This window comes from Anabrus simplex, chromosome 8 (assembly GCF_040414725.1).
Source record: "Anabrus simplex isolate iqAnaSimp1 chromosome 8, ASM4041472v1, whole genome shotgun sequence".
NCBI classification, from domain to species: Eukaryota; Metazoa; Arthropoda; class Insecta; order Orthoptera; family Tettigoniidae; genus Anabrus; species Anabrus simplex.
The window spans coordinates 43,533,927-43,606,015 of record NC_090272.1 but is presented as its reverse complement, the minus strand read 5'-3'; positions in this window follow the sequence as shown (position 1 = coordinate 43,606,015).

Sequence of the window (72,089 nt, the reverse complement as noted above, 5' to 3'; positions counted from 1 at the left end):
GACGACAATAATTCTTTCAATATGCTGGTCGTAGTAGCTTATCCGCTGCCCTATTTTCTTTTTCATTATTAAACCAACTCCTGCATTTCCCCTGTTTGATTTCGTGCTGATAATTCGGTAGTCGCATGACCAAAAATCCTGTTCTTCCTGCCAACGTACTTCACTTATACCAACTACATCTAACTTTAGCCTATCCATCTCCCTTTTCAGATTCTCTAACCTACCACAACGATTCAAACTTCTAACTTTCCACGCTCCGACTCGCAGAATGTCAGTATCCATCTTCCTGATGATCGCCCCCTCTCGTGTAATCCCCACCCGGAGATCCGAATGGGGAACTAGTTTACCTCCGGAATATTTTACCCGGGAGGAAGCCATCATCAGTACAACATTCATACAGAGAGAGCTGCATGTCCTCGGGAGGTAGTTACGGCTGTAGTTTCCCGTTGCTTTCAGCCGTGTAGCAGTATCAACACAGCTAAGCCATGTTGAGTATTATTACAAGGCCGTATCAGTCAATCATCTAGACTGCCGCCCTTGCAACTACCGAAAGGCTGCTACCCCCCTTTCGATGAACCATTCGTTAGTCTGGTCTCTCAACAGATACCCATCCGATATGGTTGCACCTGCGGCTCGGCTATCTGCATCATTGGGACACGCAAGCCTCCCCACCGCGACAAGGTCACATGGTTCGCAGAGGAGGTTCCCTTCCATAAGCCCAGGTAAAGGCGCAAACACTAGACGTTACCACAAAAAATACCAAGGTACCTGTTCCAAGGTCTCCAGATCCTGGTATCCCCGTGAAAGGTGCCAAAGTTACCAGGACAGGCAGGAAAGTGAACATCCCTTCACGTTTTCTTGAGTGAAAAACTTAAACTGTGTTTGAAATTTTGTTTAATATATCTTGTTAATGTGTAAATTAATTTGATTTGACAGTGTCAAATCAAAGGTTGGAGGATGTTGCGTCTGGGCAAGCAATGTTATTGTGAATCAAGAAGGCGGTGAACTTGTAAGTTAAGTTTTTAAAACGAAGAAGAATGATCCTTTTGTTGTGCTATGTGATTGCTGTGAAATTGGCTGAATCTCTAAATATACGGTTTGAGAATTTGGGGAAGGAGTGAAACGGGTAGTTTCATTGATGTTCCAACACTGATGGAACTGTTATGCGATGTACTATTTGTGATTCAAGAATTTTGTTAGATGAAAAACACCAGCGAGATCGCATCAAACAACACATTTCGAGCTCTAAGCATCTAATGAATAAGACTCTTCAAGCAAACAAATCGCGACAACCACTATTACGAAATGACTTTCAACAGAATTCTTCAAAAAGCCAAAATTTGAAGGAATTAAACATTGATTTGTATGCAGCTCTTACACAAGCAGGAATTCCACTCAGTAAGGCGAACCATCCAGCCTTCAAGGGATTTCTTGAAAAATACACAAAGATGCCCGATGAGAGTGCTTTAAGAAAAAACTGCATGGAGCCTGTTTACCAAGAAACCATACAAAGAATCAAGGAGAAAGAGTCTTATTGGGATGTGGGAATCATTGTGAATGAAAACATAGACTCAATGGAAAGATATGTTTTGAACATTTTAGTTTTTCCCCTTAGCAGGGGAGAACGTTAACCCCATATTGTTAAAAATGTATGAGCTGCAGAAAGCCAATGCCAGTACAATAATGCAGTCGATTATGGACTTCTGCCAAAAACTCTGCCTTATGGTATCGATTTTGAAAAACTTCTTCTTGTGGTTACCGACCAACTGAAACCTTTATTTCCTAAGTTGAAGCACGTGACATGTTTGGTTCATGCCCTTCACAGGGTTTGTGAATCCATAAGGAACGAATACGACATCGCAAATCAATTCATCTCTGCCCTGAAGAAGTTTCTGCTGTAAGCTCCGAGTCGTGTTGTTGCCTACAGGGAAACCACTGATCTGCCCTTCCAAATTTCCAGGTCATTAGTCGCTGGGGATCGCGGATTGAGTGTGCTGCTATGTTGTGTGGGAATTTTTACAAAATTAGGGAGTTTGTGCTTTCTTTGGATCCAGCCGACGCAGGTGCAATTTCCAAGGCACAGCAACTTCTGTTACCGGAGAAAATACATAATTTGCAGACAGAACTATATTGTGTCCTTAGTTACAAGTTCCTGACTGCAGTTATTAAACTATTAGAAGAACAAGGTCTGGAAAAGGAAAAACAATGGGGTATTTTTACCTCCGTGAGGAAGCAATTAGATTGTTTTCCCAAAGAGAAACGTAAGTCAAGTCTTCAGAGGAATCCAGACATTGAGGAATTCGCCACATCTGTAGAGTTGCCATTCCGAGTGAATACAAGGTTTTCTCCACTGGTTTCTGTGGATGTCGAAAGAAGCTTTAGCATCTACAAAAACATTCTATCACCGGGCGAATTGGCCGTGCGCGTAGAGGCGCGCGGTTGTGAGCTTGCATCCGGGAGATAGTAGGTTCTAATCGCACTATCGGCAACCCTGAAAATGGTTTTCCGTGGTTTCCCATTTTCACACCAGGCAAATGCTGGGGCTGTACCTTAATTAAGGCCACGGCCACTTCCTTCCAACTCCCAAGCCTTTCCTATCCCATCGTCGCCATAAGACCTATCTGTGTCGGTGCGACGTAAAGCCCCTAGCAAAAAAAAAAAAGACATTCTATCTCCTAATAGAAACAGACTTACTTTTAAAAATGTGTAGATGCTTAACGTCTTGAAGTACAACAGCTACATGTTTTTTCCTTCTTTTGATGAGTGATAATTTGTTGTTGTTGTTGTAATTCATTAAACTAGAATAGAGGAAAAAGAAATCGTTGAATTAGTTGAAAAAACCAGCACCTTTTTTCCCTTTTTACCTTATTTGAGCACGTTTTCCCTTCCTTTTTTATCTGAAATTTGCACCTAAAAATCCTAACCCTGCTGCTAAGTTTACGTTACTCGTTTCGAAATTCGGTAAACGTCTCACTCGTGACGTAATAGATTACTTTCCTTGGTGTTGCGTAAATTGCTAGGTATCTATTATTGTAGGTACCACATTAGTCATTGTTTCTGCATGTAACAGCCCACATACATGGAGGAACTAAAAATTGACCAAGTTCCTCCGCTATCCGGAGAAACATATAAGCATGTATATGTTTTCTTTCCTATCCTAGTACAATACATAAATGACGCACGCTGGTTGCCATGGTTACCGTGGTGTCGGAAACTGTCCACGCTAATTCTCCAGATCTCAACCCCAAAAATAAATCCATGGTAAAACCTACTTGAAGTACTGATCCCAGATTGTTCTGATATAATGGACTTTAAGTGTTGGTGGCGAAGAGATTACAAGTATTGTGTCATCTCTTGAGCATCTGGGAGAGGAGTTCCAATTCAGAATCATCCAGTTACAAGTAATGTCTACAACTGATGTCCGACTCGTTGGCTGAACGGTCAGCGTACTGGCCTTCGGTTCAGAGGGTCCCGGGTTCGATTCCCGGCCGGGTCGGGGATTTTAATCTTGATTGGTTAATTCCAATGGCACGGGGGCTGGGTGTATGTGTTGTCTTCATCATCATTTCATCCTCATCACGACACGCAGGTCGCCTACGGGTGTCAAATAGAAAGACCTGCACCTGGCGAGCCGAACCCGTCCTGGGATATCCCGGCACTAAAAACCATACGACATTTCATTTTACTACAACTGATAACTGAAACACTGACAGGCAAAAGGCAATGGTGAGATTCACGACTGCACAATCAGAAGTCAAGATCGGGGTCAAAGATGGCGATACCAAAGACACATGTAGGGGAGAAGAAGGATAACAGGGCACAGATGGATTGCCTAGCCTTTGCGGACGACATTGCCATAGTAAGCGAGACGCAAGAAGATGCAAAGAAACAACTCGTCAACATGAACAAGATAGCCAGAAGAGTAGGATTACGGATCACCTACTGTAAGACCAAGACTCTAAACGGTATACGGAAAACACTATCCTGATAATCCCATCTACCCTTTCCGATTTTAACATCGACATTGAATTTGCAACCTCCCATACCATGTCACAAACATCTACCAGGCAATTTTGTAACTAATGCGAACAACAGTGGGGATATGTGATGCGGCCGGTTCCCCCGCCGGTTCGAGGCGCATACCCGTACTTTTGTTCACTTTACTTTCAACCTTCATAGCGTTAGCAGTATTAAGTATGGAAATTGTTACCACGATAAGGGGTAGGCCCTCCGCTCATTATAATGGTTACGCGTACCGTAAGTACAGAGAAACAATAGCAAGTGTTGTTACGTATGTATAAATAACGAAGCCTATAAAAGCCGATTTTAAACGACAAACGTATGAAAAAATGACGAAGCCTATGAAGGCTGATTTTAAACACGCCAAAATCGTAAGATGATAATTATCATTTTGACAGTCCAAAGCCTGTGTAAAGTGTGATGGAAATCAGTTTCAATAAGTTGTATGGATTAAAGATTATTTTATTTACAGGCGTCGCTTACATTACATGTCTTGTTTCTTATTTTCGAAGATAGTGTTCGCAAATTTCCGGCAACGAAATGATTACCAAGACCTGGAAAATCCTAATCAGGTAGCAAAATCCCTAGTGTGCGCGAATTTCCGCTTTAATGATGTGTTCGCACTTTTCAGGTATCCCTCTAAACAACCACCGGCGATTGGAAAACACCATAAGGCACCGTGCAGAAGGAAGAAACATTCAAGTACCTTGGAGAATATGTAATAAGAAGGAACTGGAGCAGCGAGGGGATAAAAGAGAGGGTGAAAAATAGCAGTACTACCTACCTTGCGACCAGAGAATTTTACAATAAAAGAAACATATCAACAGACTCAAAGTTTAGGCACTACAAGGCAACAGTGAGGAAGGCAGTAGGAAGGCGTGGGGCAGAGCAAGTGGAATTCTGAGAAAGATAGTGGGACCAAAAAGAGGAGTGAAAGATGGGAAAGAAGATCAAGCGATGAACTGTACCGAAACGTGAGGACAATCTCAGATGAATAAGGCTCAAAGGAGCAAGATTTGCTGGAGATGAGATTATGATGGACATGGAGAGAATGACTAGAAGAGTATGGGAGACAACGGGTGGGACGAGAGGAAATACGGGAATTAAGTGAGTTGTCGAACACCAGAAGGACTGGACTGAGATGGGGATCAAGGTGGAAGGGACAGAGAAGTGGAGAAATAAATATACACCAACCAATATGCCAGAGCTCAATGACAGAGAAGGGATAGAGAAGCACCAGTGGGGGAGACAAGAGAAGAAGATACTGAAAATATCAGGTGAAGAACGAGAGAAAACGAGAGAGGATTAAGAGGTTCTGGGGGGAGATGAAGTAAACTCAAACCATGACAAAGCTGCCTGCGGTCGTACAGACAGTAGCGGCGATTAGGGGTGACGAGTGGGAGAGCAGGGACGGTCGCCCCCCCCCCCCCCCCGCCAACCGCTGTACGGAGAAAAATTACATTTTATTCCATTTTAACCCTGAAACTAGGAATTATTCAAAAAATGCAATTTGTATAAACCCTGTTGTTTTTTCAGCTGATTATTTCCTCTAATTTATTTAAATATCAAGAAAAATACTTAGAGAAAATACGCACAAAATGTGGTACGTCGCGGCTAGCCGAATTGTACAGCACCACAGCAAGTAGTGGAGAACCGCGGAGCAATGTTTAGCCTCTTCTGCGACGAAGGGTGTCAGGGGTATAATTTTGCTTGCCGCGCGCATTCGTCAGTCTGACAGTTTCACTCAGTCAATGTGTCTGTTCAGTTCTATCTAATGTCTGCTACTTTGTTAGTGTGTAGTCAAATACTAAATTACTTTTAAATTGTATATTCGCGCCATACGCATATTTAATTGTAATACATGTGACATTATTGTTCCTGTGGTGAAAGTTTTATTGTATATTGTATTATTACCACACTTAGTTGGTAGACTGTCAGCCATCGAAATTCACTCAGAGAGCATCAAAAACTTACCATTTCACAGCAATTTATTTCAATGTTTACGTCTACTCTACACCCCCCACCCCTTCTAATTCCCAATCGCCGCTACTGGCTACAGAGGCAGTAACGAAATAAGAAGAAGAAGAAGAATGACGGTGTAGTTATTACTGATGGCGTTCAGTGTCATGTGTTCCGTATAAACATTGCTGATCAATTGATTTTTCCTCCCTGAAGCACATCTATCGAGAAGAAAAGAAAGAAAAGACTTGATGGCATCCTCAAGCTAACAGATGTTAACACTATCCCTCAAGATGAAGGAACTACAACATTATATGCAGAAATATTACATAACTGGCCGGCGTGTAAGTAATTATTTCCAGGGACTGGGACAATCAATTTGGAGTGCGTAATATGTCAGTTTTTATGTACGGTACTATATTTTTCAATTAAGTATAACCTTTAAGTTTCTTATTTGCAGGGTTTCTATGTTTACATTTATTCGAAAATATTTTTAAAATCAAGTTTTAGTTGAAGCATGTGTTTCTTCAGAAACAACACTAGTCAATGTTTTTTCGTAAATGTATAAGAATGATTTAGAATGTGTTTCTTTATTTTTAAAAAGAGCCCCCACAGCTCAAGCGGCAGCGCGCCAGCCTCTCACCGCTTGGGTTACGTGGTTCAAATCCCGGTCATTCCATGTGATATTTGTGATGGACAAAGCGGAGGCGATTTTCCTCTGAGTACTCCGGTTTACCCTGTGTTCATTCAATCAACACTCTTCTATGTCATTTCATTTCATCTTTCAGTCATTAATCCATTGCCCCAGAAGAGTGAGACAGGCTTCGGCAGCCGGTAGAGTTCCTATCCTCGCCGTTAGATGGCGGCTTCATTCATTCCATTCCTGATCCGGTCGAATGTCTGGAAACAGGTAAGCAGTGGATTAAACAAGACAAACTCATCTTAAATATGGCTGAACTCCTAACAAAATTGTCAGTATGATTATGTTAACACTATCCTTTTGATGATGATGATGATGATGATGATTATGATGCTTGTTGTTTAAAGGGGCCTAACATCGTCCTACCACTTGCACAATATGTTAAAAGAGGATTTTGAAAGAAAGTCATCTCTTAGGATGACCACTTCTTTGCGCGGTTGAGTATAGGTGTAGGCAGAAGCAATGTCAGGCTGAACATTTTTTCTACGTCGCACCGACTCAGGCAGTGGGATAGGACAGCGCTAAGACCGGGAAGGAAGTGACCGTGGCCTTAACTGAGGTGCAAAGCATGTTGGGAAAATGGAAAACAACGGAAGTCTATTTTAAGGGATACCAACAGAGGGTTCGCACCCAGTAGCTCACAGCAACGTGACTCAGGGCTCAGATATGGGTCCTGTTGTCATCAAACCACGCTCCTAAGCTGAGAGACCCTGGAGGTCCCCTTTTTAGTCGCCTTTTACGACAAGCAGGAAATACTGTGGGTGCTTTATACCGCCACTACCCACATGTCTAACATATTCATGACAGGGTCTCTTCAGTTATTAGTTACATATTTAGGATTTCCCCACCGAAATCAGTGGGAGGGAATGGCAATGTTGTTGGGACTAATGCTAATCTTCTAATCTTCCAGGATGTCCGGCTCCATGGCTAAATGGTTAGCGTACTGGCCTCTGGTCACAGGGGTCCCGGGTTCGATTCCCGGCACGGTCGGGAATTTTAACCATAATTGGTTAATTCCCCTGGCACGGGGACTGGGTGTATGTGTCGTCTTCATCATTTCATCCTCATCGCGACGCGCAGGTCGCCTACGGGAGTCAAATTAAAAGACTTGCACTTGGTGAGCCGAAGTCCTCGGACACATCCCGGCACTAAAAGCCATTTCATTTCATCTTGCAGGATTCCCTCTACTCGGATCTTTTAGCCCTTTTCAAAAAGTCTGGGCTGAAATGCAGGCTTTTCCTCCCACACAGTAAAACCTGTCATCAACAGAATTGCAGGAACCGGGAAAGAGTTTCCATTTAATGAAGGACCGGGCAGAGTGACAAAGACGAAACTGAAACTTGGCAGGTTCCATCCTGGCTAAGCCTGGTCGGCGGATGCATTTCGTCCGACCAACCGAGCCACGGCCGAATGGATCCCTCGCTGCGCTCAGAGCGACGCACCAAGTCGGCCGTGACCGAGCAGAGGAGGGATGGCAATGGCTCTACGCTTCTGCATTCGTGAGAATGGTTTTCCGTGGGTTTCCATTCTCCTGCACTAAGGCGAATGCCGGGACAGTTCATAGTATAGGCCATGGCCGCCAACCCTTTCACTTTCTCCGATATACATCTCCCGGCCTGAGAGACGGCGTCACATTTAGTAGCAATAGTGGCTAAGCCCGGTGGTATTTGAAGGTGCTCAAATACGTCCCTTGTATATAGGGCATATAATTCCTGTTTCCCATTCCCTAGGGTAATTTCCTCCCTCGAATATCCTATTGAATAGTTTCACCATGCCCTCTATCATTATCTCATTTTTACTAATTTCCTTCCAAAACTTATTATTTATACCATTACACCCCCCGGCCGACTTCGCTCTGGCTCTACTTATCACTCCCCGGATTTCCTCTCTTGTGATTTCTTTATCCAAGTCATAAATTGCCACTCCCCTATTACTCCAAATTACTTCTTCTCCCGAACCTCTCCATCTATCACCCCCCTTTTTTCCTAGTAATTCCTCGAAGTGCCTGACCCATTGCACTTCCTCAATACTCGTTCTCTCCATATTCCTTCCACCCTTAATAATTCTATTAATCTTATCCCAGACTCTCTCAAAATTGTTAGTCTTGCAGTCATTATTTATGGCTTCCATTTGTTCCTCTAACCACGTCTTTTTTGTCTCAGAAATTTTCTTTTTATACTCCTTCCTCAATCTACAGAAAAACTCCCTTTCTTGGCTTCCACCTTTCCTTCTATATTCTCCTAAAGCGTCCATCACCCTCCTCCGCAATCCTTCACACTCCCTATTAAACCATTCTTCTCCCTCTTTCTTATTTCCTTTTCTAGCTTTCACCTTCTGCGCTATCATCTTTATTGGATGTAGCAACAATTCCAAGGCTTTATCAGTATCATTCTCTTCTAACGCCCCTTCCCACCCATATTTCAGAAGATGTAACTCCTCCTTTACTACCCTATTCCAATCCCGGCCTACCTTCTCTGTCCATTTGTACTTATTATAACCCCTCCCTCGTTTATCCTTTGTCTCATTTTCCTTCATTGTACGCTTCTCTACCTCTCTTTTCAGCATAACCCTCACCGGGAAATGGTGTGACTCAATCCAATCTCCTATTTCCATACTTACAACTTCCTCAATCATCCCTTCCGAGCTCAGAACCATATCTATCACACTACCCCCTTTCTCCGTAACATATGTCAATTTCCCCGTCCTGTCACCCTCTATCCACCCATTCAGAATATACAAGTTTCCCACAGCACACATCTCTAGGAGCTTCTCTCCATAACTATTTGTAATTTTGTCCTCACTCCTTCTGCTTTCTAACAAACACATTCCATCCTCCCTACTATAAATTGGGCTCTGTTCTCCTATTCTCGCGTTCCAATCCCCAAATAACAACATATCCTCCTCCCCTGGATACATTCCCCTTATCCTACCAATATCCACCAATAACTCTTCAAAAAAATATTTATTTGCATATTCTGAATTACTAGGATGACAGTAAACAAAAGCTAGATTTATTTTCTTCCTCCGTCCCTCTCTCTCTCCCAAATTCAATCTCAGCCATATGGTTTCCATCATATCGGTCTCTATATCCTCTACTCTTTCACTAATTTCTTCCCTAATTAGAACTATCATCCCTCCTGGTGCTCGTCCCTTATTCCTCTCTTTTCTTCTATATTTATATTTTATCTCAAACCCCTTCCATGTAATCTCCCTCCCTGTTTCCAACCACGTCTCTAAGAGTGCCACAACATCGAAACTTTCAATTACTTCCCTAACTTTCTTGTTTCCTAATTTGCTCCTTACTCCTTCAATATTCACACATCCTATCTTCCAAAATTGTTATAACTTTCCCTCCCTCCCTTCTAGGTCTCCCGCTCTATTCTTACTTCTAGTATTTATCGACCTCTCTCCCTCTGTATCCTCCATCCCTTTACGTACTTTTCCCCATATGTCTTTTAAGCTCTTACTCCTGACTTTACTCATAAGTTTTTTACCTTCTTGTCGATCTGTCTCCTCTTGACCTTTCTTTTTCGCTACACCACTGCACCCTGCACTCACCTCTTCTTGCTGCTCACCCCCACTCTCCCCCTCACTATTTTGGACTTCTGAATCCATCTCCCTTTGTCCTTTCTTACTCACTGCACCACTACACTCTCCTCTCCCAGTTTCTTGCGGTCCACTCTCACCGTCCACTTCACTATCTTGGTCTTCTGTCTCTCGGCTGCACTGCCCATTCTCTTCCGAGATGCCTTGCTCTCCTGCCACGTCCCTCCTCCTCTTCTTTTCTTCTTTCTTCTTCCCATCTTGCCTTGACCTCTCACCACTCTCAACCCTCTCGTTTTCGTCCATTTCCTTTAGCTTAGAAACTGAATGAACTCTGACCCATCGCCCGTTCGTCACCTCCAACCTCAGACCTCTTATTCGGGCCTTTAGCCCCTGGTTCCTCGCTCTCCAAAGGTGCCTATTCAAGATCTTCGCGTTTTCACTTCCTTCTCTTCCCATGTCTCCTTTCACCCCTATTTTCCGCCCTTGTAAATTCTTGCTGTTTCTTAACACAGAATCTGCCATTAGGGTTGAGAACAATGTAACCCTAATTGGCCTCCGACCTTTGATTCTACCAACTCTCTCTACATCATCAATGTCTACCTCACTAAAGTTTACCTTCATAACATCACGTATAGCTTCCACCACCTTAAATATCAGCTCAATCTTGCTCTCTCTCGCCCCTTCCTCAATTCCATATAAAAATATGGCTTTTTTCAATCTCTCCTGCCTGTACCCCTCCGCTTCTTTCTTCATCTTCATCACCTCGTCTTTCAGATGCTTCACTTCCCCTCTCAATAACTCGATTTCTTTCTCGTTATTGACCACTCTCCTGCTCGATTCCTCTGTCTTCGTTTCAAGCCATTTCTTCATGTTCCCTATCTCCCTTCTCTGCTCCTCCATCATGTCCTTTATTTCCTGCACCTTATCCCATTGACACTTTTCCTGCATCACTTCACTTACAACCACCCTGAGTGCGGCCAAATCCTCTGCGCTAAATTTTCCACTGGTATTTGGGCCTGGGTTCACTTCCACCCCCCCAATAACCAGTAACACTGCTATCACTGTCACCACCAGCACCGCTTCACTCATTTTCAATCCGTCCGTCACCAATCCATTCCTGACCTCCTTCTTCTGCCTTGCCTGCCATTTCCCAATAGCGGCCCGGTACTGTTCAATGCCAACCATGTTTACAGCACGCACTTCGCTACGCAACCTCTCTCCTCGACTGCTCGAGCTAGACTGTAGTCCGAATTGTCGAAGTGTACAGAGCATACACGAGCATTCTCAATAGTAAAGGAGTCAGCCCGTTTACAGGCATTAATCCACTTTAATTTAATGTCACTGTTCTTTGGAAAACGATGAAATTTAATGTCTAAATCCTTCTGGTGTGTATCGTGGTTAGAGCAACCGGCGACAGCACAACACACCATGGCACAGCACAGCACAGAAAAATTAAATTCTTACACTGTTGACAAGGTAAACACCATCACTAGACTAATAGCACTCTGCTTCGTTTAGCGAACAAGGGTGCCTTGTGACGTCAGGAGGCGTGGCTTGCTATTGCGCACCCAACTGATGACCCCTACCGTCTAGTCTAGTAACCGTGGGCTCTACGCTTCTGCATTCGTGAGAATGGTTTTCCGTGGGTTTCCATTCTCCTGCACTAAGGCGAATGCCGGGACAGTTCATAGTATAGGCCATGGCCGCCAACCCTTTTACTTTCTCCGATATACATCTCCAGGCCTGAGAGACGGCGTCACATTTAGTAGCAATAGTGGCTAAGCCCGGTGGTATTTGAAGGTGCTCAAATACGTCAGCCGCGTGTCGGTACATTTATTCGCACGTAATTACTGCGGGACAAAATTCCGGCACCTCGGCGTTTCCGAAAACCGTCAAAAGTAGTTAGTGGGTTGTAAAACCAATAACGTTCTTATTATTTATTGAAGCTGCTTGCACGGCTCTCAGTTACAACTAGTGAAGGAGCAGAGTACAGCCTAACAGCTGTTTGCACGGCTCTAGCGAATGACCGAGTATCTAAACAAATTTAAATGGTTAACAGTTTTATTGTGCCGATGTCTCGTTCTGTTCAGTGCAGTAGACTTTGTTGAGGAATTTTGTGTATACGCCATGTTCTAAGTAAATGATTAATGATACTCACTTCATTTCGTTGGGAACAGAACTAATTATTTTGACATGTGATAACTAAATGTCAGTCAGTTAAAAAATGCCAAACGTGGAAATATTTCACGAGGAGAGTGTCTTTTTAAGGTTAGTCAGAAGGGAACTTACACAGAGAGAAGACATGAGTTCCATACTTGTGTACCATGAATAGTTTAGTCCTCAGATTAATATAGATTAACGAAGTATATTTTAGGAAAAATTGAAATATTAATTTGAAACACACACTTAGGGGGTCCGCTGTCTGTAATTTCGTTTGTTTTGCCAATTCTTCAGATCCGTTTTAGGTCAATTCAAGACCGAATCGGTGGTTTTTATTTTTCGTGTCTGTTTGTCTGTCTCTGTTTTTTCCACCATCACGGCAAAACAGCTGTATAGATCTCAACCAAACTTCATATTTAGATTATACTCATACCGAGGAAGGTTTCGATATGCATATAATATTAAAATATTTGAATAGACGGGGGGTTTATAGGAAAACCAGAACGGTTTTCCTCCATTTTCTCTTATACTATTGATTTTCTGTAAACTTCGTGGACCGTATATGAAACGCATCTTCATTATAAACAACTTTTGTTATTTTCATAATTTACCTTACTTTCAAATGACGGAGAAAATTACTATTTTCTGCGGGTATCATGCCATGCATTCAGTGACCGACAGACCGACACCGAACCTACAGGTTACCATGGCAACGTCTCTGACTGCATGCCAGTAGGGAAGTAACGTATTGCCATTTTCCTCATCATACCCTTAAATTCGTGGTTGTTCCTTGGGTAGAAGGCAAGAGAGGCGTCAATCGGCCATTCTGCGGGATATTCTATTAATGTCAGCTTTCTTAGATGTATTATTTTGCTTCCTTAATTACTCCTTATGTATGCGAGTGCTAATCCCTACCTCACATGACATTTTGTCGTATCGCTATCCCTTATTCGATAGTACTGCATTTCATGAGTTCAAGTTATTGTTGTACTTTTTACACGTGTATGTTATTGTTTGGCACACTTATAGGAAATATGCAATCATGACGTTGGGCAGGCACATTGACATGACCAGTGGCCATATGTTCGCAAAATTTTATGATTCCAGGGTCACATGAGTATCAAAAAAAATAAAGTAGTATGTGAAAACTGTACCAAATTTCACCCCATTCAATGAATAACTGAATCTAACCCATAAATATAGGAGATACGGGAAAATGGCACAGGACCAACCATGTAAAACATTGTACGAGTCGTCTGATGGTGAAGTCCGTTTGTAGGTGCAATTTAATATAGTCTTACTCACTGCATTTACAGTAATTTGCGGAGAAATCCGGATACAATGCAGAATACCGTAGCGAAGCACAGGTACATTTGCTAGCAAATAAATAAATAAATAAATAAATAAATAAATAAATAAATAAATAAATAAATAAATAAATAAATAAATAAATAAATAAATAAATAAATAAATAAATAAATATTCCTTTGAGTACCACCTGTATCATGGAAATACAGTGACTTACTTGACTTAATTCCTTAAATTCCTGTTCAGGAGCATAGGGTCGAGACAAGATTTTGCCATCTGGTTCTGTGATGCATCATGTGTTTCAGACTTCCCCATGTATACCGAAGCTGCTCACTGTCTATCTCCACTGATCTCCTCCATGCCGTCCGGCTCAATGGCTATATGGTTAGCGTGCTGACCTTTGGTCAGAGGGGTCCCGGGTTCGATTCCCGGTAGGGTCGGGAATTTAACCATCATTGGTTAATTTCGCCGGCTCGAGGGCTGGGTGTATGTGTCGTCTTCATCATCATTTCATCCTCATCACGACGCGCAGGTCACCTACGGGTGTCAAATCAAAAGACCTGCACCTGGCGAGCCGAACATGTCCTCGGACACTCCCGGCACTAAAAGCCATACGCCATTTCATTTCATTTCCTCCATGCCATCTTAGGTCTTCCTCTCCTTCTCTGGCCCTGAGAATTCCACTCGAGAACTTGTTCATGGAAATACAGCAGGACAACATTTAAAAAAAACCTTTTTTTATTATTATAAATTCTTCCTCCACCTAGAGGCAGCCCGAACACAAAAATATACAATACAGTGATTATTGATTAACAAAGAAATATCTAATAAAGAACTTGACAAATAAAAGCTTTTTTTTTTTCAAATTGATATACGTCGCACCGACACAGATAGGTCTTATGGCGACGATAGGATAGGAAAGGCCTAGGAGTGGGAAGGAAGCGGCCGTGGCCTTATTTAAGGTACAGCCCCAGCGTTTGCCTGGTGTGAAAATGGGAAAACACGGAAAACCATCTTTGGGGCTGCCGAACAGTGGGGCTCGAACCCACTATCTTCTGAATACTGGATACTGGCCGCACTTAGCGACTGCAGCTATCGAGCTCGATGACAATTTAAAAACAACTGTGAAATTGGATCTACAATTCTTAACAACACATGAACTTAAAAGCTACGAAAACATTTAAAAATGGAATTAAAATGTAATGTTTTCTCCGCAAAGAGTGTGTGTGTGTGTGTGTGTGTGTGTGTGTGTGTGTGTGTGTGTGTGTGTGTGTGGAAGGGGGGGCGACCGCTCCCCCGCCGCTCGAATGTGGACGGTGGGTGAACTGGGCGCTGTGTTTAAAGGTTCTAGGACATTTGACCGGCTGATTGCCTGCGAAGTGTGAAATAATGACTATAAAATATTTAGGAGAGGACTTTCCGTACCACTAGAAAGATAATGGAAGCACGGTTATAAAAACGATATCCTAATCAATGAATTAATTTGAAAATCCATTGTCCGCTAGTGGCGCAGAAGCCTCCGCACGGTGTAACCACTACTGATGTTAACTTGTTAATTCTTATATCGTATTTGTCATTCGCAGGGACCAAGCTACTTCCACCGTTCAGTGACCTTCAAGCCCATATCGGCCAGTTCATCAGAATCTTTTATTTTACTTACTTGATAATGAAATGATGCAGTAGTTTATAAATATTTACAATCTTCTTCTTCTTGTTTTTATACTGCTTTTCCCACACCTTGTGGGGTCACGGGTGCGGGTGCGAACTGGGTCGTACATGTGGATTTGACTGTTTTTACGGCCGAATGCCCTTCCTGACGCAAACCCTATGTCTACGGGTGTCTTCGGTGATTGGTATTGTGGTGCGTTGTCTGAATATCAAGAGGAGAGTGTTGGAAAGAAAGAAAGATGTTATGTGGCCATTACCTTGTAGAAGTTCTAGCCGCTGACGAAGAGACATCCCGCCTCCTGCTTGACACACACACTCAGTAAGAAGACGATCAATTGGCCAAGAGATGTGAAAATCCGCAGTTTATAAACCCTCGGGGAAAGTTCGAGACCATTCAAGATTAAACTAGCCACACCCTCTCTTTTTTATTGGATAATTTAAAAGTTCCATACAAAATCGGAGAAGAAGGCTGTGATAGGTTGAAAATTAATTACGGAAATTTGGGATTGGCTAGATTCAAAACTGGCGGAAAGAAAAGATAAATATTGCCAACCCAAAAATAAATGAATATCAATTATTAAAAAAAATTATGATTACAAAACTTCTTTAAACAAAAGTTCTTTCACTTCGCACCAGGATGCATGATCAAAGTTTTTAGTAGTGACATCTGTGGAAGAATGTCCAAACTTCTTGATGAATGGCAAACAAAACAAGTAGAAATACCGTCAGTTCAGGAAACTTCACAATAACAGAATTACATCATATTTTAGTGGTGACATTTTCTGAGTAAATTTATAAGTTGGTCTAATTTCAATTTCACTGTTTCACCAGTAGAGGAGTTCTTTTAGACGCTAGATTTAAATGCGCGGCGTTGGGGTGTACCTCGCGGTACAATATGTGATACACAATATCAAGCACCTTGTAATGCTTTATTTTTTAAATGTTGCTGTTACAATGCCATTGCTAAATTTGTCCATTTTATTTACGAGTCGTCCCAGTTTTATGTTTTAGTTGTTATCTATAGCCCTAATATGTCTGTTAGGTCATCGGCCCAGAGGCTGGTTGGATCCTCAAATAGCACCACCAAAGGCTGTGTAGTTTTAGGGAAACCGCAAAAACCAATGGCAGAGCCCAAATGAGGCGTACTAGACAAGACGAGGAGTGAGGTAGTTTGCCATTGCTTTCCTCACTGGACCAGAAGGTGCTATTGCAGCAGGACTGATCCTATAAACAACACCTTTCATAACACTCAGACACTCTTTTTGCTCCGAATGTCATTACCCAGCACCACCCACACCCCAGCAGCTTCCATATTGTCACAGCCATGGATGAGGCTGGGACTTCAGTGGAAGCTACACTTTACTCTGGTCTGTGCCAAAATACGGATACAGAAGTACTGCATCCATCAAGAAATGGCAACAGGTGGAAGCCCTAATATACCATGTGTAAAATAGGGTAATCGATAATAATTATGGTACAGCCTGGCGTGAAAATGGGAAACCACGGAAGACGCTCTTCAGGGCTGCTGACAGTGGGGTTCGAACCCACTACCTTCCAAATGCAAGCTGATGGTTACGGGACTCGAACCACGCGAACCCGCATTATAAGAAGTCGGTTGTGATCTATAGATAGGATCTGTGCTGGCATTTGCCTGCAAGGGAAGATGAGTAACTACAGGAAACCAATCTCAGGACAGCCGGCGGTGAGGCTCGAACCCACTCGTCTCCGGAATGCAGAGTTTAGCTCGACAACCCTAGCGCGTTAACATCTGCTCCACGCTGCTCGATAACGGCAACCCTATCTCGCTTGACTTTCTGTTGTACATCAAGTATTACGTTTCTGCTGGGAGATGTGTGATTCTTCCTCCAGCCATTGACTGGCTCACACGTGGTCTCAATTAGAAATGAGCCGTGATTCTCATCAGAAGCTGTGACCTTGTCCAGTGTGGCAACGCCGCTGGTCGACAGTCAGAGGCGCGGAACAGGGGCAACCATCCTCTCTTTAACACTATTCTGAGAAAAAATGGAAGAGCACATCGGCAGAAGGAAGAGAAGATCCACGAAGGGTATGAATATGAAACACTTGCTCGTCTTCGCAAATCTAATACCTTGGGGTCGGAAGACAAGGAAGATCGGACTGGAAAATTGAATTGTGGTAGTGCTGATGATTATTGTTTTAAGAGGAAGTACGACTGGGCAACCGTCACCTATTAACACTAATCAGAGGAGGAAAATGGAAGGGACCCAGCACCTCGAAAAATGAACGTATCGGCCAAAGAAAGACAAGGTTTACGAAGGGCGCGGACATGAAAGTCTCCCAAGGCCTCAAATGCTCTAACACCGTCGGGTTCGTAAATGAACAAGAGTTGACCAAGGAAGATTCGATAGGATAGATGAAAGTGAGGAGCCTGGGACAAGTAAATGGAAGCAATGCCATAAATCAGCTAAGGGGCCCATGGTCGTCAACCCACGTTCCCAAGTTAAGAGCCCCTGGAGCGGAAATATGAAAGTTAAGATCCTTGTAGTCTCAAGTACACGAAAATTTCGCGGGCAGAGAAATAGTCTATTTAATTGTATACATTTTCGGAACACAAGGATAGTCGTAAACTGTGGATACACAGTGGCCGAATAGATAATTCTTGAATCATTTATTTCAGGTCTTTTTTGTGGCCATTTTGAGTTAACATCGAAGTTACCTTCTGTATATGTATATTCACCATTTTAAACATAAGAAACATAAGTCAGATTATTATTCAGAGTTTTAGATGGCCACGGAAAATGTCCTTTATTTCATACTACTTCTTCCCTCAATCAAGAGTACAAAAATTGACACTTTATGCTCGACGATACCGAAATATGAATATCATATGCCAGAAAAATGAATCTTAATGAGGCTCATTACAGTTCAAGTTTCATAATGATACAGATTCTCCATCAATCAGAGTTCAGACTTTCATCATGATGCAGGTTCTCCACCAATCAGAGTTCAGATTGTCATTATGATGTAACTGTTTGACCAATTAGGTAAGGATAGCATCGCACCACAACCACACCACAAGCACACAGCACATTCCCGTAAATTCACTTCACCAACTGTACAATAAACAATTCGTATTTGAAATAAAGCTAGGTTATGCTATCCTTCTATCAAAGCTTTGAAATATATGACATTGTCAAGGTCTCTGATGCACTCACGGAAAATCAATAACCCAGCGCATGCGCTGTGCGTTCTGTTCAGTAATCTCAACTCTCAAGCGACATCTCGAGAGAAATTTATGAATATTTAAAAATTAGAGTTATAATTATCGTCGATCATAAACAGTCGTATGCTTCGCTCGTTTTATAAACATACTCATGTCTTAATTATTGCCATTATAGGCGTGTTGCATAATGTACTATTGAAATGGCGTATGGCTTTTAGTGCCAGGAGTGTCCGAGGACATGTTCGGTTCGCCAGGAGCTGGTCTTTGGAGTTGACACTGCGCGTCATGATAAGGATGAAATGATGATGAAGACGACACATACACCCAGCCCCTATGCCAGAGAAATTAACCAATGGTTGTTAAAATTCCCGACCCTGCTGCGAATCGAACCCAAGACCCCTGAGACCAAAGGTCAGTACGCTAACCATTTAGCCATGGAGCCGGACAATGTACTATTACCGTACTGTAATTACTTTTGGCACGGTTTTATTACAAATCGTCTCTGATTGGTTGAACTCCGTTTCACAGTATTGTAAACACGAATACTCAGAGAGATCACGAATGATGGAACACCAAACTTTATCTTGTTGAAAAGTTTCTCCGCCTCATTGCAGCATCGTATGCGTCTACACAAAAATGGCCTCTCTGCATTCCTAGCTCAAGTAATCTGCCGCCATCACCATGTTGACTAATTTATATCTATCTGTCTATATATCTTTCTATCTGTCTATAGATATAAATGGACGTGTGTGTCCGTATATTTCCCTTGGAGCCACAAATACTCATCGCAGACCACTAGTGTCTGTGTGTAGTAGTAGCCTCGACCCTCTCATCGTGGTTGTGTGGCAGTAGCTGCGGTGGTGTGGGAGATATAGGGGTTGAAAACGGCTGACTACGTACAAGAATAGGCGTGTGTGTGTTCGTATATTTCACCTTTCAGCCACAAATATCCATCGCAGATCACTAGTTTTTATGTGTGGTAGTAGCCTCAAGTCTCCCTTCGTACACTGCACTGACTGCATGTCGATAGCTTTGGTAGTATCGGAGATGGGGGTTGAAAATGACCGACTATATATATATAAATAGATGTCCAATGAAATACAGTAAGTGCTGTGTGGCTTCATTTTAACTATACAGAAAATAAAGGCATATGTCGATACTGCAAAGCGGAAATTAGTGTGAACCGAGCTCGATAGCTGCAGTCGCTTAAGTGCGGCCCGTATCCAGTATTCGGGAGATAGTGGGTTCGAACCCCACTGTCGGTAGCCCTGAAGATGGTTTTCCGTGGTTTCCCATTTTAACACCAGGTAAATGCTGGGGTTGTACCTTAATTAAGGCTACGGCCGCTTCCTTCCCACCCCTAGCCCTTTCCTGTCCCATCGTCGCCATATGACCTATCTGTGTCGGTGCGACGTAAAACAAGTTGAAAAAAAATAATGTGAAAGGAGGAAATATTCGTAATATGTGAAGACACCTCCAAAATAAACACCCAACACTTCACAACAGTGCATACATCACAAATAATGTTCGCGCTCAAAACCTCAACATACCCACGGGCCATAGTTGGTAGCATCGATCTCTTCGTATGTCCACATATTTTTTTCGGCTGGGTGGCACTTACCTCTTCGTATCCTCAGCCGGCCCAAGAACAAGCACACGTTCGGACGCCTAGTGGGTTGTCGCCTCTCCACCATGTCTTCCTCCTGTCTCATGAAGAATGTGGACACTGCCTATTCCCCCGAAGCAATTCGCAAGTGGCTTTGTGACACCGGGGCCGACGTTAGAGTGGTACTTCTTCTCCAGGATGCTTTCTCTGGCCAGCCGTCTCCTGATATTGTGGTCTTCTTTCGCGATCCGCAACTGGCATCCTTGGCCCTCCTTCGCGGCGACTTACTGATCTTTCATGTCCCGCATCAAGTTCTTCCTACTCCTGACCATATTTTACAGCACCTGGCCTCTGATCCTGACTTCCCTCTCTCTGTACCGTCCCCCCTCCCTATTTCTACCGCTGCTCCCCTCACGACTTCCGTCCAACATCTTTCACCTACTCTTACTACTACTACCACTACCGTCACCACTTCCGTTCATCTTTCCCCATCTTCTTCCACCCCCACTCTTACGTCTAGTCATTCCTCTCCGTTGATGTCTCCCACCGTCTCCTCTATATCTACGACTCTTACGGGTCCCCAGCGGCCCCCTGCCGACTCCGTTGATACTGCCACCACCACTCAGCCAGCCTCCGTCAGAGAGTCTGGCGCTACTACGGCACATTACCCGCCTTCATCATTCAGCTGTGTTCTTCGTGGCGTTGACCCTGCTATTACTGAGCAAGACCTCCTGCTCGACCTCCACGAGGCAGGCGTCCCGGCGTGGCGAGTTTTCCGCATCTTCAACATCCATGGGCCGACGTACATGGTTCGCCTTCAGCTTCCCACTAATGAAGACGTCCACCGCTTGCTCAACACCGGCGTCCATCTTCACCGGCGGACTTATCGTGTGGAGCCTTCTCGCTCAACCCCCCCCCCCCCCCCGCGCCGCGCGATCACCTTCCCATCCCCCCTCTCCTCGTTCTCGACCAACACCGCCACCCGACCCCCCGTCGCACGCTATTTACCCTCCTGTTCCGCACCCACCTTACAGCCCACCGCCTCTTTCCTTTCTAGAACTTCTCCGTCTACTTGCCACCTCCGTCACCAATATCACCACTACTCAAGATTTTTTTCAAGATTCAAGATTCAAGATACCCGTCTCCCTTAGTCTCGAAAAACATAGATTAGGGAGAGGGCATTGTTTATTGTAATCGTTTCATAATTTCATAATTTGTGATACATGCCGTATACAAAATTAGAATGAGTAACTTAAATAACTATTGTGAACAGTGTTAATAATTGTTACATGCAATGAATGTTCATATAAAGCAGGTGCATAGAAATTGAACAGAGAAAGAATACTATAAACTGACTGTTGGAGTTCCAGTCATATATAGTATTATGGCAGAAAAAAACCACAACATCTATTTATATTGATATCTTTTCAGACTATCAAAGATAATATTGCCTTTGCAGGCTGTTAAGAAGAGAGAAAACGGAAATTATGTTCTACAATACATAAAACTATTAGAACTAATGTAACGAGGTAGTTCCATGCTACCCCTTAAGCCTATGTACCTAATGGCTCTAGACTTCAACGGAGTTATATTGTCTAGGTTGCCTTAGGCACAATTCGGTTCCTGGCTGACATGTATCACATCCTTTCCTTCCTTCAGTTTCCTGCTCCACCTTCCCCTAATAATGTTAAATAATTTTGCAATTCTATCCGGGTGCATCCATTCTCTGTTCAATAACTTTACAATTGTATACAACTGATTTTCGTTCACAATTTTCTTTACATCCTCATCGTCTATGAATTTTTCTCGTATTTCCTTTGTCATAGGGCATATTAAACATTTATTTTCATCCCGGTTCCTTCTATATGCTTTATTTTTATGTATCCCCATTAACCACCATATTATACCCCTCATTCTCTTTTTTGTTATAAACTCTACATTTATTCGCATGCTCCCATATATACACTGACTGACAGAGCAAATGCAACACCAAGAAGGAGTGGTCAGAACTTTATGCCAATTGCAGGGTAGACTGACGTCACTGAGGTATGCTCATGATGTGAAATGCGCCGCTGTGCTGCGCACGTAGCGAACGATAAATGGGACACGGCGTTGGCGAATGGCCCACTTCGTACCGTGATTTCTCAGCCGACAGTCATTGTAGTACGTGTTGTCGTGTACCACAGGACACGTGTATAGCTAAGAATGCCAGGCCGCCGTCAACGGAGGCATTTCCAGCAGACATACGACTTTACGAGGGGTATGGTGATCGGGCTGAGAAGGGCAGGTTGGTCGCTTCGTCAAATCGCAGCCGATACCCATAGGGATGTGTCCACGGTGCAGCGCCTGTGGCGAAGATGGTTGGCGCAGGGACATGTGGCACGTGCGAGGGGTCCAGGCGCAGTCCGAGTGACGTCAGCACACGAGGATCGGCGCATCCGCCGCCAAGCGGTGGCAGCCCCGCACGCCACGTCAACCGCCATTCTTCAGCATGTGCAAGACACCCTGGCTGTTCCAATATCGCCCAGAACTATTTCCCGTCGATTGGTTGAAGGAGGCCTGCACTCCCGGCGTCCGCTCAGAAGACTACCATTGACTCCACAGCATAGACGTGCACGCCTGGCATGGTGCCGGGCTAGAGCGACTTGGATGAGGGAATGACGGAACGTCGTGTTCTCCGATGAGTCACGCTTCTGTTCTGTCAGTGATAGTCACCGCAGGCGAGTGTGGCGTCGGCGTTGAGAAAGGTCAAATCCGGCAGTAACTGTGAAGCGCCCTACTTTTGTAACCAAGGTTGAGATTTACAAAACACAACTTTATTATTCGCTTCAAATGCAAAATACACTATTTACACAAATAAAATGAAATTTAACTTGAAGCAAATGAATTAGGAATCTTGAGAAAGAGTCTAGCTGTTGTACACTATATACAAGTTTACAGTATTTACATCCACTTCTATCTCGAAAAGATAGTCCTTGATATGAAAAGTCGATAGTCGAAAACTATCAGAAGTACTGACATAAATGTTTTGGAAAGTCCTTCCTTGCTGAGTTCATAAAAGCAAGTTCAATGTAGGAAGAATTCTTACTTGCCGAAACCAAGGGAGCTTGCATTAATTAGGGAAATATTACGGTATGTAATAGTATGACTGGATATGGGCAGCGGAATAAGAGGAGCGGTGACCAGAGGTGAGACCTCGTACTGCCAGAAATTCAGTCCACCTGGCCGAAGCACATTTTCAAGAGGAGTAGCCTCCGTGCTCGACGTAGGGTGTATTCTGGAGCTGGACACCGGGGCAAGTGGGCATCTGGACAGGCTGGGAGTTCCTCTTTATAGTACACACACGATGGTTCAGGCACGCGCACTGAGGGCTGCGCGTCGAGGCTAGAAGAATGACACTTGGCGCGCGTGTAGCTGGCTGGCGGAGCGAGAAGGGAGCGCCGGACATACAACACCCTCCCCTCCTAAATACGCCGGTACGGCGTGAAACGGCGGCGGCGCTGGCGGCGGCTGCGATGCTGGGCCGGAGCTGCTGATGTCTCTGTTGGATTGTCCGGAGCTGGGACCGGGCGGAGTGGCGCTGTCTCGTCCTGAAAGGAACCCATGGTTATTAAATGGTCTAAAGCTCGTTCAGCAATAGATTTATGTGGCTGAGCCATAGAATCAATAGCTGGACATGGGCGGTAGCGCAGACGTATGTGGTCTTGATGGCGGCAGATACGTTTCTCCGTAGTCTGTATTTCGTAGAGACGATGACCCAAAGATCTGCAGATGACTCCAGGTATCCAGAGTGGGTTTGGCCTGAATGTCCGGGTGTAGACCTTGTCGTTGACTGAGAACTTCGTTGGTGAGGTCTGAGACTGGGCCGGAAGAGGCTGCAACAGAGAAAGTAAAGTTCTGTGAGGTCGTCCATGGAGCTTCTGTGCAGGAGTGATATTATCAGCGCCGGGCAGAGTTCTGTAGTTGCTTAAGAGTTGGAGCAATGCTTGGTCTTTAGTTAAGCCTGAAGAGACAGCTTTTTTCATACTTCTCTTAAATGTTTGTACAAAGCGTTCAGCTTCACCATTAGATTGAGGGTGAAAAGGCGGTGCTAGGATATGACGAATGCCATTATATGTACAAAATTTCTTAAAAGCAGTAGCTGTAAATTGAGGTCCGTTGTCCGAAATGAGTACTTGAGGTAAGCCTTCTGTAGTAAATATTTTCTGTAGAGCACGAATGGTAGCTTCGGTCGTAGTAGTCGAATGCATATCCACTACATATGGAAAGTGCGATAGTGAATCGATGACTATTAACCACATGGAATTGAGGAAAGGACCTGCGAAATCGACGTGAACTCGTTCCCATGGAGTAGTAGCAGGAGGCCATGAAGCTAGATCAGAAGACGGGGCGTTCTGATTCAGTTGACATTGTTCACAATGACGGATGAGCTTTTCGATGGCGGCATCAATACCGGGCCAGTAGCAGTGTTGACGTGCTAGTTGCTTCGTTCGGGATATACCCCAATGGCTTTGGTGTAATAATTCGAGAACTTGTTTCTGTAGGCTAAGTGGGATAACCACTCGGAAGATGGTGCCTGCTTCTAGGAGTACGACTCCAGCACGAGTCGTGAGACGATGCTGCATACGATGATAAGGTGCAAGGTGGGCGGGAAGATTGCTCTGAAGAGGCCAACCGTTGCGGATGTAAGTACGCACAGTAGCCAGTGTACTGTCCTTATCCGTAGCTTTAGCTATGCAGGTAGCATCAATAGGAAAACTGGAGACAGTATCTTCAAGTTCTATGTCCAACTGAAGACATTCAGATTCTTGAGAATCGAAGGCAGTATCAGGACCAACTGGTAAGCGTGAGAGGGCATCAGCATTACAATGCTGGGATGTGGCTCGATAGACAATCTGATAGGAATAATCAGAAAGGAACATGGACCATCTTTGAAGCTTTCTGAGGGAATTTTCAGGGATCTTATTACCAGGATGGAATAAGTGTACGAGAGGCTTATGATCAGTAATGATCAGGAAATGGTTGCCATAGAGATATTCATTGAAACGGCGAATACCAAAGATGATGGCTAAAGCTTCTTTCTCTATCTGGGAGTATCGACGTTGATGGTCATTAAGTGTTTTCGAAGCGAAAGCGATGGGGCGTTCCCGTCCATGACGATCCTTCTGGGAGAGAACGGCACCGACACCGTAGTCTGAAGCGTCAGTAGCTAGCGTGATGAGCTTGTCGGGCTGAAAATGAGTGAGTTGTATAGCTTGAATTAAGGCGTTGTTGATGGTTTTCCATGCCTGTTGGCATTGCGGAGTCCATTGAAATTTAACACCTTTTTTTACGTAGAGCGTTTAATGGAGCTGCCACTGTAGCGAAGCGGGGAATGAACTTATTATAGTAGTTCGCTTTGCCTATGAAGGACTGGAGCTGCTTGAGGTTCTGAGGTTCTGGCATGTTGACGATAGCTGAGACATTCTGTGCACTAGGGCGAATTCCAGTCTTATCAAGTATATGTCCTAGGTAGTGAACTTGAGGCTGAAAGAATGTATATTTAGCGAGATTCGCTCGTAGGCCATTGTCTTTCAATTTCTGTAGAAGGAGGCGTAGATTGTTTAGATGTTCCTGATGATCTTTTCCCGTAACAATAATATCATCCAGGTAGTTAGCACAACCGGGAATGGAGGCAGTGAGTTGAGCTAAATAGCGCTGAAAAATAGCCGCTGAGGATGAAACGCCGAATGGGAGCCGCTGGAGCTGGAGCAGTCCGAGAGGAGTGTTGAGTGTTAGAAATTTCTTAGAGTCTTCGTCTAAAAGTAGCTGGAGATATGCTTCTTTAAGATCAACTCGAGAGAAGAATTGTCCACCAGCGAGACGACGGAATAAGTCTTCTGGACGTGGAATAGGAAAGATATCTGTGTCGAGTTGTGCGTTGACTGTAGATCGAAAATCGCCACAAAGTCGAACATTACCATCAGGTTTCTTGATTACCACTAGTGGAGTAGCCCATTGACTAGAAGTAACTGGTACCACAATTCCAGTTTGTATCCATCTTTCTAATTCTTTCGTGACCGGGTCTTGAAGTGCTAGGGGTACTGGACGTGCTTTGAGGAAGCGAGGCTTAGCTCCGGATTTCAGCTGTATGTGAGCTGTATAGTCTTTTGCTGTTCCGAGCTGAGAGTCGAAGACTTCAGGAAACTGCGTTAGGAGATCGGTAACGTCAGAAGTAGGATGCAATGTAGATACAACGTTAATGTTGTCATGTATCTGGAAACCAAATAAGTTAAATAGATCCATGCCCATAATGTTGGATGCAGTGTAGTTGTTAACTACGAGAAGAGGAATGGCCTTCTGAATTCCTTTATAACTAGCCTGAAGCTGGATTTGACCTTTAATGTCAATTTTCTTTTTGTTAAACGTCACAAGCTGGATGTCAGCTGGAGAGCATGAAGGGGAACCTAAGTCATGGTAGGTAGCCAGATTAATAATAGAGACAGGTGATCCAGTGTCTAATTGAAAATCGACAGATCGAGTAGAGAATGAGAGAGGAACGATGATCTTGTGAGAATTCCTTGTGGGAAGAATAAGATTGATCTGATCAACTTCCATGTCTTGGCGGGGCTGTATATGCTTCGGGCGTGCTGCAGGAGTCTTAGCAGGGCGGAGCGAACTCCGACATACAGTCTTAATGTGTCCAAGTTTATTACATCGTTCACAAGTGGCTTTGAAAAAACGACAGTCACGACGTTCATGATGCTTGAAACAGCCTCGGCAGGAAGGCAGGAGTTTCAAGGTGCTTTTAGAATTGGGCTTCCTTGTAGCATTACGAGAGGGAACCTGGCGAGAATGCTTGGTAGAGAGCGCCTTATCTGGACGGTTTACTGTAGCAGAGGACTTGCGGGCCTGAGTCGAGACTTGAGCAACTTCGTGTGGAGAAGCTATGGCTGCGGCAGTCTTGGTAGTAAGCTCATAAACCGTAGCAATACGCTGGACGTCTTCTAAAGAAGGGTTACGCTGCTTGACAGCGTCAAAACGTATCTTGTCCTCAGGAGTATGTAAAATTACCATGTCCCGAATGAGAGAATCAGTGTAGGGTGAACCACAACCGTCCTTGGAGCATATGAACTGGCAGGGTTTAGCTAGACCACGCAATTCAGTTATCCATTCAGTATGTGTCTGATGGGGTTGCTTTCTGCTCTGAAAAAATTTATAGCGAGCAGCCACTATGTGAGGAGCTTTGGCATAATGTTCAGTGAGACGGGCCAGGAGCTGTGCGAATGGTACCTCAGAAAGGTTTTCTTCTGGACCTAATTTACGTAGTAATTCACACGTAGCATTGCCAACTGAACTAAGAAATAGTGCACGGCGGCGTTGATCATCTGTGACAGAATGGCAGATGAAATGCTGTTGTAAGCGTGCTAAATAAACTGACCATTCTTCCTTAGCCGGATCAAAAGCAGAGAACGGAGGAATAGCTGATGGCTGTGTAGCGACAGAAATAGCTTGAATAGCCTGAATTAATGCTGCCTGTTGTTGTTGCATAAACTGTTGTTGTTGCTGCTGTAAGGCTTGGAATACCGTAGCGAGTTGCTCAGCTGTAGCCATTGCAAGATGCGTGCAATAAAGAGCAAGGAGAGCTGTGTGTCAGAACTGGTTGTAGGCGCGACCTTGACCGGTATATGCTGGGAGTGAGAGAGAGAGCAAGCAAACACGCTGGAGCGTGCCACACAGGTGGAGCGCACGACAGAGAGCTGTGGAATGTCTGTTGAGTGGGCGACACACTGAGCACTGATTGACTTCGTCGCCAATGTCTAAGTGTATGAGGGCACTGAGTTTGCTGTACCTCGTTGTGAAGGAGTGGATGAATTGCAAGTTATTATCCTGTCGCCACAGAGTTGGTGACTGGGGCCGATGAATTGGAGTGTTCGTTGCGTTCCTTTTTTTTTACCTCGTCGCCATAGAGTTGTGTTGTAACCAAGGTTGAGATTTACAAAACACAACTTTATTATTCGCTTCAAATGCAAAATACACTATTTACACAAATAAAATGAAATTTAACTTGAAGCAAATGAATTAGGAATCTTGAGAAAGAGTCTAGCTGTTGTACACTATATACAAGTTTACAGTATTTACATCCACTTCTATCTCGAAAAGATAGTCCTTGATATGAAAAGTCGATAGTCGAAAACTATCAGAAGTACTGACATAAATGTTTTGGAAAGTCCTTCCTTGCGGAGTTCATAAAAGCAAGTTCAATGTAGGAAGAATTCTTACTTGGCGAAACCAAGGGAGCTTGCATTAATTAGGGAAATATTACGGTATGTAATAGTATGACTGGATATGGGCAGCGGAATAAGAGGAGCGGTGACCAGAGGTGAGACCTCGTACTGCCAGAAATTCAGTCCACCTGGACGAAGCACATTTTCAAGAGGAGTAGCCTCCGTGCTCGACGTAGGGTGTATTCTGGAGCTGGACACCGGGGCAAGTGGGCATCTGGACAGCTGCTGCTGCTTAAATGCTTTCATTCCCCGCCCGAAGGACGGGGCGGGCCCCCTAGATCGTGTCGCGATCTCTCGGGCCGGGAGAAGGGAAAAGAAGTAGAAGGTGTGATAGAAGAGGAAGATGGGGATAGCGATGTAAATATTCATGAGGAAGTAACGGTGGGTCTTCTTAGCTGGGGAGATGGGAACGATAGGATTTGTGCTCGAGGAGTGAAGTTTAAATGAATGTAGCAGGGTGGAAATGGAATGTGAGGAGTTGCAGAATTGTTGTGATATTGTTAAGGGAAGTGATGAGGAGTCGGATGATATCTAGCGTTGGAGGTGGTGGAGGGAAGAAATTAGGTGGGGAAAGGCGTGGGCAAACGGGTGTACTAGGTTGGAAAGGAGGAATTGGCCGGGGGCGGCAATATGGTGGGTTGAAACGTTGGCGAATAGGTTGAGGTGGGGAGAGAGAGGGCTCAACTTTATGACGATGGCGATAGATGTAAGCTCCATTGGCAATAAGTCGTTGGACATCTTCGGCAGTTGGAAGGTGTATGCGGACCATATACGTCGGGCCGGAGGAGTTCTTGATCCGAAAGACGCGACGAACTGGGACGCCTTCGGCTTGAAGTTCCTGGAGAATCGTTCGAGCTGAGAGAGCAGGATCCACTCCGCGTATCACACAGCTGTACATGGTATGACAGGTCGATGAGGACTGCGTGGATGGTGGTGCGGCGGAGGCTGCTGCGTCGGCGGCGTGCGTAGATGGTGGTGACGAAGGCAGTGCTGCAGCTGTAGACGGAGATGTCTCAGTGGGTTGGTTCAGGTGTTGAGGTCCTTCAGGGCTAGGGCAGACAGGGAGGAAAGAAGTCATGAGAGGAGAAGGATGGCATGTTATAACAGTTGTGACCGGGACAGAAGGATAGAGAGGGATGGAGGGCGTGCTGGTCGTTGCGATGGTAGTGGTGATGGTGGTGCTGGTGGTGGTGGCGATGGGAGTTGTGTAGAAATGAGAGGAAGATGGTTGGGACGGAGTCCACTGTGGTGGTGTTTCGTTGGCAAAGTACGAAGGACAAGATGTCACTCGGTGGATCTGGCTGTCCAAGTAGATTCCGCTGGCGAGAAAATGTGAAACGGCGTCAGCTGAGTGGAGATGTAGCAGGACCCGACGTGTAGGGACGAAGTCTTGCAGTATCCTTGAGACGCTTCGGGCTGGGACGTGTGCCATTTTGAGTTTGGCAAGTAAGTCCTGGTCAGAGAGAGCGGGATCGATGTCATGGAGCACGCAGCTGGACATGGTGCTGGGGAGGCTGACTACCAACTAGGTGTCGGCCTAATATGCTGATTGAATCGGCGGGAAGCTAAGTTATAGATGGTGAGCCACCCGGCCGAGCAAAAATGATTTGAAGGTGCGACGGAGTTCGGTGCAATCCAAATCAGAGGAGAGAGTCCCGGGAAACCAGAGCTCTCTGGACAGGCTGGGAGTTCCTCTTTATAGTACACACGCGATGGTTCAGGCACGCGCACTGAGGGCTGCGCGTCGAGGCTAGAAGAATGACACTTGGCGCGCGTGTAGCTGGCTGGCGGAGCGAGAAGGGAGCGCCGGACATACAACACCTACCGCTAGACAACGCGGCATCATGGTTTGGGGCGCTATTGCGTATGATTCCACGTCACCTCTAGTGCGTATTCAAGGCACGTTAAATGCCCACCGCTACGTGCAGCATGTGCTGCGGCCGGTGGCACTCCCGTACCTTCAGGGGCTGCCCAATGCTCTGTTTCAGCAGGATAATGCCCGCCCACACACTGCTCGCATCTCCCAACAGGCTCTACGAGGTGTACAGATGCTTCCGTGGCCAGCGTACTCTCCGGATCTCTCACCAATCGAACACGTGTGGGATCTCATTGGACGCCGTTTGCAAACTCTGCCCCAGCCTCGTACGGACGACCAACTGTGGCAAATGGTTGACAGAGAATGGAGAACCATCCCTCAGGACACCATCCGCACTCTTATTGACTCTGTACCTCGACGTGTTTCTGCGTGCATCGCCGCTCGCGGTGGTCCTACATCCTACTGAGTCGATGCCGTGCGCATTGTGTAACTTGCATATCGGTTTGAAATAAACATCAATTATTCGTCCGTGCCGTCTCTGTTTTTTCCCCAACTTTCATCCCTTTCGAACCACTCCTTCTTGGTGTTGCATTTGCTCTGTCAGTCAGTGTATTACAAAATTCTTCTAATGACCTCTTATTTCTACATTGTGTATCAATGTCTTGTTTTTCAATATCCTTAATTCTTAGAACTTTTTTTTTTACATATTTTCCACTTCTCTATACATTCTTTTTCCCAGTAACATCCCATTCCAATCGTTTCTAAAATATTCCGTACCCCATCCACCCAGTATCCTTGGTTCTGATGTTTCATTTGGTGTTGATATGCTATCTGTAAAATTTCGCCCCCTTCTCGCAACTTCATTCTCAACCAATTCTTTATTATCCTGTTAATAATGTCCACTCGCATACTTATATCTTTGCACATCATTCTCACTCCACAATTAGCTGTACAGCTGGGTAGACCCATAATTATTTTCCCAAATCTACTCGTAATTGTATCAAGTGAGTCAACCCTTTCTTCAACTCCCCAAATTTCTGCTCCATACAACACTCTAGATTTGACTACTGCATTAAAAACATTTTTATGCACTCTGTAGTCTGTATTGGGCATCTTCTTCTCCAGTATGCTAATAGCTGACAGTGCACTCATGCCTTTTAGCTTTGATCTATTTATTTGCTTTGACCACTTTCCGTTTCCACTTAAAATCATACCCAAGTATTCTACTTTATTGACAACTTCTAACCTCGTCTCGTCCATCCACCATTTTTCATTCTTTGATAATTTATGACCTTTTTTACACAAGATTACCTTAGTTTTCTGTACATTGATTTTTAAGTTCCATTCTTGATAGTAGTTTACCACCACATTTATACTACCTTGCATACTATTGGGTGTCAAAGTGAGCAGAAGGATGTCGTCAGCAAAAATGAGGCCCGGAATATCCCGGTTCTCAAGACTTGGGTAAACCCCTGCCTCGAAGCCTTTCGATTGGAAGATATCATTTATAAAGAGTAGAAACAGTACTGGTGACAATTTACAACCCTGTTTTAATCCTACATTAGAGAATATTTCTCCAAATACTACGCCCTCCTTAGTTTTTATTGCGCACCTTACTTCTGCATATATATTTTCAACCGCTGTTATCATCTTCTGGGACACCCCTATCCCTCTCATCTTGGCCACGACCGCCCCTCTGCTCACAGAATCAAATGCTTTCTCCAAATCAATAGTAGTAATATATACTTTTCCTCCTTTCTTTTTTACATACTTATCTATTATTGTTTTCACTACAAAAATATTATCTGTTGTCCTCATCCTTTCTCTAAAACCTGCTTGCAGCCTCTCCAGAATCGATTCCCCCTCTGCCCACTTCATTATCCTTTTTGCTAACAGCCCTGTATATATTTTACTTAATGTATCTAGCAACGTTATACCCCTGTAGTTGTTAGGGTTATTTATACCTCCCTTCTTCTCATAGATTGGGCAGATCACTCCCTCTTGCCAAGATTTTGGGAACTCACCTCCTTCAAATATTTTGTTAAATAGTTTCGCCATACTTTCTAGTGTGACAGTTTCAATAGGCCGGATGGCTTGAATATGTGGATGGAGTGGCATATCTTCGAACTAGTACTCTTTGGAGTCTCAATGAATTCACCTGTGAGCATAATAATTTTCGAATTAATGGTTTAAGCTATAAAACTGTATTTGGATGTCAACGACTAGGAGTAACCGCCCAAGAAAGAAAAGAAGAAAGAACGAAAAGAAGAAAGAAAGAAAGAAAAGAAAGAAAAACAGAGCGCGCATCGCTAGCATTCGAGAAACTGAGTTTCACACCGGTCATAACAAACCATATGAACGATTTGTGATACTATCAGAATAGCATGATAGAAAATTAATGTGTATGTCAAAAATAACGATTATAGTAATAATGATAACAACGCTCCTGAACATTAGTTTACAAATGAAACCAGTGTGGAAAATTATTATTATTGCTGATTTGACTAGAGTTCCGGCTCGAACGCGCGTGCGTGGAGAATCAAGGAGTCCAGCCGGTCAGCTGTGAAGAGAAGTAGGTTATTGTAGGGATGGGCTGCGAACGGAGTCGCGAAGAGTCGAGACTGCTTCCTCTGGAACCGACACTCTCGACTCCAGTGTCGACTCCACTTATGCACTAACGCCATCTAACAAGTATTGTCGGAACTGCTTGGAATTATAGTTCCACGTTCGTCTCTTGGTAACTTGTGATACGATGAATACAAGATGATTATTAGCCAGCAAACATTAAATATAGTTTCGGGATTTTATCATCGTTGGTGTTAATGTTGTAGGTCTATTTTGGTGACGATGATGATAAAGATGACGATAATAGTAGTGGTAATAATAATCTGACAGTATACCTTTACATAATTGCCAATATTATCTTCAATTAGCTCAGCTCCGTGGTGTAGGGAGCAAAGCATCCGCCTGTCACCCGGCGACCTCGGGTTCGATTCTCGGCCGGGTTAGATTTTTAATTGTAAATGATTAATATCCCTAGCCTGGGGCATAGAACAGAAAAAAAGAAGCGAGTGCTTACAACAAATATTTTACCAAACATTGTGCGTCATAACAGCCACCTCCGCAGTCTAGGGAGGCCCCGGGATCGATTCCGGCCAGGTCAGGGTTTTTTTACCTGTATCTCAGGTTTCGAGATGACGGTGAGGTAGAGACCGGGTCTAGAAAGCCAAGAATAACGGTCGAGAGGATTCGTCGTGCTGAACACACGTCACCTCGTAATCTACTGGCCTTCGAGCTGGGCAGGGGTCACTTGGTAGGCCAAGGCCTACCAGGGCTGTCGCGAAAAAGGGCTTTTGTGTATAGTAATAATAATAATATTGCAACAAGACTTCACGTGGTCCTTGAATTATAACGAAAACCTACAACCCGTTTTCCAGTCACTGACCGGGTCAGGAATGGAATGAATGAAGCCCCCATTCTGCGGCGAGGATAGGAATTGTACCAGCTGCCGAGGCCTGCTGCACTCCTCTGTGGCAATGATGAATGACTGACGGATGAAATGAAATATTGGAGAGTATTGCTAGAATGAAAGATGACAGGGAAAACCGGAGTACTCGGAGAAAAACGAATTTCACGTGGAGTGACCGGGATTTGAACCACGGAATCCAGCGGTGAGAGGCCAACGCACTGCCACCTGAGCCACGGAGGCTTTAGAAGCCTTAATTTATGTTCGAATTATGTTAGCGGATTTACCCATATTAGATTTGTTTTCATCGTTCATGTGGAATTCATAATGATTTACCATCGATATCTGTTTATCAATTTCCTGATCACGACAAATAAAGACGTGAAATTAAATGTCCGTGGTCTGCTATGACGGTACTTTCTGACTTGACACGTTTAGTTTTATTTCAACTACACCATTACGCTCGTCGTCTTCGCGAACGATACCGTACCTCACTCTACAGTACTCTTAAAAAACCCAATGGGCAAATGAGCAGCAACATGTATGATATTTTCCGCGCCTCGGCACGCAAGCGGCCCCGAAATGAGCGTCAAGTTCGCTTGGAGTCGTCAGGCTTCATGCGAAGCGACCGTGCGGCCCCGCAATGCGCATCAGGGTAACGTGGAGTCGAGAGGCTTCGTGCGAACCGAGACCGGTGTTCGGAGTCGATGGAGTCGACGCTCTCGATTCCAGGCTTCAGTCGCGCCCATCCCTAGGTTATTGGGTTAGTGTGTCTGCTAGTCGCCGGACTTCAGTGGAGTTTGACACGCTGTTGAGATAAGTCCTTGGTTCGAGAGCGGACGGCGATAATTAAAGATTGAATTGTGGAAGTTGGATTGTATTAACTTAGTTGGACCATTCAAATATACTACTCAGAATATTATTCTTGTCAAGGTACGTAACATAGCGGACGTCAAGTTAAGTTGAGCTGCCTACCGTGTGTAATATTTAAACGATATCTACAGGAAGTGTTGTGTGGCAAATTTACTAATCTTTCTTGTAATAGTTTCAGCCTGAGATTCAAGAGGATAGTGATGAATATCATCATGGTTTTGTCACATACTACTATATGTGTTGGTGCTGAAATGGAAGCTTAAACCCATGTGACCAGCTGACAGGCAACAGGATAAGAGGAAGGCACCTATGACTATATTATTCCAGATGACGACCAGTTATTCGACATCGTGAAGACGCCTTAAAGCTAAGTCGACACAATTGTCTAAGATAATCTGTTTGGTAGAAGTGTAGTTACATAGTAGTAATTAGTAATGGTCTGGCAGTATATTTTAGTTATGTTGTTGTAGTACTTTACCATATTATAATGACAGTAGAAAATCTTCCTATTTATTCTTGTCAGATAATAACGTGATATTTGAACGGCGTATACGGCTTATGTGGTATAGTAAGTGTGTCAGGTAGTGACAATTCTCGGAGTGTATCTTTCAGCTTTATTATAGCCACAATTGATGGAATAGTGTTAGAGCATACGTTTATGTAGAATAGATGTTTCTGGATGTACAGTCATCGTACAGAGATGAGATATAACCGTGCATGGTATTTATAGGGTGTATAATCGTAAAATATTGGAACTTAAAGTCTTAAAAGAGAAATGATTCCGTTATTTTGGATCAGAACCCGTGTAGATAATCCTGCGGAACAAAGATAGTTGAATCCAGATATGAGAACCGGTAGGTGGATTGAATCTTCGAGAATTATACACGCGTAGAACTTGTTATGTGATGTTAGATTGAGTTTGTGATATCCCGGGGTGGATCACAAATGTATAATTGTATAGTAGGAATCGTTATTGGAGATTTTGCTACGGTTGATGTCATAATTTAGTCTTCGAGAGAAGTGATTTTGTAATGAATAAGCGAAGTAATTCTTCGAGAGTAGAATCACGCCATATTGTTATTGAGGCAAGTGATAAGTTGATAGTGGATTATAATAAATATTTGCGTGATTTAGGATATTGAACCTACGTATGTTTGAATTTGTGTACGTTTTCGAAGAGGTAATCTTAATTAGATTTATTCCGAGTTCTCTATTATTCACGACTTTAATGTTCACGATAATTTACAATAGTTCTAGAACACCATTCGAGACTTTGCCTGAACTCGAGATTACCAGTATATTCGAGGATTTTCATCCAGGTCATCGGATTAAACTTTAGAAATTTCACGATACCTTCAGCTATGATAAACTTATACAATGACACTCCGACAATATAATCAAATTATTCTGTAATACTCTGACAATATGATCGTTTTTATGTAGCCACATGTGTAGATAATGTAAAATAGGGTGTAAATAGTAGTGTATTTTTGTATTATTGTATGGTTATGGTGTTTTGGAGTTGATTTTTTTTTGTCTCAGATATTGTTACACGATGCGGATGATGTTAATGTCTTCGTTATTTGCATTTAGTAGTTGTGATATGGCATTGAAGAAATTGAATTTGAGTTAGGCAGACCATTTTAAATGCGTATTGTATTTTCAGACTTCAGTAATTTATCTATTTAATTTTGTTAATCCAGTAAGCGACTGGTAATGGAACAGATTATTATTTCATTGAGCCGACTCAGTTTTAAACTGAAATTGAAGCATCAAATTATGTAATTGTAAAGAATCGTAAATTTTTGAATCGATAAGTGGAAATTTAATGGGATTTTGAGCAAAAGTTAATTCAAATTTTTTTCTTTTAATATTTCAGAGTTGATCGTCTGAATCCAGAACTTTCAATAAATCAAACGGAATCTGTCTATCTGATCAAAATATTAAATGAATATGTAATTACGATTTGCTAGGACAAGATAGGGTATGAAATCATGTACCACCCCATTTGATTATTTCTTTTGTACTTCAAGAGATACATTTTTTTTAATTCGTTAACGATCATTCACATCATCACAAGTTAGGAGGATGACAATCTGAGAGTATTTTGTGATTAATAAACCATGCCATATATTAATTTTCTTCTGTATTTTATTTGTTATATGCCACAATTCAGTCATATTTCCTATGCATGCCACATCCTTCGATTTGTTATATGGGCGTCTAATTTATGAACTGAGCACACCTGAGGTGTCTCGGTGTTCTCCGACTGTAGCTTACGGTTGCACTAGGATATCCTTATTTTGCGCCAGCTGCTTCCAAAATTCGTTAGTGATACCCGAAATCGCTCCTGATTTGCCTTTCCTGGCTTTCCCTAGTACCTCCCTTATTTCTTCTTTCGATATTTCCTTATCTAATGCCTGCACAGTACACCCTAGCCCTACCGATATACCAGTATCGTTTAATCTCGGTCTCCACCTATCTTCAGCCTCTAATAGTTTCTTATAGTGCTCCACCCAGATAGCCTGACTTATTACCGTCTGCCGCGGCAGCTTCCGTATTCCACAAATCCCCTTAATTGTACTCCAAACTTTTCTACTATCATTCTGTTTTGCATTGCTATTTAATTCGACAACTCTCTGCTCCTGCCATTCAGACTTAGTTGCATACAGTAATTCCCTATATTCTCTTCTCAAGTTACAGAATCCCATCCTATGGTTTTCTCCCCCATGCTTCCGAAACTCTTTCAGTGCTTTTCCTATTATATTCTGCCCCTCCTTTATCCTCATCTTCTCCCCTGCCATCTTTACAGAATTTTCAATTATTTTAACTGCTGTACTCGTTTGGTTACTCTCGATCATTGAATCTATTCCAGCTTTCACTATCTGTCCTATTTCTCCATCATAATAATTCATAAACTCGTTTTTTAGCTCCTCTCTCCACCTATATTTAGTGACTATCTTTTCTTTGTATTTTATCATATTGCTTGTTGGTGTCTTACCCTCTCTAACTTTTATTCTGACAATAATTGGGAGGTGATGAGACTCGCCCCATTCCTTAACCTCCATACTTTTAATCACAGGCAACGCATTCCTGGAGCATAACGCCAAGTCTATGCTACTACCCCCTGTTTCCATAATGTATGTCAGGTTCCCTGATTAGTCGCCATGCCACCATCCATTCAAAATATATAGTTCTATCGTACCACATAGCTCTAGCAACTTTTCTCCGTTTTTATTACAACCCTTATCCTGGCTCACTTTCTTTTTTACATAAACAGCTTCTGTCTCCTTGTCGTCTACCGGCTTCTGGTCTGCAACCCTCGCATTGAAATCCCCCATTATTAGAATGCCTGTATCCTCAAAAATATGTTTTACTCTATTGATTTCTAATGCCAACTCATCAAAGAAAACCCTTTTCACAAATGGCGAGGTTTCAGGAGGGTTGTAGACAAAACCAATACATAAGTCTGACTCATTTTCATCATACATCTTTATTCTGACCCACATCATTTCCTCCATTTCTGATTCTATCTGAATTATTCTAGCTTGCAAATCCTCCCTAACCATCACCATTATCCCACCCGGGTATCTGCCCCTTTCGGTTCGTCTCTCTTTTGACTTATAATAGACTGTAAACTCTCCTATTTCTATAATAGTTTTCGGTGGAATCCAGGTTTCCACACATGCGAGAATATGCAAGCTATGTAATAACTCTTTAAAAGCTTCATTCTGTAACTTACTCCTGAGGCCTTCAATATTGATACACCCTACTCTTATCTCTAGTTATGTCTTTCTCCCTTGTCCCTCACTCTGGCTGATCTTCTTGGACCTCGTAATCCTTGTTACACCTAGATCTTCAGTGTTCTCATCTATAGTGTTAACACCTTCTCTATCAAGGCTACCCTCATTTGCATTACCTTTTCTGAGCAAGAAGTCCTTGATACTCACACGTCTGCGTTTCGGTGTTGCTTCTTTCAAAGAGTCTGAACTCAGCTGCCTCTGAAGGTCGCCTGGACTGCATTCACTATTCGTTGTCTCAGCATCAGTTACTTCCTCTCTCTGTCCTTGTTGCATCGCTGGCTGGTTGTCCCTTTCTGCTCCGCATTCTGCTGTTCTCAGCTGCCTCGTACGTTCACCTTCCTCTTCGGCCAATGTACTCGTTGTATTGTACATATTCTTTAACTGCTCAACTCCCCAGGTCCTCGTCCAGTTACTGTCTCCCACCACTAATTTGTTGCGCCTTATGTAGGCCCTTAATCCTTCACGTCTAGCTTTGCCTAGGTGAAACTGTAGCATTTTCTGGTTCCTGAGGGCTTCTTTTTCCATCTCCTGTTTGACCCATATGTTCTCACCTTTCAACCGGCTTGTACTATGCAAAATCTTTCTCACTAGTAGGTTTGATAGAAATCTCACTCTCACTGGTCTCTTGCCTTTTGTTTTCCCCATTCTCTGTAGTTCTTCTATATCGGCCTCTCTGCAGCTAATCTTCATCTTCTCGTTAATTAGCTTCAGCACTTTGAATACCAGGTCTTCTTTAGTGTTCTCTGGTAGCCCATATATAAAAATATTTTTCTTTCGGGTTTCCTCTTGTCTTTTTTTCTCCTGCCATCTCAACTCTTTTATCTCTAACTCCATTCTCCTCACCTTATCCCTCAAACTTGATATTTCTTTATTATTTTGGACCGCCCTTTCCGTCACTTTTCCTATCTCCTCTTTCACCATTTCTCGTAGATCGTTAGATTGCTCTCGTAATAGCTCTCTCATTTGTTCAGTTTGGGCCTTACTAAATTCCCTTATCTTCTCCATGTCTTCCCAACCAACCACATTCTCATGATCAGGTCCAGGGTTCATCTCGACCCCTCCAATAACCAACAACACTGCCATCACTGATGCAGCCATCAAAATTGAAACCAAACTCACCTGCTGTCTGGTTCTGCCACTCATATTGCGCCTCGTATTCCTGCCTCTACCGTGCCAACGACCTATCGTCGCCCGGTACAATTCTATTGAAATCCCCATGTCAGCACTCACACACTCAACAACCTTCCGCCGTGCGCGTAGAGGCGCGCGGCTGTTAGCTTGCATCCGGGAGATAGTAGGTTCGAATCCCACTATCGGCAGCCCTGAAGATGGTTTTCCGTGGTTTTCCATTTTCACACCAGGCAAATGCTGGGGCTGTACCTTAATTAAGGCCACGGCCGCTTCTTTTCAACTCCTAGGCCTTTCCTATCCCGTCGTCGCCATAAGACCTATCTGTGTCGGTGCGACGTAAAGCCCCTAGCAAAAAAAAACCTTCCTCTTCGCTTGCACGATTACAACTGATCACCACTACTCTCTATTATCTCCTCCTCCAATCTTACCCCTCTTGTCCTCCTTTCACTACTGTCCCACCGTACCCACAACCTGCCCCGCCGCACACTCTGTAACACTCTCTTTCGTCGTTCTCTGTCATTTTTGTATCATTCACTGTTTATGTAACACTTTTACTTTTCTGTAATGCGCGCCCGAGATACTTTGCTCTGTCAATAAATTTCTCGTCCCTCTTCCCTATGGTGTTTGCAGGGGTTCGCTCGTTCGGGTGCTTTGCGGCTCCTCCCTGGGTCCCGGCTTGTTGTCACGGTCTCCCTGCGCCAATTCACTTACTATCCTCCCTTTTTGGTGTGTACGACACATGCCTTCTACATTTCACTTTTTTTCTGATTATTGTCTTCAAATACGGCCGAAGAGCTCCTTTGTTGAGCTGATGGCCCGCCCACCCTATTGTGGTGGGAATGAAATGACCTTTTGATGATGATGGTAGCCCAGCTGCCTGAAACTCCTATGAGCGTAGTTACCGACACCGAGCGGAAAGAGGGAACTGCTCTCAAAGAACTAATACTTCAGGGACTGAGCAGTTCTGATACTAATTCTACCGATGAACTACTCTCACCTAGCCCTTCGAATAACTTATTGAAAAAGGTCCCTTCACGGAACCCCCAAAAATTTATACACAGAAACCTCCGTGTAAGGCTGTGTAACGCATATCGAGCCGGATTAATGTCATTGGAAAACGTCAATATTTATGTCGTGTTATTTGCCATAATGTTGTGAGTAGTAATATCGAAATCGCAAATTAATATAATTTGTTTCTTTAATTCAACCTCGTACTTCCTTTTTGTATATAGCAATAGATTTTTTCACCATTATATATAGTCAGTTTACTCGATAAACAGTATATAGTATCGCAAATTTCTATAACCGAGTTAGCACGGTAACGACACAACGCTAGTGAACAAGCCTTCGTTCCCTACCAACGAGCTAGAATAACATAGAGGGGCTGTATGCCTGACATCAGCGCTCCCTGCGGAAGCAAGTTGATAAAGGGCAGCTGTTTTAACGGTTGTCAAAACAAAGCGTTGCTAAGGTGACAGGGAGATTGTGCTTGGCAATTTAATTTCATAAGTTTTCGTAAGTTTTAAGAAGTGAAAAGATAGATTCTCGCTTTCAAGAATACAAGCCGTATGTTCAGCGTAACGGTTGTACTAATCGGAGAAATAAAACCAGGGATATATCGTATTTTATGAAGGTGTTACTGAATGATAGAATGATAGCCGAGATAACTTTTTGTAATTTCTGTTTGTAATTAAACCCATTTTAAAGCTTACACAGCGAAAGTACTGACAACTACGGTAATTATTTGTCGCATTATGTTTCAGATTTCCTTTAAAGAACAAAGAAATGGGTTGTGTGGACGAAAAGAGATAAGGTATCCCACGAAATACAGTCGCTTATGCTCTGTAAATTTCGAAGATAAGTACAGTACATGTATGAAACAAATGACCAACGGCGCTTACTGGCAAATTCCGTTCCAATCCTATTTAATTTCCCCTCATGTTTACAAAGTCCGCCTCCATGGCTAAATGGTTAGCGTACTGGCCTTTGGCCACAGGGGTCCCGGGTTCGATTCCCGGCAGGGTCGGGAATTTTAACCTTAATTGATTAATTTCACTGGCACGGGGGCCGGGCTGAGTGGCTCAGACGGTTAAGGCGCTGGCCTTCTGACCCCAACATGGCACGTTCGATCCTGGCTCAGTCCGGTGGTATTTGAAGGTGCTCAAATACGTCAGCCTCGTGTCGGTAGATTTACTGGCACGTAAAAGAACTCCTGCGGTACTAAATTCCGGCACCTCGGCGTCTCCGAAAACCGTAAAAGAGTAGTTAGTGGGAAGTAAAGCAAATAACATTATTATTATTATTACTATTATTATTATTATTATTACTGGCACGGGGGCTGGGTGTATGTGTCGTCTTCGTCATCATTTCATCCTCATCACGACGCGCAGGTCACCTACGGCAGTCAAATCAAAAGACCTGCATCTGGCGAACCGAACTTGTCCTCGGACACTCCCGGCACTAAAAGCCATACGCCATTTCATGTCACGTTTACAAAGAAAATGGAGCGCCCACCGCCAAGGAAACGTAACCACGAAAAGTCACCTGTTTCGGTCAAACGTACACCAAGCATGGTAAATACAGTATTTTACTACTATTTGCGAAATGTATGCAGCCTTTATTGTAGATGTCAGTTGCATTGGTATTTAAAACTAGGCTACACTTCATAATGGACAACTTTCAAGGTTACCTTTCAGCTAGTAATCCCAGAATGATATGGTAATGGGAAAAAATATATATGTCCCCCATATTCTAATAAATAATGACATTAAACTATTATAGTAGTACAGTACTCATGGACCGCCTCTGTGGTGTAGTGGCTAGCGTGAGTAGCTGTCACTCCCGGAAGCCCTGGTTCGATTCCCGACTCTGCCACGAAATTTGAAAAGTGGTATGAGGGCTGGAACGGGGTCCACTCAGCCTCGGAAGGTCAACTGAGTGCCTTAAGGTACCTTAAGGTGACGGCCGCTTCCATCCCTCTTCCTTGTCTATCCCTTCCAATCTTCCCATCCCCCCACAAGTCCCCTGTTCAGCATAGAAGGTGAGGCCGTCTGGGTGAGGTACTGATCCTTCTCCCCAGCTTTATCCGCACACAAAGTCTCACGCTCCAAGACATTGCCCTTGAGGCGGTAGAGGTGGGATCCCTCACTGAGTCCGAGAGAAAAACCAACCCTGGAGGGCAAACAGATTAAGAATGAAAGGCAGTACTCATGGGGATGCAACACTTTTTTAAATATGGTCAGAATGAGGTTGTATGTAACCTGTTGTAGGTCCCTATCATTTTAAGGATTTCTGTCATGAATATTTATGTCCACGGTTTTTATTGTAATTTACGCTTAACCACAACAGCCAAGTAAAGTAACACTCTTGTTCCGATTTCGAGGCTTATTCGTATGTCACTGTGCGACGATTTGGAACTACCCTACGATCAACTGATCGGGATGTTGGCCTCGTGCCACAACATGATGAAGTGGCAGTATTCGCAATCTATGATTTTTAATGCTTTAAACTTTCGGATAATGGTCTTCAATTCTACCCCAGTGATTCTAAAATGCGTATTTTCTACACTTTTCGTCATTCAAGAACCACGCCCCCTGGCTTGTGTGACCACAGGAAACATGGCGGACGTTCGTTCTATTAGCTTCACCCAGGCAGCGCTTTCACCTCTCTATGTCATTCTAGCTCGTTGGTTCGTATATTTCATATTGCTGCCACAACTACCCACCGCAGACCACTGATGATTCTGTGTGGTAGTAACCTCGAGACTCCCGTCGTACACTATAGTGGTTGCATGTCTGTAGCTGTGGTGGTGTGCGAGATTTGGGGCTTGAAAGTGGCTGATTTCGTCATTGAATGTATTAACATGAGTGAGGATGTACTCTAGAAGGCTGTGATGTGTACTCCTCGGTTTTATATACCATCTTTAATTCATTTCGCAGGAGTATGGCGATCTCAGAACCAAAACAGTTTGCTGCTTGAGTACATCTGTGAGTATTTTCTGTAATTCTTGAATATAAAGAAACAGCTCCTTAACAATATCACTGAGGCAGTAATCTTAACCGGCAAAGAAAAAAGGAAAATCGGTTTTCATACCAAGAATTATTGTATTGATCTCAAGTGATTTGTCATTATGTTTCAAACGATTACAATTTCCAGTGAGATTAGCTTATAGAATGACTATCAATAAGGCTCAGGGTCTAACGTTCCAACGAAGTCAATTTGAAGGATTCCTGTTTCACACATGGACAGCTCACGTTGCTTTCTCCCGTGGCAGACAGGCAGAAAATCTGTGCATGCGCCAGACAACAAGATATTAAATGTAGTGTATAAGAATGTATTTTTATGAAATGACTTAGAATGTAAGATATTATTTTATGTACCCCGAAAAAAGAATAAAAATAAAAATAGAAAGAGAAAGAGAGTGGTCTTTTAATGCACGCCTTCTGTATTATACAGAGAAAACTTCACGGATGTACAAGAAAAAGAAACAGCGAAGCGGGTTTTCTTCAGCTAGTGTAATGTATGGGTTAATCCATTTCCAACAGATAAATATCGCATATATCAAAGTTCGTATTACCTTCCTTAATCAAGGACCAGAGGACCATGTTTACGACTATGGTAGCTTAGTGAAGTGTTCAATGTTTCAAATAACATTAATTTTTATGTTTTATCACAACAGTGTGCACACATCTTATATCTTTAATAGCAAGACGCAAACAATAAAACTATAATACATGTATATATATATTATTTTTTTTTATTTTGCTAGTTGCTTTACGTCGCACCGACACGGATAGGTCTTGTGGCGACGATGGGACAGGGAAGAGCTAGGAGTTGGAAGGAAGCGGCCGTGGCCTTAATTAATGTACAGCCCCAGCATTTGCCTGGTATGAAAATGGGAAACCACGGAAAACCATCTTCAGGGCTGCCGACATTGGGGTTCGAACCTACTATCTCCCGAATACTGGATACTGGCCGCACTTAAGCGAGCTCGGTAATGCATGTATAAAACATGGCTGATTTGCTTCGTGACGATTCAAAATTATGTATAATGAAATTCACTTTATTTAAAATAAGCCGACGCCGTGGTGTAGGGGTAGCGTGCCTGCCTCTTACCCGGAGGCCTCGGGTTCGATTCCCGGTCAGGTCTACTCAGCCTACGTGATTAGAACTGAGGAGCTATCTGACGGTGAAATAGCGGCCCCGGTCTAGAAAGCCAAGAATAACGGCCTAGAGGATTCGTCGTGCTGACCACACGACACCTCGTAATCTGCAGGCCTTCGGGCTGAGCAGCGGTCGCTTGGTAGGCCAAGATCCTTCAGGGCTCTAGTGTCATGGGGTTAGGTTAGGTTAGGTCATTTAAAATAATTAAATTAACCATAGTATTGAACCCTTGAACTTACCATTCCATCGTTGGTCGGCCACGGCTGCTACAGTAGAACATATAGAACTCTTAAATCATGGGTCGTTGCGGGAATAAATTCGGTCACGATCTTAACCAAACGATAGGGTTCAGAAGAGAGCCTAACTACTTGAAATGAGGAGCAAATATGTGCTTACTAACGTTTATTAAACTCGAAATGGCACGACAACATTATTATTTTAATATAAATCCATGAAAAAAAAATATAAATCATTTATTATTGAATGTTTCAAACGCAGTCACATTGCATAGCGTTGATTTAATTCTCACAATATCGAAGAGTTGCTTCGGAGAAAGTAATAAATTAGTGGACAGCGAAACTGAAAATCTGAAAAAGGAAAGACCTGAAAACCGGGCACCTATCATTCCAAACGAGAACTGAGAATTAATCCACACGATCCGTGGAAAATCTGACTTTCAACAAGTACAACGCTTGATTTCCTCTCAATTAAGGATAGGTTGCGAAATATTATGGGAAAGCATGGTATTCACTACGAGTTAACAGCATCATTCACAATTGAAATAAAATTCCACCATGTATTTGTCATTCATGACACCCTTAAGTGATAAGGTAATCCCGATGCTAAATGTGCATCACCCAAACAGCTGTTCGGAAGGAACCAACAACAACATGATCCGCGAGGATCTTACGTTACGTCGTTCTGAAGAGAAAAAACTGCGAAATGCAGGAAACACTTATTCATCACGCATTTAGAAGAAATGCCAAACACTGAAGTTAATTAAAAAGTGGTAAATCACTTGAAAGGTGTTATTATCAAACCGATTTTCAGGTTAGAAATGGTTATGTTACGCTTAATAAACTTACCAGTCCACATTGAAAAATACAACAAAAGGAATTCTTTCCTTTCTCAAACAATAACTACCATTACAGATCCATCTACTTATTGTTTGTCCCAACACACTACTTATAAAGGGATCACTTAATCGAATTCAACTACGTATAAAGTGAAAGAACGACAAAGATTGAAAATAAAATAATACTACTGGCTGACGAATCGAAAACCCCATTCGCAGCTCAAGTCTCACACTAATACATAGAGTGTCAATCTGCACACTATCAAAATAAAACGGACGTCAGAACGACAAAACAATAAAGTCCGTAAAATAAAATAAAATATCGAAGTCATTTAAAACTCAACACGCATGGAGAATTGCAGTAAAATATTTAATCTCCATCAGGTCGATATCCAATGTTTGGGCAACCCTCATCATATTTCATATTTTACTGTAGATGCTACCTTCGTCCAAGTCACTTCACAAAAACAAAAGAAACATCTAATCTGAGACTTGAGTAGGTACAGCTGACATCCCAGACCTATCGTCGGGCTCACTTAAAATCTGTACATCCTAACACTAATTTCATGTACACGATGCCTTCCAAATTCTATCGTCCGGCGTGAACTAGGACGTCTCATCATCACTAACTCCAAGGATAACATGTGACGTCCTAAATCTATGGTCGGGCGTAAAAATGGGTCGTACTACGCATCCCCTAGCATATCAGGCGAACTATCAATTTCAAACAAACTCTGACATTACAATTGTAAACCTGGTCAGACTTATAACACACAACGGAACAACGTCTCTTACTATTAAACGAATGCAAGTCGAAAAATGCAGTAAGTCTATCTCATTACAGAACGTGAGCTCGAAAATAAATATACGTGACGAACAATTCTCCAACTCAAACACAATCTCAGCATGTGCAATTAAAATTTTAGGGAAGAATATAATAGTTCCCAACACACGTCTACCATTTTAGAGGATGTTGCCCAACAATAATAATCATCACTACCGCATTGGAAACTCTCAAATCGCCTACCGTCAATTCCAAATATTTATATCAATGACTATCCAGTGAATCGAAATTCAATACAACACCAACCATGTATTCTAAATGCTCTTTTATCCTTGAGGTCACATTATCTTAATATTCATACGGGCTTTACGTAACTAGTCACTTGACTTTTACTACCAAGATTTTTAACCTTTACTAGAGTCGTTTACACTTGGGATCTTACTAGAAATCTACGGTGCCTCACACAGTACTCGTCTCAAATTTCGGATTGGTAGCGGAAAACAGTACAGCCTGCCACTATACAGCCTGTCTCACCACTCATTCTCCTCGCCTTATCCCAGCGGTATCACTTAAAATCCAGGCTCCCTTTCATCTTCAGTATTCCTATCCCTCTCATCTCCACATATATAAATTCTTCGCTCTCAATTCATTTTTCTTATATTTCCAAGACCCTTTTCATATTTCAATCCTCTTGTGAAAACAACAACCATTATAAAATACACCTCTTTATTTTACTGTTACTAAAAATTTCGGACGTCGAGAATACAAGAACACACCGCGATTTTCCGTATCATCGACATACACGATGTCCCAAAATTTCACTTCCCATGAATAAATATAACTCTATCGAATTTCACTGGAATTTTCTAAATGCCTGCGATCCTTGTAAAACATACTGGTTAAATGCACTTTTAACATAGGAAAATTTTATCCCGCGGTAGACATTATTATTATTATTATTATTATTATTATTATTATTATTATCATTACTAGCTGATGTACCCGTGCTTCGCTATGGGATTCTCAGAAAGACTGAGTTGGTGTTTCTCCTAACTGAATTCAACATAGGTCATTACAAAAACGTCAGTAGGAATGTAGCGATTGAAAGCAATGTTATCATATAAAATACTCGATCAAATGAAAAACCGCACACTTTCTCACTTTCAACGAACAGTACTACGATGCCGATCGAAGAGTCCAAAGTTCCAGAGCTGGCATAACCAGGTCGTAGACTGCCGTGAACACTCCTCTGTCATTATTCCGTTAAATATAAACACTACTCATTCCAATCAGTGCCTCAGAGTAGGGATTGAATAGCTCGAATACTATGATGAACCAGTGTGTTACGTACCAGCTGTATCAGAAAATGTATAGACCAGAGGAATGGCATGCTAAAGAAGAAAGTTATCTTACTCCCCAGCTACTTCCCGCCAATATACAGGCAGCCTGTTACAGTCGGTACGACCAGGCGTGTTGCCCGTGTGGTTAGAGGAGCGCCGCTGTGAGCTTGCATCCGGGAGATAGTGGATTCGAACCCCACTCCCGGCAACCCTGAAGATGGTATTCCGTGGTTTCCCATATTCACACCAGTCACACCAGGCTGTACCTTAAAGCCAAGGCCGCTTCCTTCACACCACTATTCATTTCCTATCCCATCGTCGCCATAAGACCTACCTGTGTCGGTGCGACGTAAAGCAAATTAAAAAAACCTCGGTACGCTGCAGTAATCCAGTCTATCGAGGATGAGAGGAAACAGAAGACAAAAAGCACATCACAACAAACAATGGTCTTTGTAATGTTATTGTTGATAAAGTTTATGAGCTTTCTATACTGCAGGCTTTCACATTAGTTTTCTTTCGACTCTGTGATATTAGGGTGTCTTACAAATTTATTTATATCGTAGACTGTAGTTCTTTATTCTCGGACTTTACATACCGATTTTCACTAAATCCTGTTTACCCATTTTCTCGTGACTCGGCGCTGATTTGGATTTAGTAACAAAAATCCAAACTCATGAATATCTCTGATTATATGCGGTACGGTAACAATGTATCAGACATAAGTGATCGGAAAATTAATAACTTCTTAATAACTACTACTAACATACGACATAACTAAAGTTATGTTAGTTATGTAGTATTTATCGATACGATCACTAATAACATAAATAAATTATTTGAGAATTACATTTCAGGCCTTCCCCTAAACTACTATTTCACTGAACGTGAATAAAATAATTTGTAGCCTAGATTGCAGTGGTTCATCACCCGACATTACATACCGATTTTCATTTGGTTCTCTTCAGCCGTTTTCTTTTGATGCGTGTACAGACATACATACATAGAGACAGACAGACAGACAGACAGATAGAAATTACAGAAAAGTTAAAAATGCATTTCCTTGCTATTGTTGGCATGACAGATACAGAAATACCATTCATTTCAAATTCTGAGCAATGCACAGGCAAAACACGTATTTTATATATAGATTACATTTCAGGCCTTCCCCTAAACTACCATTTAACTCAGTGCGAATAACATTATTGATAGCCTAGATTATAGCGACCTATTCCCCGACTTTGCATACCAATTTTCGTGAAGATACGACGACTAATAAAATAAATATTTGACAATTAAATTTTAGGCCTTCCCCTAAACCACCATTTTTCTCAGCGTGTATAGCCTATATTGTAGCGAATTATTTCCCATCTTTGTCTAGCGATTTTCATTAAGACACGGCCACTAATAACATAAATATTTGAGAATTAAATTTCAGGCATTCCCCTAAACTACCATTTCACTCAGCGTGATTAAAATAATTTATAGCATAGATTGTAGCGGCTCATCACCCGACTTTACATTCCGATTTTCATAAAATTCTCTTCAGCCGTTTTCTCGTGATGCGTGTACATACATACATACATACAGACAGACAGACAGACAGACAGACAGACATACAGACAGACAGACAGACAGAAATTACGGAAAAGTAAAAAATACATTTTCTTGTTACTGTGGACATGACCAATACAGTAATACCATTCTTTTCAAGTTATGAGCAATGTACAGACAAAACTCTTATTTTATATATATAGATTATTATTATTATTATTGACAAACATTTCTGAATTCAACTGACATTTGAAATTAAGACATTCGCCACGACTATTTTACCATTATAGCTTTCGTCATTTTCCTCACTTCGGACAATATCTCATAGAACATTAACACCAGATTTAAACGTCGCATTTTTCAGTTTCTTGACGTGAAATTTTACAAACTAAGATTTTCACACGCTGACCAAAATTATAACACTTTTCGCCTGATAATTACAAATATCAACCCGACGCTCATCTTGAAAATTTCGTTGGGACAGACAATAAAATCTAACTACAACATAATACAAATATAGACAAACCTGCAAGTGGCGTCATCTCCAGTATTCTGGCTACATTGTCGCCAGCTGACCTCGTGCTTTTAGCCGCACATTGGTACAAATAACATCATTTACTCCAACATATCAATCTTACAAACATTGCCTTTTCACACGATATTAAATTACAACACAAATCACGCACTTTCCTCGTTATAATTTGTGCAATAAACCTCCCTCGTTCTGCAGTCAACTGCGACTGTCTACTTTCTTCCCAGAGTCGTCTCTCTGTCACCCCAACACAACAGGTGTTCAACAGATAACAAAATCAGAACTACTCTGACTAGCTTCCCAACTCTCTTAACACTTTCAAACGCACATGAGGTGATACAATAAAATCTGCTGTGTACTTTAACAGACGCCTATGCTTTCACAGTTTGTCGGTAAAAGTTCAGAAAAATTTTATCACCTTCCCTTTCTAACCGAAGATGTGGACTTCAGCCACGCACATGTACTAAGTTATTCGTAGGTCAATCTCGTACAATTTTCTGCTGACGACGGGCGTAAGCTCCCACTGCTTCAAAACCCAGATCGACACTGAAAAATATGCAGTGGGGGGTTCCTTTTATAGTCTTATGAGGGACGCTACACACACTACTAAGCTTGATTGCAAAATCTGCTAATTTCGCGTCCAATAGACCGATTTTCATGAGACTTGTTCCAGAATTCCGGACAGACTTGTGATTTATTTGGATGTTAATCTCATAATTTACCACACTCGCAACAGGTGAAATAAATTATTTCTGCCCGGGCGTTTCGCGGGTTTTCTTCATCCATTGACCTTGGCACGTGGAGCTAGTCCACTGATCTGACGCTGATTTGTACTTAGGCTCAACTGCATTTATATTTTACCCTGGGGGTTCTGTCTTCACGTAGGGTTTAAGAATAATTTCGATTATTTATTTCTGTATTTACTGGGTTGCCAAAATCTCTAGTTACGCATAATTCCGTAAATTTGAAGAATTATCGGGCACTCGAAGTCCGCCGAGGTGTCACGGTATTTCACGAGCTTGCCGCGGGTGAGATCATTCCCACGCTTCAGCGAGGCTCTGGGTGCGCAACATGGCTGCCCTCAAAAATAAAAGTAGCTTGTTGATTTGAAATAAATATCGAGAAAAATAAAAATATTTTTCTTATCGTACAATTATGGGTTCAGTATGAAATAAAACATTGTATCCGACAACCGCTAAAGTGATAAGCAGGGTTAGGATTTCTAGGTGTGCATCTTTTCTTGTTAGTGTAAATTAAAGCTGTTCGGAAAGATATCACAGGGTGAAAAGAGGTATTTTTCACGCACCTTTTTCACTTTTTTGGGACCTTTGTCTCTTTCCCCCAACCATGCCCATAATTCCCCTTTCCCCCTTTTTCTTTTAAGTTTGATTCCAATTTATTTTATAAGATTTCTAATCAATATAAAATATTTAACTTTTAATTAACTTCTCAGCTTGCTGTGTAGGTGCAAGTAGTAAGTCTACCTCTTTCAGCAAACACCGCGCGGGAGTTGAAAGCACGCCTGCTAAAATGGAAAATAATTGTGTGTTCGACAAAATCTCTTTTTCTCGCTTTACCACTATAACGAAGTCCGCAATAATGCAATTGACAATAAATGACTCTTTCCCACCAGAATCAGTAGCCCGCTGTTCGTGAATGTGAGTATTTTACTGTGAGGACGTCATCCGTTCGCATGGAGGCGGAGGCTGGTGACGCAGATATGTCAGCAACCGCACCCGCGTAGTTCCGATAATTGAGACTGGGTTCTGCTCGAAGCTACTAGAAATCTCTGAGACTGCAGTTCCAGCATGAATGAGAACATTCTGGTAACTGTCGCCGTGTTATAAGAGAGTGTGGACAGCAAGTGAGCGAGTGAGCGCAAGAGTGAGTTGCGTGATAGTCGCATTGAATTAGCAAGTGAACTGGTGTTAGCACTTCGTTACATTACTAAACGAGTGTACTACTAAATTTTACCATGCCAAAGGTGCTCTGGCTCAAGAATTCAAACAAGATTTCATAGACACTGATTGTTGCGTCTGGACAAGCAATGTTATTGTGAATCAAGAAGGCGATGAACTTGTAAGTTAAGTTTTTAAAACGAAGAAGAATGATCCTTTTGTTGTGCTATGTGATTGCTGTGAAATTGGCTGAATCTCTAAATATACGGTTTGAGAATTTGGGAAAGGAGTGAAACGGACAGTTTCATTGCTGTTCCAACATAATTTTGGTGACCCCGACGTGATGCAATAACGCAGATACTGGTGAGTCTCAATCTGGTTATTATAGGTCTATTATCGTAAAGGAAGAAATGGAGGCAGTATTTAAGAAACGTAAAGCGTGAGAGCATGTTTTACTAAAACTTGTGACAGTTTTACACAAGAAATAGATTCTGTGAATCCGAATGAGGAAATAGTGAAATCAAAGTTTTCTACGTTAGATAGGTTATGTGGCGATCTTAATAAACTAGATCAAATGATGAAAATGCTGACTTTGAAACAGAATATAACACTGCAGAGGCATATAGAGAAAAAATGGATCGTGTTAAGGTGAAGATGGAAACTTTTGTTACAAAATGCGCTCAACTAGGACTAGTCAATGATGCGTAGTCGGCTAGTTCATCCCTAACCTCAAGAAGGAGGAAACTTAAACTTCCTAAAATAGATCTGAAACAATTTAGTGGAAATATACAAGACTTTTTGGGTTTTTGGAATCAGTTTAAAAGAATTGGAAGATGCAGATAAATTTCAGTATTTGCTTGAGGCTACAGTAGAAGGTTCACGAGCCAGAGAGATTGTAGAGTGTTTCCCGCATCTGCTGAAAATTATAAGGAAGCTATTGAAAGCTTAAAAAATAGATTCGATAAGGAAGAATTGTTGACCGAATATTACGTGAGAGAGCTACTTATTTATTTATTTATTTATTCGTATCAGAAGCATTAATACTATAAATACATATACATATATACTCTTACTGAAATATATACATTATATACAAAGTCACACTTATCAAAAAACAAAGGTCTATACTACTTTTGCCCAGAAATTGGCGACATCCAGTGCATTTTCTGTTGCCTGAAGTAGATCTTGTACTGTGCATGTTTTAGGGCACTTACTACACTGCAACAAATGAGACGTCGTCTGGATTGCACCACACTCACACAATGATGACTCGATGTTAAAACCCCACTTCTGCAGGTTGCTTTTACATTTTGTCACGCCTGCCCGTAATCTGTTCAGTGATCTCCAGGTACTCCATTTCTCCATGTGACCAGGTGGTAATTCTTCACTTGGTGTCAACCATTCTTCGGAGCGAGTGCAGCTTGCGCGCCACATATCAATTCGGGATTGCTGAAGTGTCCCATTAAGAGCCTCTGTTGTTCTGAGGAAACTTTTCCTTGATTTGAGTCTTGAAGTAACTGGCCTGTATCCATACAGAGGTTGAGCTTCAGAAGTTTCCGCCTTCTTCCTCTCGTTTTTTGCTGCAACCTCTCGACGGATATAAGGAGGGGCAATACCAGCAAGACTATACAATTTGTTCAACGGAGTTGGTTTTAGACAGCCGGTAATGATGCGACAGGTATCGTTTAGAGCAACATCTACCTTCCTGGCATGACTTGACTTGTACCATACTGGGGATGCATATTCCGCTGCAGAGTAACATAGAGCAATGGAAGAGATTATCACAGTATTGGGATGTGCCCTCCAGGTACAGAGAACTACTAGGACTCGTGATAAAAATATAACAGAGACCCAAGCCAGGCTTGAAATAGCTCATCTCTACGATAAGTTAGAAGCACACCTGAGAGTATGGGAATCAATCGGGATGACATCAGACAAATACGCAGCGATGCTATTTCCACTTGTGGAATCCTGTGTTCCAGAAGATCTACTTCACGTGTGGTTAAGGAACCCGGTAGCAGTCGAACAAGAGAACGAAAAAGGTAGAATCTATGAAGACCGATTGAACCGTCTTTTAGCATTCTTGCGGTGTGAAGCTGAGGGGGAAGAACGAATAGCACTAGCAAAAGCTGGCTTCAAAGTTCGTGGAGATATTAAGCAACAGGAGAACAACAGAGAGAAAGTCGACGACAATGATGTTATGATTACTGCAGCAGATTTATTTTCTGGTGAGAAGAAGAAGAGTCTTGTTGTGTGTCTGTTCTGTGATGAAACTCATGGCAGTAAGGATTGTTTCCATGCCCAAAAATTATCCCTTAGCCACAAGCAAGACTTGGTGAGAAAAGGGAAAGGTTGTTACGCATGTTTAAAACATGGTCATCGAGCAAAGGACTGCAGCAGAGAGTAAGTTGCATAATCTGCTCCAATAGACAGTATATAACCATGTGTCCAAATCTAGAAAATGCACACAAAAATTTATCTGTAGAAGACAAAAATGATGAAGACGACAAAACGTGTTTATCTAGTCAGTGTACCTCAGAGGTATTTCTTCAAACACTCATGGTAAATCTCGTTGCAAATGGCAGAAAGCGGAAAGTAAGGGTACTAATTGACTCAGGTTCACAACGATCCTATATCCTGAAGAAGATTGCTGAAGAAATGAGGTGTCGACATGTAAATACTGAGATGGTAAAATACGTCCTGTTTGGTGGGAGCTCAACCAAGAAAACGGAGCACCGATGTTATAGCATCTGCTTAGAAAGCTTGGAAGGAAACTACGCTAGCAACGTTGAGGTACTAAACCAGCCCATAATATGTGGATCCATATCTCGACTCTCGTCTACGGCTTGCTTGAATGCGCTGAACCTACGTGAAATCAAAATAACTGATGTCGGAAGCGGACAGCCAGCAATTGACATACTGTTAGGAGCGGAACCTGTGGCGAAGCTTTTTACTGGAAAAGTTGAAGAAATGGAATGTGGGCTCACAGCAGTGGAAACTCGACTAGGATGGGTTGTGATGGGACGAATGCAAAGAGGGCTAGGGCAACCTAATCATGCTGTGATGTTAACCACCATGCTGACACAAACCAATCATTTACCACAGCTATGGGAGTTGGATGTTTTATGGATTCTTTATCCTTCTGAAAGTCAGACCAAGGAAAAATTGAGAAAGAGATTCAGACTGGACTATCTAGGTCAACTCGATCACAAGAAAGGAGACATGAAGGGGAGGAGAGAAGAGATAAAGTGTGGAGATGTTGTGCTGATCGGCAATGACGGTATGAAGAGAATGGACTGGCCCTTGGCGAGAGTAACAGAGGTGTTCCCCGGGAAGGACAATGTAGTACGAGTAGTAAAGGTGAAAACTGCTGCTGGAGAATTCATCTGGCCAATACAACACATCTATCCCTTGGAGATGTGTTTCTCTCCCATGTGTTTGAGTCATCAGTCCATAGACTGGTTTGATGCAGCTGTCCATGCCACCCTATCCTGTGCTAACCTTTTCATTTCTACGTAACTATTGCATCCTACATCTGCTCTGATCTGTTTGTCATATTCATACCTTGGTCTACCCCTACCGTTCTTACCACCTACACTTCCTTCTAAAACCAACTGAACAAGTCCTGGGTGTCTTAAGATGTGTCCTATCATTCTATCTCTTCTCCTCGTCAAATTTAGCCAAATTGACCTCCTCTCACCAATTCGATTAAGTATCTCTTCATTCGTGATTCGATCTATCCATCTCACCTTCAGCATTCTTCTGTAACAGCACATTTCAAAAGCTTCTATTCTCTTTCTTTCTGAGCTAGTTATCGTCCATGTTTCACTTCCATACAATGCCACGCTCCACACGAAAGTCTTCAAAAGCACATTTCTAATTCCGATATCAATGTTTGTAGTGAGCAAAATTCTTTTCTTAAGAAAGCTCTTCCTTGCTTGTGCTAGTCTGCATTTTATGTCCTCCTTACTTCTGCCATCGTTAGTTATTTTACTACCCAAGTAACAATATTCATCTACTTCCTTTAAGACTTCGTTTCCTAATCTAATATTTCCTACATCACCTGCCTTCGTTCGACTGCACTCCATTACTTTTGTTTTGGACTTATTTATTTTCATCTTGTAGTCCTTACCCAAGACTTCATCCATACCATTCAGCAACTTCTCGAGATCTTCTGCAGTCTCAGATAAAATAACAATATCATCGGCAAATCTCAAGGTTTTGATTTCCTCTCCTTGGACTGTGATTCCCTTTCCAAATTTCTCTTTGATTTCCTTTACTGCCTATCTATGTAAACATTGAAAAGGAGAGGGGACAAACTGCAGACTTGCCTCACTCCTTTCTGGATTGCTGCTTCTTTTTCAAAGCCCTCGATTCTTATCACTGCAGACTGATTTTTATACAGGTTGTAGATAATTCTTCGTTCTCGGTATCTGATCCCTATCATCTTCAGAATCATAAATATCTTGGTCCAATCACCATTATCGAATGCCTTTTCTAGATCTACGAATATCATGTACGTGGGCTTGTCCTTCTTGATTCGATCCTCTAAGATGAGACGTAAAGTCAGGATTGCTTCACGTGTTCCTACATTTCTTCTGAAGCCAAATTGATCTTCTCCCAACTCAGCTTCAACTTGTTTTTCCATTCTTCTGTAAATAATACGTGTTAAAATTTTGCAGGCATGAGATACTAAACTAATGGTACGGTAGTTTTCACACCTGTCAGCACCGGCTTTCTTGACAATAGGTATAACAACATTCTGCCGAAAATCGGATGGGACTTCTCCTGTCTCATACATCCTGCACACTAAATGAAATAACCTTACCATGCTGGTTTCTCCTAAGGCAGTCAGTAATTCAGAGGGAATATCATCAATTCCAGGTGCCTTGTTCCTATTTCGGTCACTCACAGCTCTGTCAAACTCTGACCTCAAAATTGGGTCTCCCATTCCATCAGCATCAACAACCTCTTCATGTTCTAGAACCAAATTATCTACATCGTTACCTTGATACAACTGTTGGATATGCCCTTGCCATCTTTCTGTTTTGTCTTCTTTCCCTAGAAGTGGCTTTCCATCTGAGCTCTTAATATTCATGCACCTAGATTTCCTTTCTCCAAAGGTTTCCTTGATTTTCCTGTATGCAGCATCTACCTTTCCCAGGAACATACAGCCTTCGACATCCTTGCACTTCTCCTTCAGCCATTCTTCCTTAGCTATCTTGCACTTTCTATCCATTGATTCTTTAATCGCCTGTATTCTTTTCTGCCTTCTTCATTTCTAGCATTCTTGTATTTTCGTCGTTCATCAATCAGGTCTAGTATCTCCTGAGTTATCCACTGATTCTTAGTTGATCTTTTCTTCCTTCCTAACATTTCTTCAGCAGCCCTACTGACTTCATTTTTATGACTCTCCACTCTTCCTCTATTGTGTTTCCTTCAGCCTTTTCATTTAGTCCTTGTGCAACATGTTCCTTGAAACAATCCCTCACACTCTTTTCTTTCAATTTATCTAGATCCCATCTTTTTGCATTCTTTCCTTTCTTCAATTTCTTCAACTTCAGATGGCATTTCATGACCAACAAGTTGTGGTCAGAGTCCACGTCTGCTCCTGGGAAAGTTTTGCAATCCAACACCTGGTTTCTGAATCTCTACCTAATCATAATGAAGTCTATTTGATACCTTCCAGTGTCTCCAGGTCTCGTCCACGTATACAGCCGTCGTTTGTGGTGTTTGAACCAAGTATTGGCAAGGACTAAGTTATGATCAGTGCAGAATTCAACCAGCCGACTTCCTCTTTCGTTCCTTTGTCCCAATCCAAATTCTCCTACTGTACTACCTTCTCCTCCTTGGCCTACCACTGCATTCCAGTCTCCCATCACAATTAGATTCTCATCACCTTTTACATATTGTATTAAATCTTCTATCTCCTCATATATTCTTTCAATTTCTTCATCATCCGCTGAACTAGTAGGCATATAGACCTGCACTATTGTGGTGGGCATTGGTTTGGTGTCTATCTTGACGACAATAATTCTTTCAATATGCTGGTCGTAGTAGCTTATCCACTGCCCTATTTTCTTTTTCATTATTAAACCAACTCCTGCATTTCCCCTGTTTGATTTCGTGTTGATAATTCGGTAGTCGCATGACCAAAAATCCTGTTCTTCCTGCCAACGTACTTCACTTATACCAACTACATCTAACTTTAGCCTATCCATCTCCCTTTTCAGAATCTCTAACCTACCACAACGATTCAAACTTCTAACTTTCCACGCTCCGACTCGCAGAATGTCAGTATCCATCTTCCTGATGATCGCCCCCTCTCGTGTAATCCCCACCCGGAGATCCGAATGGGGAACTAGTTTACCTCCGGAATATTTTACCCGGGAGGAAGCCATCATCAGTACAACATTCATACAGAGAGAGCTGCATGTCCTCGGGAGGTAGTTACGGCTGTAGTTTCCCGTTGCTTTCAGCCGTGTAGCAGTATCAACACAGCTAAGCCATGTTGAGTATTATTACAAGGCCGTACCAGTCAATCATCTAGACTGCCGCCCTTGCAACTACCGAAAGGCTGCTACCCCCCTTTCGATGAACCATTCGTTAGTCTGGTCTCTCAACAGATACCCATCCGATATGGTTGCACCTGCGGCTCGGCTATCTGCATCATTGGGACACGCAAGCCTCCCCACCGCGACAAGGTCACATGGTTCGCAGAGGAGGTTCCCTTCCATAAGCCCAGGTAAAGGCGCAACACTAGACGTTACCACAAAAAATACCAAGGTACCTGTTCCAAGGTCTCCAGATCCTGGTATCCCCGTGAAAGGTGCCAAAGTTACCAGGACAGGCAGGAAAGTGAACATCCCTTCACGTTTTCTTGAGTGAAAAACTTAAACTGTGTTTGAAATTGTGTTTAATATATCTTGTTAATGTGTAAATTAATTTGATTTGACAGTGTCAAATCAAAGGTTGGAGGATGTTGCGTCTGGGCAAGCAATGTTATTGTGAATCAACAAGGCGGTGAACTTGTAAGTTAAGTTTTTAAAACGAAGAAGAATGATCCTTTTGTTGTGCTATGTGATTGCTGTGAAATTGGCTGAATCTCTAAATATACGGTTTGAGAATTTGGGGAAGGAGTGAAACGGGTAGTTTCATTGATGTTCCAACACTGATGGAACTGTTATGCGATGTACTATTTGTGATTCAAGAATTTTGTTAGATGAAAAACACCAGCGAGATCGCATCAAACAACACATTTCGAGCTCTAAGCATCTAATGAATAAGACTCTTCAAGCAAACAAATCGCGACAACCACTATTACGAAATGACTTTCAACAGAATTCTTCAAAAAGCCAAAATTTGAAGGAATTAAACATTGATTTGTATGCAGCTCTTACACAAGCAGGAATTCCACTCAGTAAGGCGAACCATCCAGCCTTCAAGGGATTTCTTGAAAAATACACAAAGATGCCCGATGAGAGTGCTTTAAGAAAAAACTGCATGGAGCCTGTTTACCAAGAAACCATACAAAGAATCAAGGAGAAAGAGTCTTATTGGGATGTGGGAATCATTGTGAATGAAAACATAGACTCAATGGAAAGATATGTTTTGAACATTTTAGTTTTTCCCCTTAGCAGGGGAGAACGTTAACCCCATATTGTTAAAAATGTATGAGCTGCAGAAAGCCAATGCCAGTACAATAATGCAGTCGATTATGGACTTCTGCCAAAAACTCTGCCTTATGGTATCGATTTTGAAAAACTTCTTCTTGTGGTTACCGACCAACTGAAACCTTTATTTCCTAAGTTGAAGCACGTGACATGTTTGGTTCATGCCCTTCACAGGGTTTGTGAATCCATAAGGAACGAATACGACATCGCAAATCAATTCATCTCTGCCCTGAAGAAGTTTCTGCTGTAAGCTCCGAGTCGTGTTGTTGCCTACAGGGAAACCACTGATCTGCCCTTCCAAATTTCCAGGTCATTAGTCGCTGGGGATCGCGGATTGAGTGTGCTGCTATGTTGTGTGGGAATTTTTACAAAATTAGGGAGTTTGTGCTTTCTTTGGATCCAGCCGACGCAGGTGCAATTTCCAAGGCACAGCAACTTCTGTTACCGGAGAAAATACATAATTTGCAGACAGAACTATATTGTGTCCTTAGTTACAAGTTCCTGACTGCAGTTATTAAACTATTAGAAGAACAAGGTCTGGAAAAGGAAAAACAATGGGGTATTTTTACCTCCGTGAGGAAGCAATTAGATTGTTTTCCCAAAGAGAAACGTAAGTCAAGTCTTCAGAGGAATCCAGACATTGAGGAATTCGCCACATCTGTAGAGTTGCCATTCCGAGTGAATACAAGGTTTTCTCCACTGGTTTCTGTGGATGTCGAAAGAAGCTTTAGCATCTACAAAAACATTCTATCACCGGGCGAATTGGCCGTGCGCGTAGAGGCGCGCGGTTGTGAGCTTGCATCCGGGAGATAGTAGGTTCTAATCGCACTATCGGCAACCCTGAAAATGGTTTTCCGTGGTTTCCCATTTTCACACCAGGCAAATGCTGGGGCTGTACCTTAATTAAGGCCACGGCCACTTCCTTCCAACTCCCAAGCCTTTCCTATCCCATCGTCGCCATAAGACCTATCTGTGTTGGTGCGACGTAAAGCCCCTAACAACAAAAAAAGACATTCTATCTCCTAATAGAACCAGACTTACTTTTAAAAATGTTGAGATGCTTAACGTCTTGAAGTACAACAGCTACAGGTTTTTTCCTTCTTTTGATGAGTGATAATTTGTTGTTGTTGTTGTTGTTGTTGTTCAATAAACTAGAATAGAGGAAAGAGAAATCGTTGAATTAGTTGAAAAAAACCAGCACCTTTTTTCCCTTTTTACCTTATTCGAGCACGTTTTCCCTTCCTTTTTTATCTGAAATTTGCACCTTAAAATCCTAACCCTGCTGCTAAGTTTACGTTACTCGTTTTGAAATTCGGTAAACGTCTCACTCGTGACGTAATAGATTACTTACCTTGGTGTTGCGTAAATGACTAGGTATCTATTATTGTAGGTACCACATTAGTCATTGTTTCTGCATGTAACAGCCCATACATGGATGAACTAAAAATTGACCAAGTTCCTCCGCTATACGGAGAAACATATAAGCATGTATATTTCTTTCCTATCCTAGTACCATACATAAATGACGCACGCTGGTTGCCATGGTTACCGTGGTGTCGGAAACTGTCCACGCTAATTCTCCAGATCTCAAGCACAAAAATAAATCCATGGTAAAACCTACTTGAAGTACTGATCCCAGATTGTTCTGATATAATGGACTTTAAGTGTTGGTGGCGAAGATATTAGAAGTATTGTGTCATCTCTTGAGCATCTGGGAGAGGAGTTCCAATTCAGAATCATCCAGTTACAGGTAGTGACTACAACTGATGTCCGACTCGTTGGCTGAACGGTCAGCGTACTGGCCTTCGGTTCAGAGGGTCCCGGGTTCGATTCCCGGCCGGGTCGGAGATTTTAACCTTGATTGGTTAATTCCAATGGCACGGGGGCTGGGTGTATGTGTTGTCTTCATCATCATTTCATCCTCATCACGACACGCAGGTCGCCTACGGGTGTCAAATAGAAAGACCTGCACCTGGCGAGCCGAACCCGTCCTGGGATATCCCGGCACTAAAAACCATACGACATTTCATTTTACTACAACTGATAACCGAAACACTGACAGGCAAAAGGCAATGGTGAGATTCACGACTGCACAATCAGAAGTCAAGATCGGGGTCAAAGATGGCGATACCAAAGACACATGTAGGGGAGAAGAAGGATAACAGGGCACAGATGGATTGCCTAGCCTTTGCGGACGACATTGCCATAGTAAGCGAGACGCAAGAAGATGCAAAGAAACAACTCGTCAACATGAACAAGATAGCCAGAAGAGTAGGATTACGGATCACCTACTGTAAGACCAAGACTCTAAACGGTATACGGAAAACACTATCCTGATAATCCCATCTACCCTTTCCGATTTTAACATCGACATTGAATTTGCAACCTCCCATACCATGTCACAAACATCTACCAGGCAATTTTGTAACTAATGCGAACAACAGTGGGGATATGCGCTGCGGCCGGTTCCCCCGCCGGTTCGAGGCGCATACCCGTACTTTTGTTCACTTTACTTTTAACCTTCATAGCGTTAGCAGTATTAAGTATGGAAATTGTTACCACGATAAGGGGTAGGCCCTCCGCTCATTATAATGGTTACGCGTACCGTAAGTACACAGAAACAATGGCTAGTGTTGTTACTTATGTATAAACTAGCAAGGTACCCGTGCTTCGCTACGGTATTATACTGAAATTTATAATTGAATGCTTATTGTTTTAGATATATAATCGCCGAAATTCGCGATCTGACTCGTTTTCTGCGAGAATCCGCCAAAATGCGCGATCTGACTCGTTTTCTAATAGATTACGGCAAGTCCCCCTCCATTTTACAATCTTTCTTTCCAGCAATCGATTTAGTACTTCCCGGGCTAGGTTGTGTCCCTAAATCTTTGCCATCTTTTCCTATAAGCATTTTTAATATGGATGAAATCCTTCAGAAGATCCGGCGTGGTGTCGTCTTGGGTGCCTTGGCGGTTCTGAACCCGCAGCCGGACTGCATTCTTAGTCATTACCCGTCCAGGACCCATTTCCAGCGCGGTTCGCACATTTGATGACGGTCCAGAACATTATTATTATTATTATTATTATTATTATTATTATTATTATTATTATTATTATTATTATTATTATTATTATTATTATTATTATTATTATTATTATTATTATTATTATTATTATTATTATTATTATAGATGTTCTGGACCCAACAGCAAGATGCAAGACCGGTACTTGGCGGTAAATTACATCTGCTGCCATTGTCATTGTTGAGAATGTGACCAGCACCATTGTCGCGCGTAGGCAAGTGTGGGGGATTTCTGGCCATTGGAATGACATACTTCCGTGCATTATTGACCTTATTATAGAGGTGAAAAACTGGACGGTCAATCTCATTCCTATCGTTTATTTCAAATGTATTTAAATTTTTATTTATATGCCAGGAGAAGGTACTGTAATCTAAGAACGTTCTCCGAAGGGAAAGATGGCTCTTGAAAACGAACCCAGGAAAGATTAAAAATGATCGCTTTATGATCAGAATAAGTACATCGAAAATCTACAGCCTGTTTCCAGTCATTCGACAGGGTCAGGAATGGAATGAATAAAGCCCCCATCTAGCGGCGACAATAGAAATTGTGCCGGCAGCCGAAACCTGTCGCACTCCTCTGGGGCAATGATTAATGGATGACAAATGAAATGAAATTATATTGGACAGTGTTGCTGGAATGAATGACGACAGGGAAAACCGGAGTATCCGGAGAAAAACCTGTCCCACCTCCGTTTCGTCCAGCATGAATGTCACATGGAGAGACCGGGATTTGAACCACGGAACCCAGCTGTGAGAGGTCGCCGCGCTGCCGCCTGAGCAACGGAGGCTCCTTATAAATACATTATGAACAGTAAAATCAATTGGTCTCAACTCCTTTTACACCCCACCGCCGTTAAGTTTATTTACTGAAATCTTTCTATTAAATATAAATATAAATAATAATGACTAATGGAATTTGGGAGCCATAAATATACAAATAAATAATTCTTAAACTTTGCCGGCTGTTGAAACTCATCTTCAGGGTCGTTGCCTTGTGACAAGGAGATCTGAATCACTTGATACCTAAAAAATTAATATTGGAAAAGGAGTCCATCTGGTAATTTCCCCCACCCATAGAAATTAAACAGAATATATATTAATCTCATACAATATACTTAGTCAATTAAAACCTGTATTTACCTAGAAATCCGAGCAGAGCTCGTCGTGATACACCCTTGAACATATATAACAAAATAAAGAGAATATTGATATAAATAATAAATGTCTTAATTTATGAAATAACTCTCTCTCAATAACTGGTACTCAGTTTATTCCGCAACGCAAAATATTCACACGCAGTCATGACTCATTTTTCAAGAATGGACTCCACTTTGCTGATGGCGTTGGTATAGTTTGAAAAGGCCCAACACGTTACCTTACGTAGACTCTCCGTAGTTATATATGGCTAACATTCACAACCATAGAATGTTGTTACACTCCAGCATCTTTCTCCCTGGTTCCTTCAACAGCAGATCTCGAACTCCCAACATGGCATGGGACATCTTCCCACAACTCGTACAAAACACCTCTCTGATTACCACCAGTATCACATCTGCACACTGCAAGCTGCAACTTCCAACTCTCGACGCGTGCTTGCACCACACTAGCCCAAGCCAACACAACAGTATCTTAAAATAGCCCAGTTCCTGGAATTTTCCACCTCAGCTCCGTCAACACGTAAACCCCCGCTCGGAGAATCGTCACGTACACAACCGGGAGATAAACTGAGTGATCGAAACACACTAGTCCCAAATAAAATATAGAGAGTATCCATAATAACGAGAGTTCCAAAAAGAGTTACTAAGCCGCGACGGCTAAATATACACATAAATGAAATATACACATGAATAAATAATAATAATAATAATAATAATAATAATAATAATAATAATAATAATAATAATAATAATAATAATGACAACAATAATAATAATAATAATAATAATAATAATAATAATAATATCTGACCGGGGTTTGTCAGGTTACAATACTCCCCCTTTGTTTTCCAACAGATGCAAATGTTGGCAAAACAACACAAATCAGGTGGCTGATGGCCCAAGGACAGCTCCTCAAACTACCCATCAAATATACAATATACAACATTAGGGATCCCGATGGTATCTCCTCAAATTGAACACATTATAAGTTCCAATACATTTGCTATTAGCATCAATTAAGGAATATGCACACCTCCCTATCCTTCTCGCAACAATAAAAGGACCCTTAAACAATTGAAAAAACTTAGACATGGTATTATCCTCAGCGTTAGATGGGTGAGGCACTCGCAACAATACTTCATCTCCTACCTCTAAACTATCAGAGCACCTATTCTGAACTATCCTAGCACGTTTCTGACCAGACTTAACCAGCTTCTCCCTAGCAAGCTGTACAAATAGATCCTGAGGAACCTCCTCCACGCTCTCCAACCTCAATATCTTGGCCAACTCAAAATCAGGCTTTCTCCCAAAGTGCACCTCAATGGGTGTAAGACCAGTACTCTCATGTCTTGTGACATTGAGCCAATTTTCCATCCTACTTAAATGTTCATACCAAGAGCTATGATTATGACTTACATAGGTCCTAAACATCCGTCCAAGTTCCCTCATGACTCTCTCAGACATGTTTCCACAAGGAAACCTTATAGACGAATATGTTACCTGAATACCTCTGTCCTGTAGAGTCTTCTTCCAGATGTTCGAAGTGAACTGTGAGCCGTGATCGGATAGGATCCTCCTAGAGTTACCGAATTCCTCGCAATACTTACTCACTGCATTGGCACATCCTCTAGCAGAAGTCTTCCGAAGTGGGTATAATTTAACAAATTTAGAGAACGAGTCAAGTATTACAAATATATATCGGTAGCCATACCTAGACTTAACCAACGGTCCATAGATGTCCACACACAGTAACTCACCTATATCCTCGGTTATCACAGCCTGCCTCGGCCCGTGCATATACCTATTTGGGTGTTTACACTTCTGACACACATCGCAAGTAGCCAAAGTCTGACGGACTTGTCTACCCATATTGCGCCACACAAAGTGATACTGAATTGCACATAATACCTTCTCCGCACCAAAGTGACCTAATTCCTTATGGAAATACCAAATCGTGTCTTTCCGCAAGGCTTGAGGCACTACAACCCTCCATACATCCTTATGACATATGCGAGCTACTAAACCACTCAGAAGTTTATACCTCATATTCCCTTTTTCCACAATAGTGTCAGGCTCAGCAGCCTCTAACTCAAATAAAATATCACACAACTCCTCATCCTGTCCCTGTTCCAATTTCATCTTCGAGAGTTTCCTTCTCTCCTCTCTACATTCGTCATACTTATCAGCACATACCAAGATATTCTCACTAAAATCAGTGCTGACCTCATCAGCTGTCACAGAAATATTCCGACTCAAATAGTCAGCTAACACATTATCAGTACCCTTAACATGAACAACTTTAGGGTCATACTCCTGTGTCGCCAGAATCCAGCGTGACATCCTGTTGGAGGTTAACTTACACGTTTTCATAAAGACAAGAGCATTATGATCTGTATGGATCTCAAAAGAATGGCCTAAAATGTAAATGCGGAATTTCTCCAAAGAATAAACAATCGCTAAAAGTTCCTGTTCGCTCGTAGTATACCGCCGTTCCGCTGTGCTAAGTCCTCGACTTGCCAGGGAAACAATGCCTAGATTACCTTGTTCATCACGCTGACAGAGAGCACCAGCTATACCTGAATTAGACGCATCCGTCATTACAATATACGGCTTCTCAGTACATGGAAATTTCAGCGTGACAGCTTGGCGGAATCCACTTTTCAGGCGCTCAAATGCCTCATTGAGGTCATGGTTCCATCTCCATTTTCGCATTCTTTACTAATAACTCGCGGAAAGGTTCAATTAAACAAGAGTATCTGATTACAAAGCGCCTGAAATAATTGCAGAGACCTAAAAAGGACCTTAACTGCTTCGCATTGCGTGGGGTGCTAGCATTGAAGATGCTGTCCAGTTTCTCCCCCTGTGGTGTGACCCCGTTCCGATTAGTGGTGTGCCCCAGAAAACTAATTTGATGCGTTGCGAAATTAGATTTAGCTAGCTTCAAAGTGTAGCCCGCTTCCCTTAATTTTGTAAAAACACTCCGTAAGTGTGTCATGTGTTCAGAAAATGTACGAGATGCAAGGACCAAGTCGTCAATGTAACACGTAGTGAATTCCTCTGTGTCCGGCCCTAGTGCAATAGATAGGGCTCTAATAAGCCCTGATGACGACGTCTTGGTTCCGAAAGGAATTCTGGTGAATTGAAACAACCTGTTCTTACAGAGAAAAGCAGTAAAAGGCCGGTCCTCCACCCGTAATGGTACCTGCCAGAAACTACTACGCAAGTCAACCGCAGTAAACCAATGACAACCTTCAAATCTCTGAACTAAACTCTCAATATTCTCAGGCCTCTGCTGATCCTCAGCTATCCGACGGTTCATAAGCCTAGCATCTAAACACAGTCTCACAGACCCATCCTTCTTGCTAATAACAACCAAAGGATTAACATACTTGCTACAGGAAGGCTCAATAATCTTACCTGTAAGCATATTATGTATCACTTCCTGTACCGCCTGAGCATGAGCATGAGGAATCGGATATCTAGGACTATTAAAACTAGACCTATCTAAAATATCAAATGAGTGTTCGTACACAGTAGTACACCCTAATTCACCAGAGAACACCTCCTTGTTCTCCATCAAAACATTCAAAAGTTCCCTCTTCTGCTGCTCCTCCAGGCATGTCTGTCGCACCGCTTTCTCCACCTCACTGACCAAATCCTGACTTTCCGATACCATACTGTCATTAATTCTGATACTTGCATTATTAACTTTAACATCGACTTCATCCTCAACAATTTCCTCAATAACCTGAATATGACTACAATGAAGCACAAAACTACTCCTATCCACCTGATAATTAAGCTTAATCGGTTTACGTTCTTCACCAACAAGAAATTTCAAAACAGCAGTGTCATAGTCAATCACACACTTGGTTTCAGATAGCCAGTCATTCCCCAGTATAACGGAATATACCAGATTAGGCACAACAAGACAACATTGCAACATGGTCTGACCACCAACCTCAATAGGAACAATAACCTGACTACGAATACGATTACTCTTAGCACCAGCTGCTGTGATAATAAATGTGTTCCTCACAGGAATCTCCTCAATAATCTCACCTCTGCGACGAGCTTCCTCACAAAATTTAAAATTTACACAAGACTTATGACTCCCCGAGTCTACAAGCAATTTCTCCTTCACACCCCATATGGTAGCCTCCATAGCTGGGTTGATCAATAATTCAGACGAACCACCTTCCTTAGCACTATCCTGGTCACACAACAAATCCTTACCAACATCAATCTCAAAAGCCTCCCTGATAACATGGATTTGCACATCAAGTGGGGATCTCCTAACGGACCTATTTAGGACATCCCGTTGGAGTTTAAATTCTGATTCTGCTGATTACCACTATTATTACCTCTCTCATCCCTTCTCCCCCTATCATTCAAATCCCTAGACTGATTACTAGAATTAAAATTCCTACTATCTTGATTCCTGAAATTAATCCTGGTTTCTTCCTGCCTATTCCCATTACCCTGATCCCTTCTGCTATAGTCATTCCCATTCCTACGATTACTTTCAAATGCTACTCCTCTCCTGTGATTACTTTCCCCCACACTCCTATGTCCTACCTGCCTACCCAAAGAATCGAAACGTTGCAACAGCCCTTCCATTCCCTTAATGGTCTTAACCTGCTGGATGCACATGGCCAACTGAATATCTTCATTAAAATGTCTAGCCATCCTCCTAACAATATCCTGCTCTGGCAAACTCTCTTCTAAGTTCTGACTAATAGCCACGTGCACAAGAAAATACTCCGTACGAGAAATACCCTCATTACCCTTATACTTCCCAGCCATAATCCTATCTCTTTCCCTACCCTGAATTTCCTCATCCCAAAACTTATCCATAAACAACTCCCTGAATCCCCTTAAACCCTTAATATGACCTCTATAAACATCATACCAACTCCTAGCTTCACCCGTAAACGCACTTGCTAACATATCATCTACCAAGTCCCACTCTAACACACCTTCTTCCAAGCTCCTAGTAAAACGTTTCTCCACTACTTTGAGAAATTCCAGAGGGTTAAACTGCTTACCATTAAACTTAGGCAGCTCAATTTCCTTAATAATATGCCTTTGTATGCTAGAACTCTGAACATCACCTGAGGACCTGACTGATTGAATCTTTTCGTCAACCCTCTGTAATACATCTGCCTTCCATACATCAATATGACTAGCGTTCTCTCTGACCTGATGTTCAATTACACCTTGTTTACTTATCACATTGTGAATACTGTTAAAGTTATCTAAAATTTTATCCTGACATTTAGAATTATTTTCAACAAGTTTAGCTTCAAGATTATTAGCAACGTTACAAATTACTCGGTTAAATTCACTTTTATTTGATTCAGATATACCCCTAATTTCTTCAATTTGCCTATCATGCTCAGACAATTTACCATTAATTTCTACACATTGATAGTTTAATTCCTTCCTCATCTCCATAATACCTGAATCGACTTTCTCACTTAACCTCTTTACTTGATTATCCATCCTATCACTAATTTCCTGAACTTGTTTTTCAATTTTAGCAACATTAATTTCCATTTTCTGATTATTATCCTCAAGTTTACTTTCAAGTTTCTGTGTTAACTCATCATTCTGCTCTATAAGTTTACTTTCAAGTTTATTAGTAAATTCACTCAAAATATGAACTAATTGGTCTAGCTGCTGGTCACTATTATCGCTACTCTGCTCTGATAGAGATGATGAAGCATTGTCCCCGGTTACCATCGAATCTAACACAACATTTAAATTATTATCGCCCATTGTGGCTTCACTCTCTGAATTAATCATGTCAACGGTATAGTTTGCTCCCCCTGTACTACAATTAATATGCACTTTCCTTTCCACACTCCTATTTCTTAATTTTAACAGATTAATATTTTCTCTCGTCCAACTCATCACCTTGCGTTTCCCACATACGCAAAATTTCCACAAGACATATTATACACTCCACAGCGAACAAGAAATCTCCACAACAACTGTACATATCATGAAATCTGAGAGCAACTATACCATTTCTGTGTGCATACCCTATCGTGACTCAGATCAGTCTTGCCCCACGTTTCTACCGACATTGAAATCTTTCTATTAAATATAAATATAAATAATAATGACTAATGGAATTTGGGAGCCATAAATATACAAATAAATAATTCTTAAACTTTGCCGGCTGTTGAAACTCATCTTCAGGGTCGTTGCCTTGTGACAAGGAGATCTGAATCACTTGATACCTAAAAAATTAATATTGGAAAAGGAGTCCATCTGGTAATTTCCCCCACCCATAGAAATTAAACAGAATATATATTAACCTCATACAATATACTTAGTCAATTAAACCTGTATTTACCTAGAAATCCGAGCAGAGCTCGTCGTGATACACCCTTGAACATATATAACAAAATAAAGAGAATATTGATATAAATAATAAATGTCTTAATTTATGAAATAACTCTCTCTCAATAACTGGTACTCAGTTTATTCCGCAACGCAAAATATTCACACGCAGTCATGACTCATTTTTCAAGAATGGACTTCACTTTGCTGATGGCGTTGGTATAGTTTGAAAAGGCCCAACACGTTACCTTACGTAGACTCTCCGTAGAATTATATATGGCTAACATTCATAACCATAGAATGTTGTTACACTCCAGCATCTTTCTCCCTGGTTCCTTCAACAGCAGATCTCGAACTCCCAACATGGCATGGGACATCTTCCCACAACTCGTACAAAACACCTCTCCGATTACCACCAGTATCACATCTGCACACTGCAAGCTGCAACTTCCAACTCTCGACGCGTGCTTGCACCACACTAGCCCAAGCCAACACAACAGCATCTTAAAATAGCCCAGTTCCTGGAATTTTCCACCTCAGCTCCGTCAACACGTAAACCCCCGCTCGGAGACTCGTCACGTACACAACCGGGAGATAAACTGAGTGATCGAAACACACTAGTCCCAAATAAAATATAGAGAGTATCCATAATAACGAGAGTTCCAAAAAGAGTTACTAAGCCGCGACGGCTAAATATACACATAAATGAAATATACACATGAATAAATAATAATAATAATAATAATAATAATAATAATAATAATAATGACAATAATAATAATAATAATAATAATAATAATAATATCTGACCGGGGTTTGTCAGGTTACATTACACCCCCCCCCCAAAAAAACTAAAAGAAGGCGTGTTTCTTTAGGTTTAAAGGAGATTCCAAACACCATTGTTTACGTCTATTACCCTCAGTTTTCAGATTAAAATAATTCACTTCTTTTCACTTTCGCACTCCTTCCCCCCCCCCACTCAAGTGAATTTTCCGGCAAAAAATACTTGTTTCTTTAATAGTAAAGGATCTAAATACCGGTTATCACGACTCTAACTTCTTCATTTTTCGATTTATGTGTCCTCATGAAAGGAATTCAACCCCTTTTCACTCACGCCTCCCAAGATGATCTCCCCCCCCCCCTACAAAACGGGCTTTTCTTTGTCTTTAAAGGAGATCCACATACCAATTTTCACGTCTGTCGGCCCTAACAACTTTAGTTTTTATTATAAATGTAAGTATTCTCATACAATTAAGTCAATTAACTTTTCAATTCTTTCACCTCCCCCCTCCTCATTCATTAGATTTTCCGAGAATTCGTGCTTCTTTACTTTTAAAGCAGATTCCAAATATCAAATTTCACGTCTGTAACATCTTCATTTTTGAGATAACAGTAGCCTAATTAAAAGAATTCAACAACATTTTCAGTCACTTTTATCCCCCCCCCCCTCTCCGACCCAAGTGCTATATCCGAAAAACTAAAAATACACGTTTCCTTATTTTTATAGAGATAAAAATACTATTTTTCACTTCTGTCACATGTTAAGTTTCTTGAGTTATACTGTATAAATTCTCATTTTAAAATTTAACCCCCTTTTTAGTTCCACTTAAGAGGGGTTTCCAAAAAAAAAGCCTAAGTTTCTTTACATTTACAGGAGATTCCGAATATCACTTTTTACGTCTGTAACATTCTACGTTTCTCAGATATTCTGTAGATACTGTCTTTCAAAAAATTCACCCAAATATGTCACTCCTGTTTAACCGCCATTAATTGGATTTTCCAAAAACAAAAAATACGTGTTTCTTTATTTTTAAAGGAGATCCCATATACAAATTTTCAGTTCTGTAATGTCTACAGTTTCTGAGATTTATGTATCCTCATTAAAGTCATTCAACCCATTATTCACCCTTTTACACCCCTCCTATTGGGATTTTCCGAAAACAAAAAATACATGTTTC